This window comes from Zophobas morio, unplaced genomic scaffold (genome assembly GCF_036711695.1).
Source record: "Zophobas morio isolate AGI-343-1 ecotype UQ-CSIRO unplaced genomic scaffold, CSIRO_AGI_Zmor_V1 ptg000049l, whole genome shotgun sequence".
Classification (NCBI taxonomy): Eukaryota; Metazoa; Arthropoda; class Insecta; order Coleoptera; family Tenebrionidae; genus Zophobas; species Zophobas morio.
The window spans coordinates 893,253-965,341 of NW_026972154.1; the positions used below are offsets into that span (position 1 = coordinate 893,253).

The window sequence follows — 72,089 nt, forward strand, 5'->3', positions numbered from 1 at the left end:
TTTTGAAAGTTTCTATAATTTATCAACGTTTGAATTGTTCAATTTTATAATTTTTCACTTTCAAATTTTCTAGTTTTCAATTTCTCGAATTTTTATATTCTCGATCTTGCAAATTTTCGTTCCTTCAGTTTTTCCATTTGCAATTTTTCGTTTCTGGATGTTTCGATTTTTTAAGTTTTCGGTTTTTCAATTTGTAGAAATTTTAATTTTCTTTTATTTCAATTAAAAAATAATTTAAAATTTTCATGTGTTCAATTTTTTGATTTGCAGTTTTTGGTATTTTCAAATTTTGGCTTTTTCAAATTTTAATTGTTGAACTTTTGAATGTTCCAATTTTATGATTTTGTCGTTTATAGTTTTTCAATTTTTATCTTTAATTTTTTTTTAACTTTATGTTTTTAACTGAGAGCATGTCATTTCGACAATGACAACACATCACATCGCTGTCATTCCGATGTCGTTGCTTTCGTCAGGTTTATTTACATGATATCGACTGAGGATTTTTTAATAACGCGCATTTTCGAATTTTTACAAATTACGCAGTTTTTTGGTTTTACGATTTCTCAGTCTTTCGGTTTTTATTTTGCAGTTTTTTAATTGTACAGTGTTTCGAATTGCGAGTTTTTGAGTTTTCGATTTTCAGTTTTTCAAAGTTTTGATTTATAACCATGTGGGTAAGCGGAGAAAAATGTTGTTACCTCGGTGGGAATCGAACCCACGCCTCTCACTTTCCGGGCAAGTATCCAGACCACTAGACCACGAGGCGACTTATCTTTCTCCGCTTACCGACGTGTTGTTGTGCCGCCACAACTATTTGATTTTTTAATTTTTTTAATTTAGGATTTTTCGATTTTGCAGTTGGCTTCTTGAATTTTTCAATTTTACAATTTTTGGAATTTTTTTCTTTTTTGATTTTGTAGCTTTTCACTCTCCCAGACTTTTGATTTGCAATTTTCCCATATTTCAATTTTGCACTTCTTAAATTTTTCAATTTGTAGATAAGTATTTTAACTTTTCTACATATATTTCAACTAATCGAGATTTCGATTTTTAATTTAGCTTTTAAATTTGTCAAGTTCTCAATTTTTTAATGTATTATATTCCCAGATTCTAATTTTTAATTTAAATAATTCAAAAAGAACACATTTACTAAAACCGATTTTTGCGACTGCACAGTTTTTGGATTTTCCAATTTTTATATTTAAATTTTTTTTAACTAAGTAATTAATTTTTAACTGCTTTCATTTATGTTGTGATGACTGGCCGCTTTTTAATAGCACCCATATAAAATTCTTTAGTTTTCTGATTTTGCAAATGCTGAATTTTCGGATTTTTGTTAGATTTTACAATTTTTCAAGTTTGTTTTGAGTTTTTCATTATCAACTCTTAAATTTCTCAATTTTTCGCTTTCAATTTTCTAGTTTTCAATTTTTCGATTTTGCAAATTTTCGTTCCAGTTTTTCAATTATTCGTTCCTTCGTTTTTTCGATTTTTCAATTTATAAATATTTTAATTTTCCTTTATTTTAATTAAACGACAATTCAAATTTTCATGTCTCCAATTTTTTGATTTGCAGTTTTTCGTATTTTCATCTTTTGGCTTTTTCAAATTTTAATTTTTGAACTTTTGAATTTTTCAATTTTACGATTTTGTCGTTTTCAGTTTTTCAGTTTTCATATTAAAATTTTTTAACTTCATGATTTTTAATTAAGAATAGGTCATGTCGACAAACATATCAGTGTCATTCGATTGTCGTTGCTTTCGCCAGGTTTATTTACATCAAGTTGACTGAGGATTTTTTAATAGCACCCATTTTCGAATTTTTAAAAATTAAACAGTTTATGGTTTTACGATGTCTCAGTTTTTTTATTTTGATTTTGCAACTTTTTAATTGTACAATGTTTAATTTGCAAGTTTTTGACTTTTCAATTTTAAGTTTTTAAAAATTTTGATTTTTTTTCAAATTTTTTATTTACAATTTTCGACTTTGAAGTTAATTCGATTTTTAATATTGCGATTTTCAAATTTCAATTAGTGAATTTTTGTTTCTTCAGTTTTTCGACTTCATAGTTTTCTGATTTAGGTTTTCTAGTTTCCAATCTCAATTTTACAATTTTTGGAATTTTTTTCTTTTTTAATTTTTTTCCGGTCTCCTAGATTTTTAATTTGCAGTTTGTAGATATTTTAATTTTTCCTTATTTCAATTAATCGAGATTTCAATTTTTAATTTAGTTTTCAAATTCCTCAAGTTCTCAATTTTTTAATTTTTTATTTTCCCAGATTCTAATTTTGAATTTAAATAATTCAAAAAGAACAAACTTATTAAAACTGTAATTCACGATTTTATAGTTTTTGCATGTTTTTTATATTTAAATATTTCTTAACTAATTAATTTTTAACTGCTTTCATCGCGTTTATTTATATTGTGTTGCTTGAACATTTTTTTTAATAACACCCATGTAAATTTTTTTAGTTTTGACTAACGATTTTTTAATGGCACCCATTTTCGAATTTTTAAAAATTACACAATTTTTTGGTTTTACGATTTCTCAGTTTTTCGATTTTTATTTTGCAATTTTTTAATTGTACAATGTTTCGATTTTGGATTTTGAGTTTGAAATTTCAATTTTAAATTTTTCAAAATTTTGATGTATCACTATTTGATTTTTTCAATTTTTTAATTTACAATTTTCCGATTTTGCAGTTAACTCGATTTTTAATATTTCGATTTTCAAATTTTCCATTTGTGAATTTTTGTTTCTTCAGTTTTTGGCTTTACAGTTGAAGGTAAGCGAGGAAAAATGTTGCTGCTCCGTGGTAATCGAACCACACGTCACCCGCTTGCCGGGCAGGTATCCTGACCACTAGATTACGATGCCCCTTATCTTTCTCCGCTTACCAACGTGTTATTGTCCCGCCACACAATTTTCAGATTTTAGGTTTTCTAGTTTTCAATCTATAATTTTTCAATGTTAAAATTTTTGTAACTTTTTATTTTTTGATTTTGTAGTTTTTCGGTCTTCCAGATTTTTGATTTGCAATTATTTCCTGATTTCAACTAATCGAGATTTCAGTCTTTAATTTAGCTTTTAAATTTTTCAATTTCTCAATTTTTTATTCTTTCGTTTTTCCAGATTCTAATTTTTAATTTAAATAATTCAGAAAGAACAAAATTTATCAAGACTGAAATTTTCACGATTTTACAGTTTTTGGATTTTTCAAATTATTTTTAATTAATTAATTTTTAACTGTTTTCATCGCGTTTATTAATATTGTGTTGACTGGGAATTTTTTTAATAGCACCCATATAAAATTCTTTAGTTTTTTGCAGTTTCTCGATTTTCCGATTTTTGTTAGAATTTACAATTTTTTGAATTTGTTTTGAGTTTTTCTAAGTTTCTAGAGCTCATCAACTCTTGAATCCTTCAATTTTTCGATTTTATAGTCACTTATATTTTTAACTTTTTCGATTTAGAATTATTCAATTTGGCAGTTTTTCGATTTTACAGTTTTTCGTTTTCAAGTTTCGAGTTTCCAGTTTTTCGAATTTTTAGGTTTCCGCTCTTGCAAATTTTCGTTTCTTCAGTTTTTCGATCTGCAATTTTTCGTTTCTTAGATGTTTTCTATTTTTAAAGTTTCCGATTTTAAAATTTTTGTTCCTTCGATTTTATGGATTTTTCAATTTGTAGATATTTTAATTTTTGTTTATTTGAGTTAAAGGATATTTCAAATTTTCATATCTTCAATTTTTTGATTTGCAGTTTTTCTAGTTTTCAATTTTTAGTTTTTTCAAAATTTAGCTTTTAAGTAATCAAGTTCTCGTTTCTGCATTTTTAAATTTTTGACAAAAAGAACGAGTTTATTACTTATTTATATACTGAAATTTTGAAAAATAGTAAAACAGGAATTTTTTCATTTTTGGAAAGGAACAAAATCGTGAAAAATTGAAAAATTCAGAATTATAAAATCTAAAAATTAAAAAATTTGGACTGGAAATTCAAAAAATTTCGGAAACGAAAAATTAAAAATCGAAAAACTCAAAAGCAACAGTTGAAAATTCAAATTGAAGAACCGAGAAAAAGAAAAATAGAAAAATTATTGTGGAATGTAGAAATAGCAAATCTCAAACGTGATGTAACGAAAAACTCAAAAACCGAAACATTAAACTGGAAACTCAAAACATTGCAAATCAAAATATTGGTGAAAGGAAAAATCAAAAATCGAGGAAGGGAAAATTCGAAAGTAATTATTTTTAGTTTTGCTGGCGACATTGGCGTTTTGAAAAAATTATCGCGTTTTCTTTAAAAAAATTATAAAATTAGATGAAATATATTTAAAGCAGATAACTAACGGGAAAAATGTAGACAATTTCAATTTCTCAGTATATGCTTAACTTCAACTGTTTATGTTTATACTTCGACCGAATTCGACTATTAGCACAAAATCAGCGATTAAAAGAAAATGAAATTTGGTTGATTTTATGTCCTCAATTCATTAATTCATGCTCAGATTTTTTCCCAAAAACACTCATAAATTTGAAGAAATTAGGCAAAAATGTAAGATGACGAACAAATTTTGACTAAGGATGTTTTAAATAATCTCAAATATTGGCATGATTTCAGAGCATTCGGTTCTTGTAAAAACTCAACACGGATTCATAAATCACACATACACTTTTGCCGTATTTTTAAATTCTTACTATTTCTCTACAAGAGAGTTGATTTTTTTCCTCAAAAATCTGGATGTATAGGGTGAAAACTCGACACGGATTCATGAATCACACATGTAGGAGTATGCAATCCTATAAAATTAAATATATAACACAAAAAAAGGGAGAAATTAGTTTCACCCCACATTTTGTTTGTTAATTTATTATAAGGTGCTTTATCATTTTTAACAGGACAATTTTGACCTTGAAGTGGTTTTTAATTTTTTTATAAATCTCTAAGTCAGCGGTTTCTATATGGATCCGCTGGAATCTTGGGCAACTCCACAATTCTTTAAAAAATAACTTTAAAAATGGGGTGAAATGTTAAAAAAAAACACATTCAAAAAAACTACAGAAAATTCAGATTTTAGAGCAAAATAGGGTTCAAATAAATTTCCTAATTCAGCAAACAGAGCTCGCGTGGTGAGCAAGATGCGCTATAGTGCTTAACCCTAACCACATTTCCAACAAACGGTGTAATTGTTGTTTTCGATCAGATTCGACCCAGAAAAGCGGCTCTTTTTTATTTCGGTTCGTTAACGGCGACAGCCCGATAAAATATTCAATTTGCTGGCGTGCGTTTGCTGCGAACAAATTACAAAGTTAAAAATACACAAACGAAGCGGAAATTCGTAAGAGTAGAAAGGAGGGTGGAGAATATTGCTTTAATTTCTGTGGAAATTCGAGGCGAATAAGAAGAAAACTGCGAAGTATTTCCATAAAATCCCCGGAGAAATCTAAATAAATAGAAGTCAGTCTTTGTTATACCAACCATAAAGGTCAAATTTCCAGCGGAATCGCACCAAAGTAGACCTTATGGCGAGTTATAAAGAAATTTATAGAGAATAATATAAGATTCTCGACTCAAATTAAAGAGTACAGTTGCGCGAAACGTTATCGCACGAGGGCAAATAATGATTTTGCTGCGTACAGTTTTGAGGGTCGGTGAGGGCTAAACTTTGCTCATTTATACGGAATTTTGAAAAAGTCGGCCAAGTTTTTATTAGTGGACGGTGCAAGGCGCTGGGTTTATACTTCGTTTAACAAATTATTGAGCAAATATATAACAAAATAAAAAATCTAATCGAAATAAATTGGTTTAAAGTTATTTCAAGTGAGTTTTTCTTTTACAGATTATCCGGAATCAGTATGAAGATGGTTTCATTTTCAACGGAGAGAAAGTATCTCTTAAAGCCCACTTGAAGATTCAAGCTTTCGGAGAAACCTTACTGGATTATCCATCGCCTCCAGAACCTGTTCTGACATGATGATGTTCATGGCTTGAAGTGGCAATATATTGCGATCAATTCGACGATATAAAAAAGGTTGTCAGTAAGGTATTACAAGGTCAAAATGTAGAAAAAGATTTAAACATGAAACCCACTGAAATTTATTATTTTAAATATTCTCCTTAAACTGGGATTTATAAATTTGCTGTTGACGTTGAAGTTCCCGTTGCAGTTGGTGTTCCATTTTTGGGTATCTAGTATCTGTATCTAGATAAAATCGAATTTAAGCACAAAATATCTGTATCTAGATACAAAATTAATGGTGCAGACACAGATACATTTTTTTATTTCACTTTTTTTTCAGTAGTTATTAGTTGAGTTATACTAGTAGTAATTTTTGATACTTCATGTTGGTGACTTTGGTCACATAAACAAAAATAGAGGTAAGAGGTCCACTAATAGTGTTCTGTCACGGAAATTTTCATATTTTATATACCATCATTTCCTACATTGTAGCCTTCAGTACTTATACATCTTTAACTATAATTCTGAGGGGTAATAAATCTAAGCCATGTGTTATTAAATAAGAGTACTTTTAATAGTAAAAATATTTGTTTAAGGTATGTTATTATTTTTAGAAAATAATAATTGCGTGTTACATAATGATTAATTTTTTCAATTAGCACAAATTAGTTCTGTAATCGACTAATCGAATGTTCAATACATACATTTCTCTCGCATAAATCGCATATTTGTTACTGTTTTATATCTTTATTTTTCAGACAAATGTAGCATCTTTTCCTGTTACCACATGTGTCATTTCTTCACTTTTTCATTGTTCGACTTAACGCGAGGCGGGCTTGGCAGGTCCGTTTCGCCCTAGAATGTGTCGATTATGTTTAAGTGTAAATCTTGGGTAATAAAATTAATATTTTTGTAACCCTCGGTAGAATAATTTATCATGATATATTCTCAGAAATCGTGAAACGAGATTAAAATAAAATGAGTTTCAACAAAAATCTGAAAATTTAAAGTTGCACTCTGGTGATTCCGGCCTGTCAGGCAGCCTTTGATCCTATAAGGGGTTTAAACACCTTTCTAAGAAATTGTACTTATTTTGCCTTAAACGGAACCAGCAATTCTTCCTAAAATGTATATACCTGCCGCACTGGGATAGACGATTACCGGACATGGTCATAAAACATCGTAAGCCAATATTGAAGAATAATAATTTATGACAGGTTGCCGACAACAGACCTTCAGCACAGAATAATCATTTCCCGTATTCTTTTGAAATATTAATTTTAATGCTGGAGATAATTATTAGATATACTCAAACACAATTTGGACACTGTAGTATGGGAATAAAAACAAAAAAAATATTTTTAAGCGTACCTACGTAATAAATATTACACAATCTGCAACACATCAAACAGCGAAAAGAAGGCCTATTTGCAGGAAAAAAGAAAATATTTTTCAGTCTTGAATAACTATGCTACAGTAAAATGTTTATTTTTTAAATTTAATACCACAATCCTTTCTTCTGCACCTGTGCAACGGGTGTTTAGTATCGGAAACCAAATTCTGACACCAAGAAGAAATAATTTAGGTGACAATACGCTGGAAATGTTGTTAATTTTTAAAAATTCATTAAACAATACGTAAAAAAATACATAAACATGTTTTCAATTATTTTATTCGCCAAAGCTTCAAAAAGTATCTGTTTTTACTTCCCGAGCGTAAGCAAAGGAAGTATTGTAATCGAGTCCGTCGGCCGACTCTCTACTTTTACGTTTTCTCGATCTTTCATGACCCCTAGAAGACGAAGAAATAGGTCTGCCATTTCCGTCTGTCTGTCCGTCTGTCCGTCTGTCCGTCTGTCCGTCCGTCTGTCCGTCTGTCCGTCTGTCCGTCTGTCCGTCTGTTGTCCCGGATTTTTATTAGACAGATAATCTCAGAAAGTACTCGACCGATTGTTGTGAAATTTTGTACTTATATTAAGAATATCATGTAGATGGTAAAACGCTAACCAAAATTTGTCTAATCATCCCCACCACTAATGCGATGACGTCACTTCAAAATTGTACATAGTAAATGGGTTTTCAATTGTATAAAATAACATAGTCCTACACATGTAGTTTACAACTCTGAATCGACTTTTCACCCGAAACGTCCAGATTTTTGGAAAAAAAATCAAAATTATAAAACAACATTTTGAAATTTATTTTTAATCTGCCAACCAGAATGCTTTGAAATGTTGCAGATGTTTTAAGGCTATAAAGAGCATCATAAATTTTTAGTCAAAAAATATTTGCTTATCCCCTCCAAAAACTTGATGACGTCAGCTCAAAAGTTTGTGGAATAAATCATATCTAAAATGTACAAAATATGATGAGTCTGTACTTGTGATCTATCACTCCATTCATATTTTTTGGATTTGCATATACAGGGTGACTCAAAAAAATTAATGAATGCGTAAATATATTTTATTGATTTAATCAGGAACTACAAAACCGAATGCTCTGAAATCTTGCAGATGTTTTAAGGTCATAAAGAGAATAATAAATGTTTAGTCAAAATATATTTGCTTATCCCCTCCAAAAACTTGATGACGTCAGCTCGAAAGTTTGCCGAATAAATCATATCTAAAATGTACAAAATATGATCAGTCTGTACTTGTGATCTATCACCCCATTCATATTTTTTGGATTTGCATATACAGGGTGATTCAAGAAAATAAATTAAAGCGTAAATTTATTTTACTGATTTACTCAGGAACTACAAAACCGAATGCTTCGAAATCTTGAAGATATTTTAAAATTATCATAAGCATAGTAAATTTTTGATCAAAATGTATCGTCCCCCCTAAAAAATGTATGACGTCACCACAAAATTTTGCTGAATAAATCCTATCTAAAATGTACAAAATATGGTGAGTCTCTTCTTGTGATTTATCATTCCATTCAAATTTTTTCGATTTGCATATACAGGGTGACTCAAAAAAATTAATGAATGCGTAAATTTATTTTATTGATTTAATCAGGAACTACAAAACCGAATGCTTTGAAATCTTGCAGATGTTTTAAGGTTATAAAGAGCATAATAAATTTTTAGTCAAAATATATTTGGTTATCTTCTACAAAAAACTGATGACGTCAGCTCAAAAGTTTGCCAAATAAATCGTATCTAAAATGTACAAAATATGATGAGTCTGTACTTGTGATTTATCATTCCATTCATATTTTTGGATTTGCATATGCAGGGTGACTCAAAAAAAATAATGAAGGCGTGAATTTATTTTATCGATTTAATTAGGAATTACAAAACCGAATGCTTTGAAATCTTGGGAATATTTTAAAGCTATTATAAGCATGGTAAACTTTTGTTCAAAATGTATTTGTTCATCCCTCCTAAAAAAATTGATGACGTCACCCTTAAATTTTGCTGAATAAATCCTATCTAAAATGCAAAAAATATGATGAGTTTGTACTTGTGATTTATCATTCCATTCATATTTTTTAGATTTTCTTAAGAGGTGGTTCAAAAAAATTAATGAAGTCAATTTATTTTATTGATTAAATTAAAGGCAACACTTATTATTAGTATTACACCTCAACCAACCCAATTTGGTAGACACAAAATTTGTTAAAGGAAAAACTCGGTTGAAACATAAGGGTAGCACGCTTATTTACATCGACTTTAACATTACAGACCTGCATTTGTTTTATGCGATCACTTGGTTCCGCGAATGTGAAATAGACATGTTTATAATCAACCAATTGTGAATTTCACCGTCAAGAATTAAAATAAAACCCAATGTTTTATATAATAAGCGGAAGTCGAAGCAATAAAACCGATGGTCGTTTTGTTTACAGTTTCTCTGTTTGACTTTCACGTATGCTGTTACGCTTGTCATCTTAAATTAAGAATGTTTATACATAAACGATTTTCAGTTGCCGATTACGCGAGTAAATTGTTTCGTTATTTTATTGATTATAAAAAATCAATATTCAAAACGACCCAATTCATTTTCCCGAAAATTTGGAAATACAATAATTTTATTCTTAGTATTACACTACATCTATCCCAACTGATATACGTGTCCTTGCAAAAATGTTGATGACGTCATCGCATTTTTTTTTAAATTCCCACTACAAAAATGTAATGAGAAAAAAACACAATAGCCATGCTGTCGTCAAGTTTCCGACAGCGAGGGAAGTACTGTCTAAACTCTTTAGACCAATTTTTTTGTATCTGTTATCTAGATCGAAAACAATCTGTATCTAGATACTTTTATCTTCCATATATCTATATCTGTATCTAGATATTTTTAAAAGTATCTGTCCCCAACACTGATTTTCAGTTTCTTGTTGTCGAAATAAGTCTACACATATTAAGAAAAAAAGAAAAAATATAGCCCCGCCCACCCGCCCTATCTCAATTGTGATGATTTTTTTTATTCGTGGTGAACCAAGAAGGAGGAGCTTAATTGCAAAATCCTTTTTTCGTAATGAAAAATTAAAAACATGTTTTTGAGTATCGTGTTGTTCAAAGAATACTATGTATATGACGAAAAAAATAAAGTCAAGATTTTTTTAATAGTCAAAAGCCAAAGGAGCGGAATTTAATTGCAAAATGCTATCGCAGTTGATGATAGGTAATTTCGAATATTTTCTTTCCAATTTAAAATTTAGCATCTATGTCCGGAGAGGGCAAAAAATAGTATACACACCACGAGGCTAAAATGCGATGTAATCCCTCAAGTGGTTTCTTATTTTTACTTTCGGGATTAAATCGTGCACTTTAGGCTCTTACTATCAAATCCGATTCTCATCTGAATGACTTGGGTTTAAGGATTCGATTATCGGACGTTTTAGATGAAATTTCTAAACTGAAATCAGTAGAAGGCTGGAAAGTAAAATTGTACGTTTCACCCTACTTTTTTTTCATTATTTCGAGGTACTTTCTCATATTTTAAGCAAACAGGCCAATTTTGACGTTGCAGTTTTTCATTCATCAGAATTGAGATAGGGTGGGTGGGCGGGGCTTATATTTTGCCTTTTTTTTTCTTAGTATATTAGCCATCTTTCACGACAAGAAACGTAAAACATGGTTGAAATGGTACACAAATTTTCCATTTTAACATGTTTTAAATTTCATGTTGCGAAAAGAAGTCTGCAAATATTAAAACAAAAAGGCAAAATGTAGGCCCGCCCACCCACCCAATCTCTACTGTGATGATTCTTTTTTTGCACGGTGAAGCAAGGGGGAGAACCTCAACTGCAAAATTCTTATTTCTTCACAAGTAATTAAAAACATATTTTTGAGTATCGTGTTGTTCAAAGAATACTATGTATATTAAGAAAAAAAAGACAAAGTATAAACACCGCCGACCCACCCTATCTTAATTGTCATAATTTTTTATATTCCTAGACCACACACGTTTAAAATGGTAAATTTTTGTAGGAAAATAAAGATTTTGCAAGTAGGCTCCTCCCTTAGGTATGGTAACGAATACTCAAAAATATGTTTTTAATTTTTCGTGGAGAAATACGGATTTTGCAGTTAAGCTCCGCCCTCTTGGCTCACGACGAATAAAAAAATCATCACAATAGAGATAGGGCGGGTGAGAGGGGCTACATTTTGCCTTTTTTTCTTAACATGTGTAGACTTATTTCGACAACAAGAAACTTAAAACATGTTTAAAATGGAAAGTTTGTATGAAGAAATATCGATTTTGCAATCAAGCTCCGCCCCATAAGAAATTACCATGTAAGACATATTTTTGAGTATGGTGTTATTCAAAGAATACTATGTATATTGAGAAAAAATTAAAGCCAAAGATTAAGGCCCACCCGTAGCTGCCCTGATCTAAATAGTAATGAAGGGTTGGTAGACATAGGGGCGGAACCTAATTGCAAAATCCATATTTCCTTACAAAAATGTGAGTACCATTTTAAACGTAAGTTTGTGAGAATTAAAAAATCATCACAATTGAGATGGAGTGGGTGGGCGGGGTTATTTTTTTTTCTCATTACACATAGTATTTTTGAACAAAACGATACTCAAAAACATGTTTTTAATTCCTTGTAAAGAAATAAGTATTTACCAGTTAAGTTACGTTACCTTGATTCACGGCGTATGAAAAGAGATCACAATTGAGATAGGGTGGGTGGGCGGGCTTACATTTTGCCTTTTTGTTTTAATAAGTATGTGTTGACTTCTTTTCACAACATGAATCTTAAAACAAGTTCAAAATAGAAAATTTGTATAAGGGAATATCGATTTTGCAGTTAGGCTCTGCCCCATAATTGCAAAATCCATATGTCCTTGTAAAAAAATTTTAAGCATGTTTTAAGTTTCTTGTTGTGAAAAGATGGCTATGTATATTAAGAAAAAAAGACAAAATACAAGCCCCGCCCACCCGCCCCATCTCAATTCTGATGATTTTTTTATTTGTTGTAAGCTGAGAGGTGGAGCTTGACTGTAAAATCCCTATTTTTCTATGACAAATTACCATTTGAAATATCTAATCGTAATCGTGTTATGCAAAGAAAACTAAATGTATGTACTTATTAATTAAAAAAGAAGGCCCACCCATCCGTCTCGATCTTAAAATTATATAAAGAAAGACACTAGAAGTCCCTGAAATTGTTTTAAATTCTATAAAAAACAGTAGGAGACTCCTAGATTTTTATAAATTCTATGGAAGAGATACTCGAATATTCTTTTATGTAATTCTTAAAAAAAGAAGCTCGAGATTCTCTTAAATTCTATAGAAAAGGACACAAGTGGTCCCCAATAGTTGTTTAAATTCCACATAAAAAGACCCAGATATTCTTTTAAAATCTATATAAGAAAAATACTAGGAGGACCCAAGATTCTTATTAAATAAAATAAGAAGACGAAGGGGCCTCCGAGATCCTCTCAAATTCTATTTAAAAAAATACGCACAATACCAAAGTCACTAGGGGACTCGAAATTTTCCTTAAAATTATATAAAGAAAGACACCAGAAGTCCCCTCGATTATTTTAAATTCTATAAAAAACAGTGGGAGACTAAATTCTATAGAAAAGGACACAAGTGGCCCCCAATAGTCTAAAATGTTATGTTTTTTTATTTGTCATAAGTCACGAGGTGGAGCTTAAATATAATATCAATATCTATATTTATCTATAAAAATTAACCATTTTAAACATGTTTTAAGTTTTTTGTTATGAAAAGAAGACCAAATATACTAAAAAATAGAAAAATGTAAGCCCCACCCATCCGCCGTCTCTTAATTGTGATTATTTTTTTTATTTGTAGTGATCTTGGGGGCGGAGCTTAATTGCAAAATTCATATTTCTCTATAAAAATGCACTATTTCAAACATGTTTTAAGTTTCTAATTATGAAAAGAAGACTAACTGTATTAAAAAATAGGCAAAATATAAGCCCCGCCGACCCACCCTATCTCAATTGTGATGAATAATGATTTTTTTATTTGTCGCGAGCTTGGGACAGAGCTTAATTGCAACATGTATATTTTTCTAAAAAAATTTACCATTTTAAACATGTTTTAAGTTTTTGGTTATGAAAAAAAGACTAAATATATTAAAAAATAGGCAAAATACTTGTTATTTCTCTACAAGAAATTCCCATGTACGAGTGTCATGTTATTCTCAAAATACTATGTATATTAAGAAAAAATTAAAGCCAAAGAGTAAACGCCACCCAAACCTCCCCTGATCTAAATAGTAATGAAGTTTTCATTCGTTGGCAGATCTAGGGGCGGAGCCTAATTGCAAAATCCATATTTGCTTACAAAAAGTTACCATTTTAAGTGTGTTTTAAGTTTCTAAGAAAAAAAGGATCATCAGAATTGAGACGGGGTGGGTGGGCGGGGTTTATATTTTGTTTTTTTTTTTTCTTAATAGACATAGTATTCTTTGAACAACACGATACTCAAAAACATATTTTTAATTTCTTGTTAAGAAATAAGTATATGGCAGTTAAAGTCCGTCGAGTTGGTTCACGGCGAATAAAAAAATCATCACGATTAAGATAGGGAGGGTGGGCGGGCCTACATTTTGCCTTTTTGTTTTTATATATGTAGACTTCTTTTTACAAGATAAAGCTGATTAAAATAGAAAATTTGTATAAGAAAATATCGATTTTGCAGTTCGGCTCCTCCCAATAATTGCAAAATCCATATTTTATAGCAATATATACCATTTTAACCATGTTCTCAGTTTCTTGTTGTGAAAAGATGGCTATGTATATTGAGAAAAAAAGAGACAAAATATAAACCCCGCTCACCCACCCTATCCCAATTCTGATGATTTGTTTTATTCGTCGTAAGCCGAGAGGCGGAGTTTAATTGTAAAATGATCATTTTTCTACGAGAAATTACCATTTGAAATATGTAATCGTAATTGTGTTATGCAAAGAAAACTAAATGTATTATTAGCAAGCGATAGCCCCGCCCACCCACCCTTTCTTCATTCTAATGATGATTCTTAATATTGTTAATTAATGACAACATTATGTTTTTATTAGAATCCCACTCAAATCTGTTAAATCGTTGATGAGAAGATTGATAAATTGTAAGTGAAATATTGCTAATGCTCCTCCCATTCGTACAAGCTCCACCTTAATAAATTATTTCATTGCCTTCGAGAAGTGGGGGGCGTTTATAGTTGCACCTCATTGTGTCTACTTTACATGATTTGTAAATGTTTCTATGTAAACCCTGAGGGCAAAGTAGTTTTTCTAATGAAAATAAAAATTTTATTAAAAAATATTTAGTCCTAGATTCTATTACTTGTCAAAATAAGATCCAAATTTCCTCTCAGAGCCAATAAAATGAGTCAAGAAAACGGAGTAGGGGTGGGTGGGTGGGGCCACTTTTGTCTTTGAGTTAAATCTTAGATTCTAAGACAAATCAAAATTAAATTCTTATTTTGCAGCCAATAAAATAAGTCAGTGAAATGAAAAAAAAAAAGGTGGGCGGAGTTAAGTTTAGGTATTTCTGCAGTCTTATGAACAAGCAATAGCCCCGCCCACCCACCCTATCATTCTAGTGATGACTTTTAATATTGTTAATTAATCGAAACATTATTTTCTTATTAGAATCCTACTCAAATCTGTTAAATCGTTGATAAGAATATTGATAACATGTAAGCGAAATATTACTAATGCTCCTCCCATTCGTACAAGCTCCACATTAATAAACTATTTAATTGGCTTGGAGAAGTGGACGGCGTTTTAGAAACCCCACCCATCCGTCTCGATCTCAACCATGATGTATTTTTCATTAGTTGTCAGACCAAGGGGAGGAGCGTAAAACTTTCGTACAAAAATTTGCCATTTTAAGCATTATTTCCCTTTCTTGTTGTGAAAAGAAGACTACACATATTAAGAAGAAAGGGCAAAATGTAAGCCCTTGTAGTTATAGTACCTAATATGTTTTTGAGACGAATAACAATAAATCTTGTTGATTTATACGTCCAAAAGTATCTTTTATTTTTTTTCTGACAGAAAGCTACAGCTTTTAACGACAACGTCAACGGATGATATAAACGACGCATACCTTCCGTGCGTATTTATATTACAACGGCGACAAGTTCATAATTTTAATATTTATTTTTCCTAAATCCGACATTTTAATCGCCTTTTTTGGCTCTTTAGACAAATCACTATCGGTGTTATTATTTTTTGTAGTTGTTCCTTCCTCGCTTCCTTTTTGTGTTTCTCGTGCCTTCTCCGGCAAGACGCGTGCTTTATCATCCCGACCGCTCCTCCTAAATTTGCCCGGTTCGCTCGTCAGGGCGCCCTCTAAATAAGAAATAACCGGTGAAACTTTAGAAAAGTATGAAGTTAAATAACGAAACGTCGGCTCGGAAATAATTTAAAGTACACACATATATACAGTACGCCATGAAAAACAGTCGTGTAATTAATCTTAATTTTAAATGACTTCGTCGCTGGAAGCGGAGCGAGAGTCGGGAAGGCGGCGCCTCCAATTAAAAATTAATAATCCGCCCGAATTTTTCGCTTAATTAATTATTTAATTTATTATTAATCCGCACAAATAATTAATTACTGTCTTGTTGTGCAACCGACTGGCGCCCTCGCTCCACATAATTAATGAATTTTTTTCGCGCCAACCGCGCCACCTATTTTGTTTAAAACACAATAAAACAATGCACGTTACGGCGCAGAGAAGGGCGTTATAATTTCACTTATTTGATCACAGGAAGATATGGACCAGTATTTCTTCCCTACTTCCTGCTGTTTTAGGTATGTGTAAGTTTGTAAGGTTGGCACAATTGTGGCCTCGGAACAATAACCACACATCCGCAACAATGGAAGTACGTTCTCTTCCGTTTCTAGTTTAAATGTTTTGTATTATTTACCGAATAAATTATGGAGGAGCGAGGAATATTCTAATTGCGGCACGGAAAAATCCGCCAAAAGTGCGAATTTCGAGTAATTATGTTGGTAATTGAGTTGAGGGGTAGGTTTGCACGGGGCGAACGTTGAGGCTTTGATGTGACGCGTATAATATGTGACGTATTTAACTCGGAACTAATGACGGGAAATTCGACGGGTTTTCCTCTATAGTTTCACGGTGATTAGCGCTTTTTTTTCACCAATTCATCGGCCCGAATTTACACCTTTTATCAATTATCATTAAACAAACTCGGAACCAATATCAAATTCAACATTTATATATATACAAATACGTACGTAGGTGTATTTGTATTTCATTGTTGACTCGGTTAAGCTGTATTATTATTTATATACAGAATTTTATTTTTGTGTTAATTTTATTATTATATAATAGATGTAAATGACTGCAGTTTTCGGTTGTTAGCGTTTAGAGTTATTCACTGTAGTAATGTAGTTCTCAATGTAAGTGTATCCGTCAAAACGAGTATGTTTGCTTCGCTTCCAGGGTCGGATTAGGTCACCACGCTTGGCAAAATAAGCTTAGTAAACATCTAATTTAGCAGCATCGAATGAATTGTGTTCAATAATTTTCATAATTTCGTCAGAATTTTGCAGTTCATTGCATCTGGCCGGATATAATGAAATTTGTAGGGCTTATTTCGTAAACATATTACAATTTGTTAAAAAAAAGAGAATTTCAAACATTATATTTATATAAATATTAACAAACTGCCCAAAATCAAAACAAAATAAATTATTCATTATCTTCTTCGTCGCTGCTGCCATCTAAATACAGGGTCATTATAAAATATTGTAGTCAACTCACCTATGAAAAACAAATGAAATTTTTCTCGTGCCGCTAATCACCAAAATGAATTGAACTGTTTTGAAATGTCACGAACGTCCAAACAAATCTGTCAGATGTGTCAAAAATTGAAATGCCCGGTTCGCGGTTTAATTTCATTTTAAATAGACACGAAAAGACGCCAGGCCAGAGCATTAAGGGTTGCAGTGTTATCGAGCATTTGTGAATGCCACTGCAATACATTTCAGTTTCAAAAATTGTAAATTGTCAGAAAAACGTTTAAGGGCTTTGTCATGAATTACACCTTGGAAAGTCGATTGGAGTTGAACAGAATAAATCATCTGGTCTGTTTTGCAAAGAAGCAATAATTTTTCAAATAATGAAATCCAAAAAGTGAGGTTAAGTTTGTCGAAACCAATGAACACGGTAATTATTTAAAAAATTACATTTTTATAGGTACCCTGAAGGTAAAAATTGTGAAAAATCACGTAATGGACAATGGCAGAGCAAGTCTTATCACAGTTAACGAACACTATGAGTACCTAATGAGTTTTTGCAGTAAATAATTTTGCCAAAGTTGTGATCCCGCGAAAGTTCTGTTTGTAAATTGTAAGGAATGGTCAAAATATTGGTGCAGACATGGTTTGTGACCGGTGCTTTTCTCTTGAAAAAACACAACTGAAAGCCTTGATCTTCATCCCTACAATAGGTGAAAACTGCTATGTCCAAACATTACCTTCAGCTTTGCAGTTTCTAGATATCTGAAACATGCCAGATCTGCATAACAGGAATGTCAAAGAGGTTCTACCCAAAACACACCCACATGGCCATCCTAATATCAAGATTTTTCAAAATTTCTATAACAAAAAAGATGAAAAAACCAATAAAATTTCAGGAGCATAGTGTTAAGAGTTCTGTAGATGATTATGAGATCTCTTGAAACAACAAAATGTTTAATAAAGATTTTTAACTTTCCTAATAGTAAAATTACAATTATTACTAAACAGTAAGTTGAAGTAAGTTTTAAATTAAGAGAATGCAACTAACACCGAAAGAAAAATGAAAGTTACTGAAAATAAAAAACTTTATTGCAGTACCTACATACACTTTCTACATCTAATTTTGTTTATTGATCACATTCATTTACTTGAAAAAGTATCAGGCCTATGAATCGTCGTCTGGAAACAGCTGACCACACACCAACCTTCATTGCGTGTGATGGTGTTTCTTCAAAAGCGTGAGTATTTTCTATACACCAAATTCTGAAGTTCTGTCAGTTGACATAATAGCCTAACAGATGAAACCAGGCTTCATCAGAAAAGAACGACAAATCGAGAATCCCGTTATCGTCCATATCAGCTTGAAACCAACTACAATACCCAACGCGGCAAGGAAAATCAGCTGGTTGCAGCTCCTGAACCAACAAAATCTTGTATGGATGCATATGTAACTTCTCTTTTACGATTTTCTGACATGGGCTGTATGGTACTCCGGACAGTAAAGATTTTTGACAAAGCTTTATTCGGACTTTGTTCCATTCTCATCCTTAAATCTTCAACAACGTCTTCACTAACTTGAGGTCTCCCCGTCGGTTTTCACTTAGAAATGCTACCAGTGTCGTTAAATCTGGCCATAATTCGCCGTATAGCGTCTTCAAAGATTCTCCATCAATGACAACAGAAGATTTCACTAGATACTCGTTTTTAGACGCCTCCACAGAGTACACTCCATCCCCATCCTCATTTAACACCCCATTACGGTAATAGGCATGATGATTGCGCCAAAGAACTAAAAAAATCATTTGTAACACTGACCATAGTTATTCCTCTGTGTTCATTACCTGAGATTATTCCACAATGATCTGTAGTTTTGATAAAAACTGTTTTTTGAGACACTTATTAAAGTTCTAACAAAGGGGAAGACAGCAAAAATGAAAACAAGACAAGTCAATTAACGCACAAAGTGAGGGAAAACGTACCAGTACAAACGAAAAAATTATTGACATCTGACAGAATTTGATGAAGCGTTGAAACAGTGCAGCCGCTAATGTCAACTAATGTGGCGTAAAAAATAAAAATTCCAATATTAGTGTAATCCTTTCCACAAAACTGAAAAAGGCGGCACAAAATGTCACCAAAATCATGGCCTTCTTCGACTACAATATTTTATAATGACCCTGTATAATCAGCGTTGGGGACAGATACTTTTAAAAGTATCTAGATACAGATATAGATATACGGAAGATAAAAGTATCTAGATACAGATACAAGAAAACAGATACATTTTGAAGCTTTGGGGAATAAAATAACTGAAAACATGTTTATGTATTTTTTTATGTATTGTTTAATGAATTTTTTAAAATTAACAACATTTCGAACGTATTGTCACCTAAATTATTTCTTCTTGGTGTCAGAATTTGGTTTCCGCTACTAAACACCCGTTCCGCAGGTGCAGAAGAAGGGATTGTGGTATTAAATTTAAAAAATAAACATTTTACTGTACCATAGTTTTTAATTACTTGTAAAGAGGTAAGTATTTTGCAGTTAAGGTTCTCCCCCTTGCTTCACGGTGCATAAAAAAATCATCACAATAGAGATTGGGTGGGTGGGCAGGGCATATATTTTGCCTTTTTGTTTTAATATTTGTAGACTTCTTTTCGCAACATGAAACTTAAAACATGTTTAAAATGAAAAATTTGTGTACCATTTCAACCATGTTTTAAGTTTCTTGTTGTGAAAATATGGCCATGTATATTAAGAAAAAAAAAGGCAAAATATATGCCCCGCCCACCCACCCTATCTCAATTCCGATGAATGAAAAACTGCAACGTCAAAATTGGCCTGAGATGATGAGAAAGTATCTCGAAATATTGAAAAAAAAAAAAGTGGGATGCAACGTACCATTTTACTTTCCAGCCTTCCACTGATTTCAGTTTACAAATTTCATCTAAAACGTCCGATAATCGAATCCTTAAATCCAAGTCATTCAGATGAGAATCGGATTTGATAGTAAGAGACTAAAGTGCACGATTTAATCCCGAAAGTGAAGATAAGTAACCACTTGAGGGATTACATCGCATTTTAGCCTTGTGGTGTGTATACTATTTTTTGCCCTCTCCGGACATAGATACTAAATATTAAATTGGAAAGAAAATATTCGAAATTACCTATCATCAACTGCGATAGGATTTTGCAATTAAATTCCGCTCCTTTGGCTCTTGACTATTAAAAAAATCTTGACTTTATTTTTTTCGTAATACATAGTATTCTTTGAACAACCCGATACTCAAAAAGATGTTTTTAATTTTTCATTATGAAAAAAGGATTTTACCCTTCTGGATTTACCACGAATAAAAAATATCATCACAATTGAGATAGGGCGGGTGGGCGGGGCTATATTTTGTCTTTTTTTCTTAATATGTGTAGACTTATTTCGACAACAAGAAACTGAAAACCAGTGTTGGGGACAGATACTTCTAAAAATATCTAGATACAGATATAGATATATGGAAGACAAAAGTATCTAGATACAGATTGTTTTCGATTTTTTCGAAATGTATCTAGTTAACATATACAAGAAAACAGATACTTTTTGAAACTTTGGCTAATAAAATAACTGAAAACACGTTTATGTTTTTTGTTTAATGATTAATGATTTTTTTTAAATTCACAACATTTCGAACGTATTGTCACGTAAATAATTTCCTCTTGGTGTCAGAATTTGGTTTCCGCTACTAAACACCCGTCCCACAGGGCATCACTTCGCTGTTTGATGTGTTACAAATTGTGCAATATTTATTACGTACGCTTAAAAATATTTTTTTTTGTTTTTATTCCCAATCTACAGTGTCCAAATTGTGTTTGATTGATAATTATCTCCAGCATTAAAATTAATATTTCAAAAGAATACGGGAAATGATTATTCTGTGCTGAAGGTCTGTTATCGGCAACCTGTCCCAAATTATTATTCTTCAATATCGGTTTACGATGTTTTTATGACCATGTCCGGTAATCGTCCGGTGCGGCAGGTATATACATTTTAGGAAGAATTGCTGGTTCCGTTTAAGGCAAAATAAGTACAATTTCTTAGAAAGGTATTTAAACACCTTATAGGATCAAAGGCTGCCTGGCAGGCCGGAATCACCAGCGTGCAACTTTAAATTTTCAGATTTTTGTTGAAACTCATTTTAATTTAATCTCGTTTCACGATTTCTGAGAATATATCACGATAAATTATTCTACCGAGGGTTGTAAAAATATCAATTTTATTGCCCAAGATTTACACTTAAACATAATCGGCCCATTCTAGGGCAAAACGGACCTGCCAAGCCCGCATCGCGTTAGGTCCAACAATGAAAAAGTGAAGAAATGACACATGTGGCAACAGGAAAATATGCTACATTTGTCTGAAAAATAAAGGTATAAAACAGTAACAAATATGCGATTTATGCGAGAGAAATTTATGTATTGAACATTCGATTAGTCGATTACAGAACTAATTTGTGCTAATTGAAAAAATTAATCATTATGTAACACGCAATTATTATTTTCTAAAAATAATAACATACCTTAAACAAATATTTTTACTATTAAAATTACTCTTATTTAATAACACAAATACAACCAGCGGGCCTACCGGACCCGGGTTGCTCAGATACACAGATAAAATGCATTGCCCCGACAAGCGTAAAACGCAGTGAATAGTGAATTGTGGTTTCTGGTTTTTAAAATACCATCTTAACATGGCTTAGATTTATTACCCCCCAGAATTATAGTTAAAGATGTATAAGTGCTGAAGGCTACATTGTAGGAAATGATGGTATTTAAAATATGAAAATTTCCGTGACAGAACACTATTAGTACACTTCTTACCTCTATTTTTGTTTATGTGACCAAAATCACCAACACGAAGTATCAAAAATTACTACTAGTATAACTCAACTAATAACTACTTAAAAAAAAGTGAAATAAAAAAATGTATCTGTATCTGCGCCATTAATTTTGTATCTAGATGCAGATATTTTGTGCTTAAATTCGATTTTATCTAGATACAGATACTAGATACCCAAAAATGTATCTAGATACTGCCCAACACTGAATATAATATACCAACTTCACTAACTTATTTATTTTTAGCACGACAGGTATGAATAAAAATTGTTGATTCATGAAATAGTCCCTCGAATAGCACGCGTAGTCAAAGTTAAGTCGTATATTTTTGCCGTGTTTCCACTCATGGGCATTTCACTTGTAAATACCATATAAATCAACTTTGACTACGATTATAAGTATTGCTCTATCATCTAAATATATAACAAGTTTACTGACTTGTCGTTTCCTGTATTCTTCAAATATCACCCATAAAGTGATTAACTCTGCTTCCAAATATCTTTAGAAATACTTCGCTTACGATGTATTCAGATTTAGACATTTTTTTTTCACCAAAAAATTTCTCAATTTCTGCTGGATACTAGTTTTCACTTGCTCATTTCGACAACATATTTTATATTTTTTGTTTAAAAATAATAATTAAAGGTTGATTTTGTTGCTGTGATCAGGAGTTCTTAAAGTTCTGATAATCAATTTTTCTACTTCCCGAGTGTAGACAGAAACATAGCATAGAGCATTTGCCAAAATCAGTTTTATCTTAGCAAGTACTAGCCCCGCCCACCCACCCTCTCTTCTCTTAGGGGGTATGTCATTTGCCAAAATCAGTCTTATCTTTGCTCCTACTAGCCCCGCCCACCCATCCTCTCTTCTCATGACTCGATGCCTAACCCTTTGTATCATTTATCAAGAGTGATGGGGGTTCTGGCCCATTCTTAATGCAAATTAACAAATATGGGAAATCGTAAAAATTTCAGATGAGTTTTCTGTCTGGCTGTTGCTCATTTTTCACATGGTCGGTTCATCACTGCATTCGCTTGCAGAAAAAAAGCCAAAAAAGCCAAAAAAGCAATCCCAGCTACACAAAGAAGACAGATAACTCAATTAAGAATGTTCTGAAATTTGGACGATTTTCCACGTTAATTTCCCATAAGAATGAGCCAGAAGCCCCATTATAAAACTACTATCAAGAAACTGCATAAAGCGAAATTGGACGGTGTTTAGTTCAATTTGGTGTTTTGTTGCTGTATAAATTTGAAAAGACTTTTTGAACTTTTACTGTTTTATTCTTTACGAATTTGAAGGAGTCTTGAGTGGCGCAGTGTTTGGGTACTCATTATTTTGGGAACCCATAAAGATGTTTTTGTAATTATTTAAAAGAATTTCTATCTCCTCTTTTTTTTCCAAAATCCGCCTTATCTTAGCAGGTACTAGCCCCGCCCACCCACCCTCTCTTTTCTTACAGGGTATGTCATTTACCAAAATCAGTCTTATCTTATCAGGTGCTAGCACCGCCCACCCACCCTCTCTTTTCTTACATGGTATGTCATTTGCCAAAATCACTTTTATCTTACCAAGTACTAATGACTAACTTTTACAAAAATTGATCAAAATTTGGAAACAATACGAGCTTACTTATGTGCACAAGACAGGAATTTTGAACATGCTCTCTAGTATTTAGTTGATTATGCTGTAATGGATGTTTCTTTTGTTGGTTTTATTTGTGTTTATAATTTAAGTTTCAAGTCAAAATGAGTCTACACATATTAAGAAAGAAAGGCAAAATGTAGCCCCACCCACCCGCCCTATCTCAATTGTGATGATTTGTTTCTTATTCGTCGTGAGCCAAGAAGGCGGAGCTTAACTGCAAAATCCTTATTTCTCTACGAGAAATGAAAAACATGTTTTTGAGTATTGTGTTGTTCAAAGAATACTAACTTGATTAAGAAAAAAATAAAACCAAAGATTAGGCGCCATCCGTATCTGCCCCGATCTCAATTCTGAAATGTGATGAATTTCTCATTCGTTGTCAGATCGAAGGGCGGGGCTTAATTACAAGATCTAGTATTTATCTACAGGGCAATTCCACCGTTGCTTAGGCTAAAATCGTACGAAACTCTGCAAAGTTTTTTTATTTTAAACTGTCCTCATAAGTGCTTTTACACTTTCATTTTTTAACCTAATCGTAGAGATTTGTTTTCTCTTTTTTCTTAATAATTTAATATTACTAAAGTCATATTTAATTTAGTCAAAATTTAATTAAAAGTTTGCGTTACTTACGCGAAATCTTTGAACCTGCCTTCTCTGGAATTGATACATTTTCTCCATTTTCTATGGAATTATCATACAAAAACAGTTATATTGATAAAAAATTTAATTTTCGTGTTTTCAAAAACCGACAAGAAGTTTAATTTTGATTATGTCTGATTAGAGAAAAAATTGCGTTACTTACACGATGTCATCGTTACTTACACGATTTGATCGTTTATTACGCGAACTTGTGAATATTAGCTGCCACGGAAGTAAGAAAAATTGCAAATTCGTGTTTTAAACAGAAGAGAAAGTTGGTCGAAGGTTGTTTAGACAGAACTTGCCTCGAAGGGCATACAATAAAACATTTCCAGCATTTTCGAAAATTATAAAATTTGATTTTGCAAATTTTATTTTTTTATGAAAACCTCTATAAGTTGAAATAAACAAATGTACTCGGATGTAATATCAAAGTAAAAGGATTAAATGCTAAAAGAAAAAATATTCAAACATACCGAATTTACAATTTATTTACTTAATGACATTACCATCATTTGAAATTTCGATTTGTTTGTTTTTATTTTGGCTTTTCTCGCTTTTCTCCTTGCTATTTTCATGGTATCTTAACGTTTTTATAGCGCAATGTCTTTTTTCTTTGTGCAGCTTATGTTTGCCCTATATTCCTGCTTATATTTTCGGTTGGTTGATTTTAGGTATTCTGAGTCTCTTTACTTTTTGTCGGTGTTTTCTTACTCTTTCAGTAGATGTTAAAGACATTTTGATTAACATAGCAAAATCAAATTATTGATAGATTGACGGCTGCCGAGACTAATTATTTAATTTCAGAGCTAAGCCACCGAAAGAAAATTATCCCGTTTCGCGTAAGTAACGATGCGATTTTTAATAATAATCACAAGGCAATTTCAATAAAAATACAATAAAAATAGAGAACGAGAACGAGAAAAAGAGATAATGTAACCTAATTTGCAATTATTTTTACTATTTCCGAATTACATGAAAATTAGTCCCTTACCGTTACTTATAACAATTATCACATATATCAGAAGAAAGAAGTGTAATATTTTTTTAAAGATGATGTTGGGATAAGTATTGATTGTACATTATTGTCAATAAAGGTACACTCTTTACCACCGTGCTTTATATTGTAAGTAAATCAAGATATTTACTTTGTTTCTAGCGATGTTAAAGAAGATATAATATCCATCATTTGTTTGAACAATTTTATTATTCCTCAATAACAAGAAATTTTTACTGCGGGTGTTATGGTATTGTAAAAGCAAATATATGCTAGTAAAATTTAAAGTTTTTACAAGTACCAATTGTAAGATTTAGATTAATTTAACAATTTTCAAAAAAATGTGCTGAGGTTGACATTTTCGTGGAATTGCCCCTACAAGAATCGATCATTTTAAACATGTTTTCTTTTCTTGTTCTGAAAAGACGACTAGGTATATTGAAAAAAGCAAAATATAAGCCCCGCCCACCCGCCCTATCTCAAGTGTAATGACTTTTTTTAATCGTCGAGAGCCAAAAGAGCGAAATTTAATTGCAAAATCCTTGCTATTTCTCTACAAGAAATTACCATGTAAGGCATGTTTTTGAGTATCGTCTTATTCAAAGAATACTATCTCCCAAAGATTAAGCCCCTCCCATACCTGCCCTGATCTAAATAGTAATGATTTTTCATTCGTTGATATCCAAGGGGCGGAGCCTAGTTGCAAAATCCATATTTCCTTACAAAAATTTACCATTTTAAACGTGTTTTCGGTTTCAAGAGAACTTCACAATTGAGATGGGGTGGGTGGGTGGGGCTTATATTTTGGCTTTTTTTCTTAATATACATGGTTATCTTTGAACAACACGATTCTCAAAATAATGTTTTCAATTTCTTGCAAAGAAATGAGAATTTTGCAGTTAAGCTCACGGCGAATAAAAAAAATCATCACAATAGAGATAGGGCGGGCGGGTGGGCGTATATTTTGGCCTTTTGTTTTAATATGTGTAGACTTCTTTTCACAACATGAAACTTAAAACATATTTAAAATGGAAAATTTGTATAAGGAAATATCGATTTTGCAATTAGGCTCAGCCCCATAATTGCAAAATCCATATTTCCTTGCAAAAATGTACCGTTTAAAAAAAAAGGCAAAATATAAGCCCCTCTCACCCTCCCTATTTCAATTCTATTATTTAAAATTTGTGCTATTCTTCTGTCAAATTATTGTACCATTTTGACAGTTACGTCAGTTGAACCTTTTGTCATTTTACGTTATCAAAACTTTCAAAAAATTGTATTTGAATTTCTCAGTACCTATTATAGAAATAAACTAAATTTGTGATGGGAGGAATTAGAAATACATTTTTTATTTTTTACTTCCCGAGTGTAAATCGGAGAAATATTGTACTGTGTCTGCCGGTACGGTACGGTGCTTCCATGTTTTCTGGACATATCATTACCTCTAGAGTACAAAATAATAGGTCTCCCATTTCCGGTTCTCTGTATTTGTCGTCTGTGTCAATTTTTATAAGATAGATGATCTCCGACACTACCGAACCTATTGTCATGAAATTTTATCTATATTGTAGGAACGTCTTATAAATGGTCAAACGCTAACCAAAATTTGTCTGATCATCCCAACTAACAATTTGATGACGTTAACACAAAATTTTGCATAGTAAATGTTACTTAAATTTCATACAATAACGTACTACAATCGTTAGTGGGGTATGAATCCGGCTCTATTTTTCACCTTATACATATATCTTGATTTTTTAAGTTCATATTTCATACATCTTGAACGATGAACGCCATAGTTTATAGGCTAATTTTAGAAATTTATTAAAATTATGTTTTCCAAAATTTAACTGCAAGTATTTTTTGATATGATTGCATGTGGTCAATAAAGTAACAGTAAGTCATATTTGTTTAAACGTTAGTAGTGAATTATTTCTAGTTTACGATAAAATTGTGCCAAGATAACTAAGTGGTTAAAATATTGATGGTTAAATTTAATTTTTATCAAGAAAGTTATTTTTTGCTATTCATGTAATTTGATTTGGTTTGATTTAATTCGAATTAATTAGATTTATTTCGAGTTAATTCCATTTAATTCAATTTAATTCAATTTAATTCGATTTAATTGGATTTAATTCGATCTAATTTGATTGTACATGTACACAAACCTTACCTAGTTGAACACATTTTTGAGTTCAAAACGCTTTCGTTAGATTGAGCGTTTCAGCAAGAGGGTGTCCATTTCTATTTACGAATCGTAGTAAATTATTTCGCACGAGCAGCCATGATACACCCTCGGATTTAAATTATTTCCCTCAAGAGTGACTTGACTCTTTCGATACCTAAAAAAAAAATGGAAAAATTAATCTACCAATTAATCATAACACCCTAATCAACGAAATAATTTATTATTTAATTTTCATAATCGCCAGAACGAATTCAACGCGAAAAAACTAAAATCGAAAGTCATTAATTTTATATAATTAATTACAACTGTACAACTTTAATGAAAATTATTTTAATTAACTAATTAATAGTAGTTAAAACAGTGATTTCCATCTCTGATGCTTGCAGCGTGCGTTTTAGCTCAAGCCACACACTTCACACCAGTCAGAAGTGTGCTTTTTTAATTACCGAATTTTGCCGTGAGTAATGAGCCGCATTATTCCACATGAAACACGTCGAAAAAATCCTTCTCCGGTAGAGAGTATTGATGAATTCATAATATCCACGAAAGCGCCCCAAGATTGTAGTAATTACAAATCTTCAGTTGAATAGTTTATCAATTCAGATCGCATGTTGTTGTATAATAATTTATGAAAAATGGCGCAGCTGTTTTATTTCACATAATTTCGTCCCGTCCTAAATAATTCAGCGAGAATTCCTTCAGAAAATTATCGGTTATCTCTGAGGTAAATTACAGTAGGGGTAAAATTCCTCCGCAGCATAAAAACGCTTTAAAACAAAGGATTTCCGCGCGTCCAGGATTATCGCCCCGCGTGTCCTTTAGGCGGCATTTTAAATGTATCCCGCAGGACCCGAGTCGCCATATTTGATGACGTCATAACTGTTTGATAAGATAAGAACGTCTTAAGACTTAAACAGAGTCGTTAAGTTTTACGGCCCCATTTTAAGATATTATGAGAGGTGGCGGCGTAAAAATCTTAATTATAAGAAAGCGCCTCGACGGGGACGATTTTAATTAACATTTTTCATCGGGGGAAAAACAATGGGCGAAAAAGAGGGGCTTGCGCGACGAAAAGTTTGTCTGGAGGACGTAAAGAAAATCGGTAATAAAACAGCGAGAAACTTTAAATTGGCGTTTCTTCCTTCAGCTCAAAGAAGCTCGTTTTATACGTTGGTAATTTATAATGAATAAAATTTGAATTCGAGTTAATTGCTAGTCTTGATGGATTTTCTAGCGAGGCGGACATTTTCTCCGGGTTTTCTCGAGGGGTGAATACATTTTATAAATTATATCGCGGGGGTTTTAAGAACGCCATTTGGGTTTTATCGATTTTTAATGGCAGACGTTTTTACTGGGAGGGTTTCTGAAATGTCTCACACAGTCTACACTACAAACACATTGCATCCCCCGCCCTATCGCATTACTGACAGACACCCCTTTTTTCATTTTAATATGTAGGTCTTGGACTTGGACCACTAGTGAGACGCACTCACTCTACTGAAATAAACGTCCACATGATGTATACTATAAAAGCTTCAACTAATAGTTAAATTAAACACAGAAAAACGTAAATCTAAATTAGAATCTTGGCTTCATTGCGGCGTTTTGTTTTAGTTGATGGAAGTAAAGCTTATTTGAATGACACGTTCTAAAAAAGCTGCTTTTATGGAGATTAAGATATTTTTGGGACTTTGTCGGGATTTTCAACTCAGTCTGCGTCAAGTTTTTTTTATGTTGGAAATGTGTTTCAAATTCAGTGAAAATTTTGATAAATATTTCCAGGATACTAGTAGTGAAGATTGTCAAACGAGGCGTAAGCCGAGTTTGATGTCACGATATTGTATTTATTTATTGAAAATTGTAATACATAATAATTGTATTTTTGATAAACACTCTGTTATATAATAACATTTAATGTCAAGTAAATTAGAATAACGTGTTAACGTCGCATCTGAATTTCAAAAGTAAACTGTAATTATAAAACCTGAGGAGAGGCCAATCAAAATATGTAAAAATATATAGGATGTTTCATTAAAAAAAAACTAACTTGCATACAAACGGAACACTTTGTGCAGTTAAAAATAATTTTACAGTATAGTTTACAAAGAACCGTGCAATTTTAAGCTTTAAGTTCTTATGTGTAATAATTACGGAGATATCAAGGAACCCGCGCTTGGTGATTCACCCTGTATATTTTTTATTATTCTATTAAAATTAATTTTCAACAAAATGGCATGTTTGGTGTTCCAATACAGACTTTCTAAAAATGTTTTATAGTTTTATAGAATTAATTGAAATAAAGAATTTTTTAAAAAAGATAGTACCTCGTCTTATCTAATACATTTAATAGATGAATCTCATCCAATATACATACTTAGTAATTATGAAGACAATTTTTTTAGTACAAGTTACTTAGAAAATGATTACACAGTTCAGTTTTGCAGTTTCAAAGTCATATTATAAAATGCTGTTTTACTTTTTCCAAAAATCTATAGGTATGTCTTATCAAAACGGATTCATAAACCACAAGTGCAAATTTTGAGGTAGTGATATCACATTGTTGGTGGGGATAATTAAACAAATTTTGGTTAGCGATTTACCATCTATATGATACTCATAAAATACATTTGATAACAATCAGTCTAGTAGTTTCTGATTATCCGCCTAATAAAAAACGATAAAGACTGCAGACAAACAGATGGGAATGGGAGATCTACTTTTTCATTTACTAGGGGTCATAAAATATATATCGAAAAAATATGAAAGTATGAATGACGTCATCTCAAAACAGTGTTTAATTAAAAATACGCCTTGGAATAGGATATCTGCAGTTTTTCAATACAAGTACAATATTCCTTTATTGGTACTTCCCGAGCGCTGTCTTTGTGGCGTTTCTGTCTATATTTATTATACTTATATATAATCTCCGAAACTACTGGAGTGATTGTTGTCAAATTTTATACGTATTTTAAGAATATCGTGCAAATGGTAATAATATTTTTCATTAATAAATAAACCAAAAAGATGAAACTCATTTTGGCAAATGTCACATCCTCTAAGAAAAGAGAAGGTGGGTGGGCGGGGCTAGCACCTGATAATATAAGGCTGATTTTGGTAAATGACATACCCTGTAAGATAAGAGAGGGTGGGTGGGCGGGGCTAGTAGCTGCTAAGATATGGCGGATTTTGGCAAATGACTTACCATATAAGAAAAGAGAGGGTGGGTGGGCGGGGCTAGTAATTCTTTTAAATAATTACAAAAACATCTCTATGGGTTCCCAAAATAATACACCATGGGTACCCAAACACTGCGCCACTCAAGACTCCTTCAAATTCGTAAAGAATAAAACAGTAAAAGCTCAAAAAGTCTTTTCAAATTCATACGGCAACAAAACACCAAATTGAACTAAACACCAATTTCGCTTCATGCAGTTTCTTGATGGTAGTTTTATAATAGGGCTTCTGGCTCATTGTTATGGGAAATTAACGTGGAAAATCGTCCAAATTTCAAAACATTCTTAACATTTTGGGGGTGAGTTATCTGCCTTTTTTGTGTACATGAGATTGCTTTTTTGGCTTTTTTTCTGCAAGCGAATGCAGTGATAAACCGACCATGTCCAAAATGAGCAACAGCCAAACAGAAAACTCATCCCCAAAATTTTCTGAAATTTTTACGATTTCCCATATTTGTTAATTTGCATTAAGAATGAGCCAGAACCCCCATCACTCTTGATCAATGATACAAGGGGTTAGTTTTAGATTTTCAGGAACTGACCCTTTAGTATGCAAAGAAAAAACTTTTTTATGATTTTTTTTAGTAATCTGTAATTTTTTAAATTTTGCAATTTTTTTTAGAGACATTTTTTTATAAAAAAGTATACTTTTGACTTTCTATAGGTATATAACGAGCGATTAAAAAACCCTGTGTTTCCTAAAGAAAATCCTGGAAGCGGAAGTCGCTATGGGTATTCCAGAAAGACCTCGATCACGGAACCTCATGAAAGAAGTAAGGGTTTAATTAGCTTCGCAAACGACTTCTTCAGTTGAGTCGAGTCCAGCGAATGTCGAGAGAACCCAATCGAGTTGCTCCGGAATTATTTTGTAGATAATCGCTGTAAATTTGAGTTACTGCTAAATAAATTGTTGAGTTTTACCCACGCCAATTTTAAACACCCAATTCATCGTAACAGTATTTTCTCCTTTTTGTGTAAGAAATATATCTACAGAAAAATAAAAAACACGGTCAAAGCACCCACGGATTTTTGAAGTTTGACGTTAATCTAATAAGAATAAAATTGTGTCAAAAACAAATCTTCAAAAATTCATGGTTGTCTTGGATTGTGTTTTTTATTTCCTTTGGTATAGGTACACGTAAGTGAATATCGAGTCTTGTACTTAAAAAAATGTCTTGTGGGTTTTTGTTTATGCGACAAACTACATATATCTATTAAATAATTTAACCATATCGTGAACTGACTCATCTTTCATCAAAAAATACAAGTATAGATTTTTCCGGAAGTGACAATCAACTTCTCTTTCAAACAGAATGATATATTTAGTGTTCTAGTGGTCTGGTAGTGAAAGTGTACATCAGTTTTAACAGGGACTAGCCCCACCCACCCGCCCACTTTTTGCTTAGAGGATATCTCATTTGCCAAAATCAGTTTTACCTTAGCAGGTAGTAGCCCCGCCCACCCGCCCTTTCTTTTCTTAGAGGATATCTCATCTGCCAAAATCACTCTTATCTTAGCACGAACTCATCATTTACCAAAATCGGTCTTAGATTAGCAAGTACTAACCCCACCCACCCACCCTCTATTTTTTTAGAGGGATCTCATTTGCTAATAACTGCTAAGATAAGACTGATTTTGGCAAATAAGGTCCCTCTATGAAAATGAGGGCGGGTGGGTGGGGCTAGTACCTGCTAAACTAAGATCGATATTGGCAAATAACAGATCTGCTAAGGAACGTGAAGGTGGGTGGGCGGGGCTACTACCTGTTTAGATAAAACTGATTTTGGCAAATAACATATCCTCTAAGAAAAGAGAGGGTGGGAGGGAGGGGCTAGTAGCTGCTAAATCAGTTTGTTATGTTTATTGTCTTAAAAAAAAAATAAAAGGTGGATTTTAGTCACGATCGTTACTAAGAAATCAGGAAGTAAGCCGGAGGTATTCACGCATTAAGTGCACTCTTATTAAATTTAATTATTATTATTATATTATATATAATTATATTAAACTAATCTTCTTTCTTGTTAAAAACTTTAAATACCCAAATAAATGTCTTGTTTTCTTAGAAAAAACATAGTTTAACACAACATTCTTTATATAGACATATGTACTTTTAGAGTTAAGTCAAAACATTCCCAAATCTACAGAACTTTCCTCTCCCTGAAGTACAACCAAACAAATCCATTTTTTTAGAAAAAAAAGACAGTATAAATAATATCAATTGAAGTATAAAAAGAACAGCGAAGACGTTTGTGTGCAAGGTGGATTAATAAACCACAAGTAGAACCGACAAGTCCAAAATATGTTAGTACATATTAAATGTGACAACAGACAGACGGAAACGGAAGACACATTTTTTATACTCTAGGGGCCACGAAACGTCAAGAAAACATGAAAATAGCCATTCTCCGTATGGATCCTATTCCAACTTACAAACGGGAAGTAAAAATAAAATTAAACTTACCTCACTTTTTTCACAAGGAAGTGGAAATTAAGTCGACATTTTTTATTTCGAAATATTTTTTTATTTCTCTTATTTTCTAAGTTTAAATGTTCCCAATAAATAATTTACCTATACGACGACTGAAGTCCTGATCATGTACTTAAGAGTGATCGTAAACACAATTATAAGTTCTTTTTTTTCTTACATTTTTTAATCGGAGCCGTTTATATTTTTTATGAAAAATTTAATACAGTGTTATTTCAAGACATTTACATAAAAAAAATGGTTTTCAAATATAACATCCTACCAGAATCGAGGATTTATGCTAACAATAATAAAAAAAATGTTAACATAAACTTTTACCAATTTAAGTGTAAAGAATTTTGACATTAAACTGCAAATGTGGATAAACCTTTGTATCTGGAAACATTCATTTTTTTGTTTTCATTAGGAATTTAAATATGGAAAAATATATAGGGTGTTACGGTAAAAAATGTAACTATTGTGTGTAGAGTTTGTATACCTGGCAATGAATTTAGATTAGACCGTCGGAACGTATTTATTCAAAAATATATGATGTCATGTGACAAAATATTTCATGAATTTTAACGGTTTCTTTAGTAATTTGCTGGTTATGTTCTTAAAAAGTTAAGTTTAAATTGAACTAAAATCAGAATTTTTGTATGCAAAAATTAGCATTATAATTTCAGGTAGCTGAAATGTAAAAAGTGTAGGTTATTCACATCCAGTTGTAAAAGTATCCCTCGACCCCGGGATCGAACCCGGGGAGCATCGCCCCCTTCCCACCCCGCCGGAAAAAATCCCGCCGAGAGGGAGGGAAAAAACTTGACGATCGGTTCGTCGCCAGGTCGCCATCTTAGATCCGGCGCCCTCCCCCTCCTCGCCGCCCTGCATTAATTTCGTTCCCTTTGTCTTTAATTTCTGTTTTAATTCCATGGCCGCCTCCACTTTTTACCCTCTTATTTCACCCTCGCCGCTGTTTCGTTTTGCGCCCCCGCCCCCGCCCTCGCCGGCCTCCCTTTATTTCCTTTGAGCGCCCTCAAGATGCCATTTTTGCGTATTGCCGGATTCGTTTCTGCGGGGCGGCGCGGGTCGATCGCAATTTAAATAAGTCCCGTCGCTTTGAAGAAGAAGCAAACTTAGTTATTATAAAGCCATAAAACATTTCAAACGTAATATTGGCTCAATTTAGATAAGTAAAGTAATATAAAGTTTAGCTGGCAATTTAAAATTCGCCTCAGGCGTGGAACTTATCCAATTGGTCCTATCTCTGATAAAACACACAGAAGTAGAAATTATTTCGAATTTAAGAGGCACATTTCTCCGGAATTCAAACGATTTTCACAATCATGTCGCGAGCAGTTTCCGGCAGATTTCTCAAAAACAAAAACCAGAATCCACACAGCTCGAGGACGAACTATAATTTTGGAGTCGATTTCCTGCACGGAGATGTGATTATTTAAGGAAGGGGAGGAGGACGCACGAAAACAAACCGAAAAATTCCATTCAGCAGAGGGGAGCTTATAACCAAAAAGACAGCTGAAACCTTACATACATAATTAAAAAAAATATATAACAATATTCTGATATTGTCTACATTTTAAAGTTGTGAATTTTTAACTGGAGTAGTTAATTTACGTCCAATTCACACTAAATATTTGTTATTTATACAGGGTGTTTTTCAAGAGAGTAGATGGCAGGGTTTTTCCAAGACTTCATTTATGGGCGTATTACTCGAATTCTTTACTTAACGGCCTCTAAGTCGTATGTTGTAAATATAGACAGTCCTGCATTGCACTTTTTTACATCATTTATTTGATCAGAATTATTAGACGCAATTTTTTAATCAAGCAAACAAATGTTTTAATTTTGTCAGCATAGATAATTTGTCATTGTGACAGATTCACAGATTATTGCGACATTATTTAAAAAGAAAATGCCTAAAATAGTTTTACTGCAACAAAAAATTTCAATAAAAAGATGTTTTTTGCAGTTTCGATCTTTCTTTCAAAGAAGGAACTATGAGGGTCTCGAACATATTTTCTGTAATGTAAAAATACGATGTGAAATATTTTTTAATTTTTTTTGTCATAGGTGGGAACATCAACTGTGGCGAAAATTTTATCAACAGGGGACCAAAATTTAAAAACATCACTATCTGGCAAGCGAAAACCAACGGATTTATTTACAAATTATATGTTTCGGAAAGACCTGCAACGACAAATTTGGCAACTTAATGAAAAAAACGAATATTTCACTGTAGATACTCTTTTGGCATATTCTAGGGAACAGTTGGAATTTAAAGGGGAGCGAACCACATTATACAAAATTCTCAAGTCAATGGGTTATAAACACAGGGAAGTAAATGGTCGCAAAATTCTATGTGAACAAAAACATGTCGTTGCAGCCAAAATTACTTTTTTGAGAACATTTACGGTTTCTAAATTCTTGTGAAAATTTGACTTTCGTGTATTTGAATGAAACATGGACCTATCAAAATGGTTCGTCCATTCGTCGCTGGGTGCACGATACTGATCTAAAAAGCAATCCCACCAAAATTAAAAGTGAAGAATCAAGGTTTACTATTCTCCACGCGGTTGTTCAACGGGGTTCTTGTATGGTTGTAACAATTTTTTAAATTCAAAAAATAACGATAGAGACTATCATAAAACGATGGACGGGACAATTTTTCAAAATTGGGTGGTTAATCAGCTCATTCCTGCTTTGGCAAAGTTGAATAAAAAATGTGTGGTGGTTTTAGACAATGCACCGTATCGTTCAGTTCAGTTGGACAAACCACCAACTTTTTATAGTAAAAAATGTGAAGTGCAGGAATGGCTCTTTAAACAGAGTGTTGAATTTGACAAAACATTTTCGAAGAAACAATTGTCGGATTTAATGAAACCCTTCACAAACAATTGAAAAAAAGATATTTGGTAGACGAGACATTAAGAGAAAGTGGCCATGAAGTTCTCAGATTACCTCCGTATCATGATCAGTATAATCCAATTGAAATGGCGTGGGGATTTTGTAAGACCTATTACAACAAGCATATAAAATCTCAACCTTAATTAAAAAATAGGGTGGAGAATTTATGGCTTGAGGCGCTTTGTAAATGTACTCCAAGCATATGGCAAAATTTTTGTAAAAATTGTGAAAAACTTATTTTGGCAGATTGGGAAAAAATATGGGAAATCTTTCGTAGGAATCTATACCTTCTTTCATTATTTCACTAGGTGAATCTGATTCAGAATCTGAATTTGAAAATGACGGTGATGCAACAGATTTTCATAGCGAAATAATGGAAATGGAGTGAATTGCAGCTTGTCGGGAGGTGATATTTTTACGCATCTTTCGTTCTAAATTTACCAAGGTAATATATGAAAATCTACCTGACGTACATACAACAAAATAAGTATAATTTTAGTTAGATCATCCACGTTGTTAATTTGCACCAAATTTTAAGCATTTTCATTTTTTTTTTTAACTCTTCATGGACCTGGAGAAGACATATAGTAACATTCTTATTAATAAGCGTTTGGAAGTACTTGGTAAAAGCAAATAAAGAGCACTTACGTAAGCATTAGTAATAGCTATATAGATAAATCATTCAATTTAAGGCCGGAAAAATGTTTCAGAAGAGCTAAACCCATCAAAGCACTAGAACATGGTTGTTGTCTTTTACCAACCCTTTTAGTAATTTTAGAAAAGTGAAAAAAGAAGTTGGAAGATATGGAAATAGGCTGTTCACAAAGGTCGAAATTTCCATTTCTAAGAAGAGTGGGCGAGCAGAACGAACTGATGAATGAGCATTAAAGTTGAGATGCTAAATGTACCATGCAACAATAGTCGTATGCAGAACCCCCATTCATATAAAAACAATGTTTAAGTGAAATTTTAGTGTTTGTTCCTTACATATTATGAAATAAACTCTTACAATAAGCCGAATAACTGTTTTAAATAGCGTAAAGTTTTATGCTTTCTAAGAAATGTATACCGTTAACTTGGTCATTGCTACTGAAAATTGAAAGTATCGGCAACAATGTTTATATTTCTAGCATATTTTTTGACCTTTAATTTAATAAAACATAACCTATCGAAAAAAGTTCAGGGAATTTTGATTCTTCTGCATCGAATACCAACAAACTCACTAGATTTTCATGGCCAACCCTACTATATAAAAATCGTGAACGGATAATACGTAAATACCAGACTACTGTTTCCATTGGGTTCTTTGACTGGCAAAATTTTGAACCACTTTTAATCCTAATAAAACAATATACTATTTCAAGAGAGTAACTAATTAGTCAATAAAATAGCTAGTTAATAGAGTAATAGAATACATCGACATAGTATATGTATTATCTAAGTTGTAAGTGTTGTAATAAATGATAAATAAAATATATTAATGTGTAAAAAAGTAATTTTTTGCATATTTTGCATCTATTCCTTGCATATTGTAGCAATTTTTTGCATATAATGGCAAATTTCTCTGCATGTATATGCGCATATTTACATGTTTTTTTTCTGCCTATAATTCCTAGGTTTAAATAACATACAACTGAAGTACATCTCTTACAATTCCTTCGCGAATTCAGGCTATTTTAGTGGCGTCCTCTATTTTCTTAGAGAATACGTCATCTGCTAGTCAGCCTTAACATGTACTAGACGCACTCACCCGCCCTCTCTTTTCTTATAGGGTATCTCATTTGCCAAAATTAGTCTTATCCTATCTGGTGCTAACCCCGCCCACCCACCCTCTCTTTTCTTAGAAGTTAAGTCATATACCAAAGTCAGCCTTACCTTAGCAGGTGCTAACCCCGCCCACCCACCCTCTCTTTTCTTAGAAGTTAAGTCATCTGCCAAAGTCAGCCTTATCTTAGCAGGTGCTAACCCCGCCAACCCACCCTTTCTTTTCTTAGAAGTTATGTCATCTGCCAAAATCAACCTTATCTTAGCAAAGAAGCCCATCCACCCACTCGTTTCTTAGAGGGTATATAATTACCAAAAGCAGTTTTATCTTAGTAAGTACTGACGACTAACTTCTACAAAAAAAATGATCAAAATCTGGAAACATTACGAGCTTACTTACACTCCGCGACAACTGATTAACCTCACCTCCAATTTTTTATATTTTGGCAGAATTATTGCAGCTTTTTTAAAAATCATGATCTTGGATTTGAGAGCAAACAAAAAAGCTATTTACGAATATTGCAATTTTTTTATGTTTTCTTAGTTAAAGAAGAAAATTTGTTATATAAAATTATTAATAAAAAATGCGACAACTGATTAACCTCACCAGTAAAATTTTCGCAATTTATCAAAAAATCATAAACTAACAGCTTTATTTAATAACAAAATTACATTTAATAATGAGTATGAGACTCATTCTTATTTATGACTTCAAATATGCGATTTGGAAGTGAACGATATAAGGAGTTTAAGAAATTTTGTGGGATATTGGCCCAAGCTTCTCTGATTGCATTTATTAATGCTTCAGTGTTCTGATATTGCCGTCCTCCTCCATAAATATTTCTTGATAACCGACCCCACAAATTTTCAATGATGATCAAGTCTGGAGAATTGCTTGGCCATTCCAAGACTTGAATATTTTCTTCTCTAAACCATTGTTGCACCAGCCTTGTTGTATGAATTGCAGCATGGTCTTGCTGGAAAACCCACTCTCCGCCTTCCATGACATCTTCAATAACGGGTTTTGCTGTGGCAAGAAGATCTCGATACTTTTGGACATTTTGCACTCCATTTAAAATTTCCATATGCACGGGTTCTTTAAAAGAAATAGCGCCCCATATCATGATTCCTCCTTCTCTGTTGTGACGCCGGGTCAAATATTTTTTTTCTTTCCGTAAGTCATGGAAATAATGTTGGAAACCATCTGGACCATCCAAACAAAACCGTTTTTCATCAGTAAAAATTACTTCTTGCCACTGGTCGAGCCAGTCCATATGGTTTCTAGCATAGTCTAATCTTGCTGCTTTATGCCTTGTTGTTATTGGGTTTCTTTCTTAGGCGACGTCGTTTTAGATGTTGACAACCTTCAATTATCCTTTGAATTGTCCTTACACTTGCTGTTTTTACTCCCCCATGGTTATTTTTTCCATAATTTTCAATATTGTTGAAAAAATTATTGATAACACGAGGGCTGCGATTAATCTTTCTTGCAATTTCTCTGTTGGAGTAACCTTCTGCATTAAAAGCCTTAATTTTACTAATTTCTTCAGCACTCAACCTTTTACCGGCACCCATTATTAACATTTTTGAATTAAAGTGACAGCTGCCTACAGGATTTTGAATAAAACACTAAAAAGACAACGTTTTCATGTGCAAAGTTTATTATTTTTTGATAAATAACGAAAATTTTACTTGTGAGGTTAATCAGTTGTCGCATTTGTTTTTTATAAAAAACTGTTTGTTTAATTTTGAAAACAAAAAAAAAAATCTGCAATATCTGTAAATAACTTTATTTTGTTTGCTCTCAGATCCAAAATAATCATTTTTGAAAAATCAGGAATAATTATGATAAAATATATAAAATCCAGGCTGAGGTTAATCAGTTGTCTCGGAGTGTATGTGCACAAGGCAGACATTTTGTGTGTTGTTAACTACATGTTTTTTTTTTTTGGTTTATTTATTAATTTTAATAATGCACAACGAATAATGACTACGGCTATTTTCCAAAAATATGTTATTTGAAGAATCGCGTTTATACCAATAGAGCGATTCACGTTGAAGACTTATAGCAAAGCGTACGTAACGAAATTGCTAGCATTCGTGCAGAAATTCTCATTAACTCACTACAAAATTTTATTCAGCGTCGTTTTTACTCCCAAGAAGTAAATGGAGATCAGTTTTGAAATTAATAATTACTTATTATGTTATCTCAATGAATTAAAAAAAAAGCTCTCGCGAACTAAATTTTGTTTCTCTAATATAAAGTTTCATTCTAACCCTGTGCTACAACTGTAAATACTAAGTTAAACGTCAAAAAACAGCAGCTAGAAGTGGTTACTTAAATAAACCACTAGCAACTTTTCGGTGTCAATTAGCGCACATCTATTTTTGGCACGAAACATCGACCAGTGGTTTAATCGACAATTTTTCTCCCTCGATACCTCTAATCCCGCATTCCAAAACACAGTTTCCTCTCGTCGAAATTTCCACTTCTTGACCTGACGACGAATCGATCGCCACATTTTTCCCCCCCTCCCGCCGCTTTTTTCGCCCCTCGTAAACGGATCCGGCAGGCGCTGACGACGCGATTCTCAAGTGTTTTAATTAGGATCTTTCTTCATTATGAAAGAGTGACACGCCCTCACATAATGATATCCCTCCAGTCGAACCAAAGTTGTTCGCAGAATTCTGTAAAAGTTTTTATCTCGCCCATTTTAATCCGCACTTTCCAACTGCTGGAGGCAAACTTTCGTGATCACGTTAAAGACACTCGTGCCAACTTGATGTCGTCCTTACTTTGCGAATTTTTCCTTTTTCTCCTTTTTGGGGGAGTGGATGTAACAGTTTCTCAGTTTCACGAGGATTAAAAGATGTAAGAAAGTGGAATTGGTCTGGTTCTGCGCGCTTTTGGAGTGTTTTCTGGGGGAAAAATCGGCTAGTCGGGCGGATTCTTCGTCGAGTTGATGAAAGTTGGTTTCGTATGTGTTTAGTACATGATAATAATTCTTTGAAAGTTACGTTATAGAAAACTTAAAAAAAATCCGTGGTGATTTTGTAAATCTAATAATTGAAATAGACACACAAAAGGGTCATCATAAAATACTGCAGTCAACTCATCTATGAAAAACAACTCAAATTTTTCTCGTGCCGCTAATCACCAAAATGATTTGAACTCTTTTGAAATGTCATTAGTTTGTTGGTATTCGATGCATCAGAATAAAAATTCCCTGAACTTTTTTCGTTAGGTTATGTTTTATTAAATTAAAGGTTAAAAAATATGCCAGAAATATAAACATTGTTGCCGATGCTTTCAGTTTTCAGTAGCAATGACCAAGTTAATGGTATCCATTTTTTAGAAAGCATAAAACTTTACGCTATTTAAAAGAGTTATTCGGTTTTTTGTAAGTGTTTATTTCATATGTAAGTAGCAAACACTAAAATTTCACTTAAACATTGTTTTTATATGAATGGGGGTTCTACATACGACAATTGTCGCATGCCACATTTAGCATGTCCTCTTTAATTCTCAATCATCAGTTCGTTCTGTTCCCTCACTCTTCTTAGAAATGGAAATTTCGACCTTTGTGAACAGCCTATTTCCATATTTTTCAACTTCTTTTTTCACTTTTCTAAGATTACTAAAAGGGTTGATAAAAGACAACAACCTTGCTCTAGTGCTTTGATGGGTTTAGCTCTTCTGAAACATTTTTCCGGCCTTAAATTTAATGATTTATCTATATCGCTATTACTAATGCTTACGTAAGTGCTCTTTATTTGCTTTTACTATGTACTTCCAAACGCTTATTAATAAGAATGTTACTATACGCCTTCTCCAGGTCCATGAACAGTTACAAAAAAAATGAAAATGCTTAAAATTTGGTGCAAAGTAACAACGTGGATGATCTAACTAATATTATACTTATTTTATTGTATGTCAAGTAGTTTTTCACATACTACCTTGGTAAATTTAGAACGAAAGATGCGTAAAAATATCACCTCCCGACAAGCTACAATTCACTCCATTTCCATTATTTCGCTATGAAAATCTGTATCATCACCGTCATTTTCAAATTCAGATTCTGAATCATATTCACCTAGCGAAATAATGAAAGGAGGTATATGTTCGTACGAAAGATTTCCCATATTTTTTCCAATCTGCCAAAATAAGTTTTTCACAATGTTTACAAAAATTTTGCCACATGCTTGGGAGTACATTTAGAAAACGCCTCAAGCCATAAATTCTCCACCCTATTTTTTAATGCAGGTTGAGAATTTATATGCTTGTTGTAATAGTTCTTACAAAATCCCCACGCCATTTCAATTGGATTATGTTGACAATGGTACGGAGGTAATCCAAAAACTTCATGCCCACTTTCTCTTAATGTCTCGTCTACCAAATATCTTTTTTTTCTATTGTTTCTGAAGGGTTTAATTAAATCCTACAACTGTTTCTTCGAAAATTTTTTGTCAAATTCAACACTATGTTTAAAGAGCCATTCCTGCATTTCACATTTTTTACTAGAAAAAGTGGGTGGTTTATCCAACTGGACCGAATGATACAGTGTATTGTCTGAAACCACCACACATTTTTGGTTCAACTTTGCCAAAGCAGGAATGAGCTGATTAACCACCAAATTTTGAAAAATTGTCTCGTCCATCGTTTTATGATAGTCTCTATCGTTATTTTTTGAATTTAAAAAATTGTTACAACCATCCAAAAACCCCGTTGAACAACCTGCGTGGAGAATAGTAAACCTTGATCCTTCACTTTTAATTTTGGTGGGTTTGCTTTTTAGATCAGTATCGTGCACCCAGCGACGAATGGACGAACCATTTTGACAGATCCATGTTTCATCCAAATACACGAAAGTCAAATTTTCACAAGAATTTAGAAACTGTAAATATGTTCTCGAAAAGTAATTTTGGCTGCAACGACATGTTTTTGTTCACATAGAATTTTGCGAACATTTACATCCCTGTGTTTATAACCCATTGACTTAAGAATTTTGTATAATGTGGTTCGCCCCCCTTTAAATTCCAACTGTTCCCTAGAATATGCCAAAAGAGTATCTACCGTGAAATATTCGTTTTTTCATTAAGTTCCCAAATTTGTGTGATGTTTTAAATTTTGGTCCCCTGTTGATAAAATTTTCGCCACAGTTGATAACTATGAGAAAAAAAATTAAAAAATATTTTACAGCGTATTTTTACATTACAGAAAATATGTTCGAGACCCTCATAGTTACTTCTCAAATTATCTATGCTGACAAAATTAAAACATTTGTTTGCATGATGACCCTGTATAATAGTTATTTTTGAAATTCTGTTTTTTAACCTAAAAATCGCCTCCCAATAGTCAAAACACCCTGATTATACACAACCCGTAAGTTAGTTGGGAGCAAGTTCTGGAGCTCAGTTCAACTTTTCTCTCCTCCACTATCCTATATGTTGTCTATCTCGATTTGGGATAGCTGGAGGGTGGCGGCGTTTCATTCATGATTTTCGCTGTACGTGTGAGCGTGTGTGAGTACGTTTATGTGTCGGCGGCGTCGAGACGCTCCTGGGTTTGCGGCGACGCTTATTTAATCTTGCCCACAACATCACCTAACGTCGCACCGCTACGTCTTCCCTTCAACCCATCGAATTACCGCCATATTAGCGTTATGGGACTAATGGGCAGATTGTGGCGGCAGCAGACAACCTTTGCGTCAGTTTCCGCCGAAATTTTTATTATTTATTGCTCTGAGAAAAATTCTCGAATAGTCTGATCACGTTAACGAATTCAATGCCTGGCTACTTTGTCACTTTTAGTGCGACTTGCGACCTGAATTTAGCTCAGACGCCCGCTCCACCCCACCCCAAATTTCCCGTCTCTATGATTTACCAAGAAATTATTCGCCGTATTTTTTGCGCACTCTGTCAAGTACAGAATCGCTTATTTAATTTAGCGAAAACTCATCAGCCTCCCAACCACCGAAAGTCGATGACCTTCCTCACTCGCAACCCACCCCCGACATACGGCATCCTCGGCCTACTTGTATCCCAGAACAACGTTCTCGTTCACATGATTGTTTACACGCGTTCCACCAGATTTCCCAAACTATGCGAAACCCACCAAATCTACCATCAAACAAATCGCTCCGACACCCATCGCCCGGTCTCGCTGTATTTACACGACCATCCAGATGTTGTCTAGCCGAATTCCAGACATTTACTGACCACCGACGTGACCCATCCACCACCAGATGTGATGTCCTGTGTGCTTTCTTTCAAGGAAGGGTCATTCAGGGTCGGCGAGTTGGTGTTGTTTGAAGTGAATCTGGTGTTTGAAGTGGTAGTTTTTAGGGGCGATTTCTAGCGATATTTAAACCGTTATCGATATTACAGCGTTTAGGATGTAAAGTGTTTCTTTTGTACTAAATTGGGGAGCATTAAGTCACATCGTTTCTTCACACAGATTTAAGGTTCGCTTAAACTCGGCGAGATGTTATTTTAGAATTAAAATTTAAAGTAGCACTCTAATTAATCCAAACTTTGTTTCAATATCAAATCACTCAGAATCCTTACTGTCTGAAACTGTTATCTGAAAATTTTAGAGAATGAATTTACGTTTGTAGATGACGGTGTAACAATCAGCTTGCTTTGCGTAATAATAGCAGTAGATTTTTAGTCTGGAAGATATGTACACAGCAGATTTAAAGTATGGAACACGTAAGTGTATTTTAACCACAATTTATCTGATCATCCCCATCAACAATTTGATGACGTCATAATAAAAAGTTTTCTTAGTAAATAATATTTAAATTTTGTAAAATAACATACGCCTGCACTTATGGACTATGAATCCGTCTTGTATAAGTTTGAGTATTAATATTTTTCATAACTGCACACTTTTAAACATTACAGTTAGACACTTTTCTACGTACTTCTCTAATCATTTTGAAGAGGAGTTTTTAACCAAAATTATTCGACGGTTTGTTTTTTTTTAAGTGTTATTTAGAACATAATTTTAGCAAACAGGTTTTATCAATATTAAAATTAAAATTCCAAAATCATTGAATTTTATGTTTAATATGTAAGGGAAATTTGAAAATTACAAGAGTTTGTTAAACTTCTTGACATACTTAATTTGGGATTTTAACGAATGATTCGTATTTCAAGTTTTCAAAATATCACTTTCTTAACAATAATTTCGTTTAATCATACTTATACCTACTAGAAAACAACAAACAGGTCAGTACAGAAAATTTTATTAATTACTTTATGTTATGAAGTTTTAGAAAAGTAATATATTGAATTTCAAAAAAATATATATATATGGTGAGTTACTAAGCGTTGTCCTCATATCTCATTAATTATTAGAAATAGAAAAAAAAGTGAAAGACTAAAATTGTATAGCTGTTTGCGGACAATACCTAAAAATAATTTTAATATACTGAGTGTTCCGTTTTAAGGCGTAACACGCAACTTAGTTTTTTTAAATAAAATATCCTACATATTTTACAATTTTTGATTGACCTCTTCTTAAGCTTCACAAACAAAGTCTTTCCTGAAAATACATGAAAAAAACTTATAGATCGATACTTCCAGTTTTAATTTTTTTTAAATACTCTGTACATTAAATTTTGACTTAATTGATACCACACTAATGTAACACAGATTTTAAAAATAACCGTACTGCATTTTCTTTACCAAAAATTTCAAGAAAATTGGAATAATTTGGCAACGTCGCATTGCAATCTCAAAAATAAACTGTAAACTTAAAGTAAATATTAATATTTTCAGAAGGATAGTTTTCAAGTTATACAGTGTTTTCTGAAAATAACGTTTCTGAAAATTCAAAGTTTTCAGTAGCTCAGTGATTTCGGTTCATTTTTAATCTCAAACTTACAAACGTTTTTGTTCTTTCATTTTCCTAATCCAAGAAAATCAGTTTTAGTTTTAATAAAATCTCAGCTTTAAAATGCCAAGAATTTAAGAAGTTAATACCCTAATAATTTAATTTTTGGATTTTATTGAGCTGAACTAAGTACATTTAAAAAATGTAAATTTTTTCAATGCTGTGATTAACTTATAACAATTCTGTGCAATAACGATATCAACTAATGACAAATTCGAAATTTTCTTAGAACAAATTTTGCGATTTAAATCTTTCAAACATGAACTCTTTTTAAAGCGCCTAATTTTTTTTAATTAATTTATCTTTTATAAATTTTAAAAAGATCTTCAAAAATAAAATCACGTTAAAAATTTATCGAATATTGAAAATATTTTCAGAATTTACTATTCAGTTTGCAATATATTATTTCTTCCAAAACGTTCCTCAAACAGCAGACAGATTGCGTAATTTTTTTTTAATTGTAGAAATTGAGTCATTTTGAACTTAAATTCCTTAACTCTTGGATTATTTTTGAACCATATTTTAAAAAAATCCAAAGTGTTTCAATGCAGAGAGTATTTTATAAAAATTCAATGCAATAAATACATCAACCAACCACAGATTCTAAATTTGTAGTCTAAAGACATCATGTAAATGTGGAAATAATACACAGTTTATTTACCTTTTTTAAAAAACTGGTGGCGTCATCGAAAATATCTTCCTTTTCGTTAAGTCAACATTTCGACTGAGTTTTGTGAAATTTTGACACGTTTTTTAATATCTTAAATCATTTTATTCTATTTTAGAACCATAATCTTATTTATAAGCACCCAAATGCGGGCTTAAATTGGCCTTTTTAGCACAAATCTGTCAAAAATTGCTATGCAACAATTGATTGTTCATTTACACTAATCAATTAATTATTCAAACACGCTTCGATATTCAACGTTTTTCTTAAGTTGGAAAAATAATATTTTATCAAATCATTACCTGACCGACTTCAAATTCTTCTAAACTTTCGTTTGAATAAAGGTTTTCCGCTTCTTTAATTTACATTTTGAAAAACGAATTATCAAATAATCAATGTGGTATCCATAACAACATCAAAATAATAGCCAGCTATGTATTAAAATTCGTATCGGCACAATTCACACAGTCTTGCCGAAAACATTCAATATTTCGTTAAAAATAGTTTAGAAACTAAAATAGAATAAAACGTTGTATGTACCACGTGCATAATTGTAGATTGTGGCACTCGGGAAATTAAAAGCCCTCCTTCGTCGGGCTTTAAACATTCCCTCGTGCCACAATCTCCCTGATTATGCCCTTAATACATAAATAACTATTATAGACGTTATTGTAAAAATTATTGATCTAAAATTTAAGTTTAATTTTATTATTTATAATAATTTATATTTTATAGCAGTTAATTCGAAACTTCAAGTCATACTGACCGGAAATTTTTATTTAACTATTACTTTAAAACCATTAGCAATAATTTAATATGAACTAATATTATTAAATTAAAATTAATAATTAATTGACCTGAATTTTTGTTTTATTAATTCAAAATTTTAAGTCTCTAGCTCTAAATCTGAGTTTGTTAACTCGGAATTTTGACTTATTTGTTTTAAATTTGGCCTTCGGAAGTGTTCTGAATTTTTGTTTTATTAATTCAAAATTTTAAGTCTCTAGCTCTAAATCTGAGTTTGTTAACTCGGAATTTTGGCTTATTTGTTTTAAATTTGGCCTTCGGAAGTGTTCGCATCATATTTAAATCAAATTTTATAGTTCATCTCACAAATTGTTATGAAAGTACTGAAAAACCCAAAAATTATGTATTTAATCCAAATTTTGTGTTAAAAATTAACTTAATTTTGGACCACATTTTCTTGAAATTTCAACCAACTGACTTGGAGTTTCACTTCATTGACCTGAAGTTTTGACTTGTGCATTGCTCTTCTGAATACAATTCTCTACAAGTTGAAATTTTGAGATAAATAGGCTGAAATTTCGAATTCGTTATTTTGAAATCTAAATTAACTGACTTGAAATTTCACCTCATTGACCTGAAGTTTTGATTTGTTGTCTTAGAATGATTTTTTTATTAAACAATTTTTTGTGTATTACACTTTTAAACTCGATTCTCCATCATGTAAATTTGAGGTAAATACGCTGTTTTTTGTATATTGTTCTCGTAAGGTCAATTGTCCATCATGAGCTGAAATTTTTAGTGAAATAAACTGAAATCGTTATCTTGAAGTTTCAACATCTTCTGCTGAAATTTTGTTATAATAATTTTTGGGTAACGTTCCCTTAAGAAAAATTCTCCATAGATAAAGATCGAAATTTCAACTGAATTTTGAGAATGTGATTTTTTTTATTTTTGTTCTATTTGTAGATGTTATTACAAAAATTATGGAGCTAAAATTTAGTTTTAATTATTTCAAAATTTATACGCGTTAAATCGAAATTTCAGGTGATATTGACTGGAAAATTTTTATTTATTACCTTAAAATCATTAGCAATAATTTAATATGAACCAAAAATATTAAATAAAATGAATAATTAATCAACCAGAAATTTTGTTTTATTAATTTAAATTTTAAGTCTCTAATAAGTCTAAATTTGAGTTTGTTAAATCGGAATTTAGACTTATCTGTTTTAAATTTTGAATTCGAAGGTGTTAGCATCATGTTTAAATCAAATTTTATAATTTATCTTATAGATAAATAGAAATTGTTATGAAAGTACTAAAAAACCAAAAATTATTCCATCGAATTTTTGAGTTTAATAAGCTTAAATTTGCAGCTCATTTTCATGAAATTTCAACCAATGACTTGGAGTTTCACTTCATTGATCTGAAGTTTTGACTTTATTTTTTATTAAATAATTTTTTGTGTAATGTACTTTTAAATTTAATTCTCCTTCACAGGTTGTAATTTTGAATTCAAAAAGCTGAAATTATTATTTTTACTGACTTGAACTTAGAAATCGAAATTTTTGGTTTAATAAGCTGTAATTTGCATTTAATTATCTTAAAGTGTATCGACTGGAAATTTCAACTAATTTTCCATGAGTCGAAATTTTGAGTTAAATAAGCTCGTTATTTTGAAATTTCAACTTGTTGATTTGAAGTTTTAAATTATTATGTCAAAATTTTACTATAATAATTTTTGGGTAACGTTTCCTTAATCACTATTCTCCATAAATAATAAAAAAAAAACAATATATTTAAAAGCTACAGAAAGTTGTAAACGTGTAAATTCTATGAATTTTAAGAATTTACTGTTGAATTTACAACATTATATTTCTTCCAAACTTTCTTCAAACATCGTGTTCAAAATTGGCAGAATTCCGATTTTTACAATTCTAGAATTTGATCAACCAACCACAAATTTTAATTTGTATTTTAAAGTAAATGTTGAAATGATATACAAATTTTATTTATTCCATTAGAAAATTGATGACGTCATCTCAAAATATCGTCAATTAGATCTGGAAAAGTGCATTTTAACAGCCCATTATTAAGTTGAAAAATTCGCTTAATATTCCTTTTCGTTAAGTCAAAATTTGGACTGAGTAAATTTTGACATATTAATGTGAAATCTAGACACGTTATTTCAAGATATTTTTTACCTTTTTTTTATTTTTCATAATGACAACTTTCCGCATCAGGTTAAAATTAAATTTTATAGATGTTATTTTAAAAATTATTGAGATGAAATTTAGATTTAATTATTTCGAAATTTCTATTTCTTACTCATTTATATTGTTACATTAGCTTAAAATTTTGTTTAATTTTATCATTTAATTGCTAACTCGGAATTTCGACTGAGTTGTTTTAAATTTTAGCATCATATGTAAATCAAATTGTATAGTTTCTGTGAGAAACTATTTTGAAATATTAAAAAAAAACAAAAATTATTACATCGAAATTTTGGCTTAAAAAATTAAGATTGACCTCACTGACTTGAAGTTTTCAATTAGTTTTTCGCAATTCTTTATTAACTAATTTTTGTATATTGTTTTCGTAAGGTCAATTGTTCATCATGAGTTAAAACTTTGACTAAAATAAACTGAAATAGGAATATCGTTATTCTGAAATTTCAACTTATTGACCTGACGTTTTTACTTCTTCTGTCAAAATTTTGATATAATAATTTTTAAAAATTCCTCATAGATAAAAAAAGCCATAGAAAGTTTTGAGTGTTCAAACACGTTATTATCCCCACAACAGTAAAAGATTTCAACGCACTATGGACGACTTTTCAACAGCTACGCTGTCACCTTCGCGAACTTAGACATAGTATAGTCGTTTGAAGACGCTTCGATTACAAGTATCTTGATCAACCGCGTCAACAATTTTCACAATTTCACCTACATTTCGTATAATATAAAATCACCCATATAATTTGCCGAGACGTCGTCACTTCACAGCCTCCAAGTCGATAACCTTCCTCACTCCTCGTTCACGTGATTGTTTACCCCGATTTCACAAACTACTCATAATACACAAAACCCACCAAATCTACCATCAAACAAATCACTCCTTTCCTCCGTTTACACAACTACCCAGATGTTGTCTAGCCGAATTCCACGCATTTACTGACCACCACCATGACCCATCCACCACCAGATGTGGTGTGTTTTCTTTCAAGAAAGGGTCACTCAGGATCACCTGTACAACGTGTGTGAAAGGGTTGATAAGGGTCATTTAGACGTGAGCGGGAAAGAGACGGCCGGATTGACCTGGCCGGGAAGGGTGCCCAAGACTGGTCAAACACGTTTTGATTTTTAAAAAGGACTAAAAGGACTGGTCATTTTTATTATGGAGAGAATGACCCTTTCCGGTCGGCGATATTTCGGTGTTGCTACCTTCCGGAAGGGTGACACGAATTATCCGTGGGAACATGTGACTGGAAGGGGGTTGGGAGGGTAATTTGCGAAAAAGTTTACGGAGTTTTCAACGGCTTGACCGAGATGAGGATGAGGCGTTGAGATGGAGACGAGGTGGTGACAGGAATGAGGTGAATGAGGGGATGCTGGAAACTGATATCGGGAAGAAAAATGAGTAGGTTCGGAGTCTTAAAACATGATACTTTCTATGACAATATTCACTTTTAATCCTAGGATTTAAATCTCAAACTATATGTTTTCGTCAATTTTGAAAATATTAATAATTTTGTCTTTAATATGTTATAATTTTATTAATAATTAAAGACTTTAGAAAATTTCTAAATTTTAAATTAGATATTCAATGTAAAATTAGAACAACTTTCAGAAAATTGGATTAACAATGTTCCTGCTATTTCATTGTCTGTTACGTCATTGGTTATATTTACTTCATTGCTCTTCGGTGGTTTTTGGGGAATCATTCCACTCGTACTCGCTTCATCTAACCGAAAAATTTTTCGCGCCACATTTTCCTCTATGTACCCCTCCGTTACACTATTCGATTTCCACCCTCCGTGTCTCTTGAGAGATATAAGTCACGTCCAGCATCTACAAGGAGAGTGGCAAACGTGCGACGTAAGCAATGTCCGGTATATTCACTGGGATTTTCCAATTTTAAAAATTTAGCTACTTCTCGTGGAACATCGATAATCTTGTGAATCTGAACTACTTGTCGCTGACACTTTCCATTTAGGTATTTAACGAAAAATCGACGTTCATGAAAATTTTTTGGTCGAAGAACTATATATTTCTGGTAAATATTAAAATATTTTTCCCCCGTAGCAGTAAATTATCTTGTATATACGTATATTGTCTATTCTGAATTCAACCAATTCCTGACAACGGCATGAGCCACTCACTCCGAAGATTACAACGACCTGAAGGACAACTTATAAAGTGCAATCATTTCATTAATTTAAGTTGTAAACTTACTTTTGTAAATAAATATTTTTCATCTGGAGCAAGGCTTAAAAAATCTTGTCTTTGGTCATTTGTTAAAACTCTTGATTTTTTGGAGTTGTAACCTTCCTCTTGTTTCTTCAAAAACGCTCTTAGTTTTGAAATTTTTTCTATATCTATGCAATTTTTTATATTTAAACTCATCTTTACCATCGAATATTGCGACCATAGTGTGGATGATTTCATTGCTTTTGCCAAATCGGCAAAATACACCAGCAAAACGTTCTTGGAATGGGTTTCATTGTTTTTTTCCTTACACCATCTCATGAAGCTCTTCTAGGCAAACTCATAGATTTCACGCGATTTGGTCGGAAGTAAGTCTGCAATCACTGTTTGTGCCTTTTCGGCCACATTTGGAAACAAATCTTCTTCAACATTCATTATTGGCGAAAAATGAATCAATTTTTGATATTTGTTGAAAATTTAATTCAATTCTTTCTTATTTTTGTGTTGCATTAATGCAATCGACGGATCGACTCGATTAAAATGTACAGGAAAAATTTATGATATCTGGCAAATTCTAAGTGTGTGTATAAATTTCATATTCCCTGTACAAATACATAGTAATTGGGCAATAATTTAAAATAGTCTTAGATCTGCTTCAATAAAAGAAAGGGTAGTTACAAAATAAGGGTAAGATTTTATTTTAATGGCGTTAACAATGATCACCTAGAAACACAATCAATAAACATGAATAAATACATCCTACATTTCTACAATGGAAATTAACAAAAACAGTGGGCTTTTAATTAATTTGTAAAGTAAATATATGTGTATGTAAACCCAGAGCGTTATTTTTGTATCCACTAAACTTTAACGCCGTAATTGTTAGTGGTTTAAATGATATCTGTGACCAAAATAGACATATGTAATAAACAATTAAATAAAAAAAACAACACTAATTAAATCATCACTAAGAAAGGAAGACTCGGACGAAGATGATGAACTATTATTATCAATGGTAATTATAACGTTTTGTGGGGGCGTTTCAAATGGCGGTGAAGCTCCCAGTGTGGTTGTTATGCCTTCAGGTTATTCTAAATTAGGCCAGTGGGATTAAAAATAAAAAAAATTGGTCGAAGCTTGTCAAATCCAGCTCTTTCGAAAAATTAAAAGATTTGATTTTGTGAATTTTATCTAATGTTTGATTAAAGGTGCTAACCGTAACGAAACAATTTAATCACGTCTGCCGTATGTAATAACAAAGGTACAACTGAAGACTGAACTGAAAATCATTTATGGTACTTGTACTTGTAAAACTAAAAGATGTTTTCTACGAATTGCAATAACTGGATCACAATGCCGACGGTCCAGACATTGTTATTGCTCTAACTTTCGCTTATTGAGTAAAACACTACATTTCATTTTGATTTTCGATGTTGTAATTCATATTTGGTTATTTATAACCTGTCTAGCTCTACGGGAGACTCAGTATCCCCTAGCCTCCCCCTAAATACGGCCTTGTCTAGGGGTTATGAAATATCGAGAAAATATGAAAGTACCAAATTGCCCGATGGACTCCATTACTGTACGTCCTTAGGTTATCCTCGATAAGAAAAACAACTTGAAAGTGTTTATGTTTATACATCGGAAGAATGTCACGTAGAAATTAGTTTGATTTGAATAAGTTCGTCCCCTCAAAACAGCAGATTAGAACTATTAAGTAGTAAGCTATAATCGACAAAATGTTCTGAATATCATTATTATAATTCTTATTTAGTAGAGACGTTTGTGTTTTCACTTTTTCGGAAAAATGGGTGACTCGTTCTTAATTTGATCAATAAAAAATATTAATGCAGTGATGAATCACAAATAAAAATTCATCATATTTTGCATATTTTGGGTACAATTTATTCGGCAGTTGGAGATGACATCATCAATTTTTTGGTTTATTTTGATTAACAATTTACCATGCTTACAATGACTGTAAAATGTCTGCAAGATTTCAAAGCATTCAGTTTTGCAATTCTTGATTTATTCGATAAAATATATTGACTGATTTATTAATTTTTTTAAGACACCCTGTATATGCAAATGTAAAAAATATTAATGGAATGATAAATCACAAGTACAAACTCATCATATTTTCTACATTTTAGATAGGATTTATCGACAAAATTTTGAGTTGACGTCGTCAATTTTTTGGAGGGGATCAGTAAATATATTTTGAATAAAAATTTATCATGCCTATCATAACTTTAAAACATCTGCAAGATTTCAAAGCATTCGGTTTCGCAGATTTAAAATTAAATTGCAAAATGTTTTCATAATTTTGATTTTTTTTTCCAAAAATCTGGACGTTTCGAGTAAGAACTCAATTCGGAGTGGTTCTAAATGCCTTTTTTAAAAATTAAGACAAATCTTGGGGTCTTTGAAGTTTTTTATTTGAAGAGATTAGAAGAATATGGGGGTGACGTATTTTTTTTTAAGAATTTACAAGAATTTTGGGAGCCCCTGGTCCCTGGTGTTTTGTTTTTGACATAATTTAAAAGTCTCTAATGTTTGTTTGAAGAATTAGAAAGAATCTTGGAGTCCTTAATGAATTTACTTAAGATTTTAAAAGAATGTTTGGGTTCCTGTTAATTTCTTTTGCTGAAAAAAAAAAGAATCTTGGGAACTCCTAAGGTTTCGTTTTTGAGATACTTTGAAGTCCATAATGAATGTCTTTTTAAAAAGAATTAGAAGGAATTTTGGGGTCCCTAATGTTTGTTTTTTTCAATGAATTTAAAAGATCTTGCAGTCCTTGGTATTCTGTTTTTGAAAGAGTCTTGGAGTTTTTGCTGTTTCTTTTTTTAAGTGTTTAAAAGGATCTCTGATGTTTTTTTTAAGAGAAAAAAAAACTGGGGGTCCTTGGTGTTCTATTTTTGAAAGAATTTTAAAGAATCTTGGAATCCATAATGTATTTTCTCAAGAATTTAAAAGAATCCGTGAGTCCCTGTTGCTTTATTTTGATGATATGAAAAGCATCTTGTGGGCTCCGGGTGTTGTGTTTTTGAAACAATTTGAAAAAATCTTGGAAGTCCTGGTAGTTCTTTTTGAGAATTCAGAAGAATCTTCGACGTCCTTCGTATTTTGTTTTTGAAAAAAAATTTAAACAATTTGGGGCCCCTGGTGTTTTGTTTTTGAGATAATTTGACGTCCCTAACGTTCTTTTTTAAGAATTCGAAAGAATCTTGTATTAAGAATTTAAAAGGAATCTTTAGTTTCCTGGTATTTTGTTTTTTAAATAATCTTGGACTTTCTGGTGTTTTACTTTGTAAGAAATAAAAGAACTTTGGTGTTTGGTGGTGTTTGTTTTGGAATGAATTTGAAAAAATCTTGGTAGTCCTGGTAGTTGTTTTTGAGAATTCAGAAAAATCTTCGACCCCTTCGTATTTTGTTTTTGAAAAAATTTTTAAATAATTTGGGGCTCCTGGTGTTTTGTTTTTGAGATAATTTAAAGTCCCTAACGTTCTTTTATTAAGAATTCGATAGAATCTTGTATTATTAAGAATTTAAAAGGAATCTTTAGTTTGCTGGTATTTTGTTTTTTAAATAATCTTGGACTTTCTGGTGTTTTACTTTGTAAGAAATAAAAGAACTTTGGTGTTTGGTGGTGTTTTGTTTTGGAATGAATTTGTAAAAATCTTGGGAGTTCTGGTAGTTGTTTTTGAGAATTCAGAAAAATCTCCGACCCCTTCGTATTTTGTTTTTGAAAAAAAATTTTAATAATTTGGGGCCCCTGGTGTTTTGTTTTTGAGATAATTTGAAGTCCCTAACGTTCTTTTATTAAGAATTCGAAAGAATCTTGTATTATTAAGAATTTAAAAGGAATCTTTAGTGTCCTGGTATTTTGTTTTTTAAATAATCTTGGACTTTCTGGTGTTTTACTTTGTAAGAAATAAAAGAACTTTGGTGTTTGGTGGTGTTTTGTTTTGGAATGAATTTGAAAGAACCTTGGGGTCCCTAATATATTTACTTACGATTTTAAAATCATCTTTGGGTTCTTGTTGATTTCTTTTGATGAGAACAAAAAAATCTTGAAACTCCTGGTGTTTCGTTTTTCCGGAAAAAGTTTGATTAGAATTTTACCATTTACATGATATTCTTAATATACGATAATATAATTTGATAAGAATCGGTCCAGTAGTGTCAAATAAAAGTCAGACAGACAGACAGACAGACAGACAGACAGACAGACAGACAGACGACGGACGGACGGACGGACGGACGGACTGACGGACGGACTGACGGACTGACGGACTGACGGACTGACGGACGGACGGACGGACGGACGGACGGACGGACGGACAGACGGACAGACGGACAGACGGACAGACGGACAGGCGGACAGACGAACAGACGGACAGACGGACAGACGGACAGACGGACAGACGTCTAAGTAAATTAAGTAAATTAAGTAATAAGATGACATGTTGTTCAAGACTATTTAGTATGGAGTAGAAAAAAATAATCTAAAAAATCCTTGGGACAAATGTAAAAAATATATTCAAAGTTTAATTTTTCTTTTCGATATTATACCATATTTTAATTCACTACTTTGTGTTAGGGTATATGAAATCGATCGGATTTTTATCGTGGAAGTAAGTATTTTATCTTTTTTCGTCGTTTTCTTCATTTCGTAACATAACAAATACTTTAAAATTGGTTAGAATGAATGTTTTTCTCGAATTTACACTTGGGCACTTAAAAAAAAACGTGGAGTTGGCCATTCTTCGAACACCCTGCATGATAAGAAGTAAAAATTATCTCCATTTTCGTGCACATCTGGGAAAAACATGGAAATAATTTTTTTAACATAACTTTTCGTAGTCAGTATTTTAATGAAAGTCATTATTATTTTTTTCCACACGTAAATAAGAATAGTTCGTTCGAAACAAAATTTACAAAAACTGAGAAATATTAATTTTATTAAAAAGAATAGTGTACTAAAGGTGAAATATATATATTCCTTGCATCAGTTGATAAGATTTTAAAATTTAAGAAGAGCTAAGATAAATTTGAATTGAAAAAACAATTATGAAAAATTTAAATATTTGGCTATTTTTTAAAGTGGAAAAAATATGTATTATTTTTTCTTCCTAAAACTATCAGTCGTAATTATCATATCAAATTGAGAAGATTTCTGTTTTTCCAATTTGAAATATTATCTTATTTTAATACTAAAAAATGAATATAATAACACCAAATCGATGGAGTTCTTGGTTTTTTTTTTGGGAACCTTACATTCACAAAATTTACCTTATAACATTAATGACTATACAGGCGTCTCAATTAAAGTCCGTGGCCTTACATCTTGATAAAGAATACAGATAGTGCAAGTGTACCAAATTAAATTTTCTCCTTCAAGCTAAAAATAATGGCGTTTACACAATTTTAATATCTCCATCAGTTCTCTCTATAACACTGCGAACTTTTACCAGGACACTTGTATATCTTAAATTTCAACTCGATACAGCAAAAAAATTGTGAGATCTTTAAATTCAAAGAATTAAGAAATGTTTTGCATGAATTTGAAGTCAGATTTCAAAAATTTCATTTCATGTAGGTATAACAATTTCGGTTGAGCAGAGACTTTTTAGCCGATTCTAAGTCGCACATCATGCATAGAATATATCTGTGACGTCACTCACGCATAAATCTTTGATAATTGAAACTACTCCACAAAAAAAAAATAAATAGAAGTCTTCAGTGTAGTTATTCTTCTTTAATTGCCCACAGAACGTAAAAATTTTGTTTTATTAATTAATTTAATAAATAATATACATACTTATGATAACTATAAAGAACAAAAGCGCAGCATTTGTTTTTGGAAAAAAAAAATATACAAAAACATGTCAAGCGTTTCATTTTTGCTATCCATCTTTTGACATGCGCCAAACAAATTTTACGTCAAATATGTAAAAGTTATGACGGCCTCAATGATTTTTTTTTAACGAGACGCTATAATTTTGATTGGATTATTTGATAAAGCTTATTTTCCTACATCTGAAAAAGGAGCTTGACGTAGGGCTTGCATAAGAAAAAAAAATGGAGAAAATTGATAAAGAAACGAAATAAACATGATATAAACATGAAACAAAATGAAATCCAAACAAGTAAAAATTAAAACAAAAATCTGTCAAAGAGAACTGCTTTTGTTAGTTTATTAAGTTTTTAAATAGTGTCGAATTTTCGGATATAGAAACATCGCAGGATTTGGTTCCAATAGGATGGGGCATTATGACGTAAATGTAAGGGTTTTTTTGATAATCAATCTGATGTAGGGTGGATTGGACGGCGTGGACCAATAAAATGGCCACCTAGGTCTGCGGATCTGACACCCCTTGATTTTTTTATAGGGACATTTAAAAACGACTGAAAGCACGAATTCGTCATGAAATGACTCGCATAAGTCCCCAGAGTATTGAAAATTATTTATAACGATTTTAATTAAAAACTGTAGATGTTTTTTTCTGTCTCTTCTCCTTTATTTGATTAAATTATTTTTTTACAACTAACTTTCCACATTCATATATTATTTTGACGCGTTGAAACAAAAGTTCAAGACTTGCAGTAAGAAGGCGCCACGAAATAAGTTAGAGTACAAAACTGCACAATGCACGAGCTCTTCAAAGCGTGACTGTGGTTTCTTCGTAATGGACGAACTCAGTCCTTCATAATTTCTTGCCAAGCTTTCAACAAAAACACCCCTTGTGTCGGTAAATTAAAAAAGAAAAAAATAAATTCCTCTACTAACATTTTCTTAAAAAATCATGAACCGAATTGATCTAATTTCTAGGTCAACCGGCATCTCAGAAAACTGGCAAAAGCGGATTTTGTCAAGTCGTTTCGTAAGATAATTACAAGCCCGAATGTCTCAGAAGGGACACATTCTATAACTTACTCGCGTAAAATTTGCTTAGCAAACAAATCAAACCGGCAATATATCCCGAAGAAACCCCAGAAAACTCCGTCCACAAACACACACGCGAAAGAAAATATCCCTCACTTCTCGCCCCTTTAATCAACCCGCACGCAAATCGAGTCGCCATATCTCTCCAGAGTGAGTGCACAAAATGTCAAATTTACATACAAACGCAATACCCTTCTTAAATTTTAACCCTGTACTTTACTTTAATGTCACTTTGTATCGTGTTTCTTATATATTCATCAAGGGACTTTATTAGTATTGTTTCGCCGTACGACGCTCCCCACGTCGTTCTGCTCCCTCTCTCTCGCACCCACTCCCGCCCCCCTGCCGCCGTCCTTGTCCCCCCGCCGTTTCGGCGTTCAGTCCGCAGAAAAACATTTTTCCCAAGTGCCACATTTTGCAAGAGACTTAAATTCAGCTCGCACAGAGCAGCTAAGATAATGTAAAAATAAATCTATATTAACGTGTCGAGATTCGTGTCCTTGTTTAGCTTAAAGGGTAGAAAAAGGTGGGGGTGTTTCGTGTACAGGGACGGAGAAGGTCGAGGCGAGGGGCGGTTTCATCTAAGTGTGCCCTGTACGTCATTATCGCTAACGACCAAAACAAAACAGTCGCGCTTTCTTTGTACACGGCCATCTTGTTTTTGCTTCACTTATCTGATTTAATGAGACGGATTCGTTTTTCGCCGCTGATGCGAATTTCGTGCTGAAACAAGGTCATTTCCTGACGGGGAGGAAGGGAAAAAATAACGAGATTACGGCGCTTTTTCGATGGGTATTCGGCGCAGTTCGAAAGCGGTTTATGCCAAAGTTTTTAATCGGCGCGGTTGGAATTCGTCGGGAAAATTTCGATTAATAAATTTTGGAAATTATTTATATATACCATAATTAAATCTAAAAATCGTCTCTCCAACTATCGCAAACCATGATAGTAAAAATCGCGCCCTTCGCGCCCAAATGACCCTTTAATCCCTAATTCGCCATGTGCGCTGCACTTTTTTCGCCCATCTTTCATAACCATCTGGCACTGTCCACTGGTCAATGACAAATTCGGCGCACAAAGGGTGTCCGTGGCCACCCCATCGCACAATATATTTCCTCAATGGTCGAGCCGAAAAAACGAAATTTTTAGCAACGTAATAACACTACCATGGTGGTACGTGCCGGCCTCTCCAGCTGACCGATTTAAAACGATAATATCATTTCGGTGCCCTCAGGTTAGGGTTTTGTAACTTTTAAGGGGTGCGCCGCTCGGGAAGGGTTTCTTTAACTGGACAGTCGCCGAACAAAAGGGCGAAGAACTGGTCAAACCAGTATTTTATGTAAATTTCGTCGACGTAAGCTCGGCTAAAAAAATTTCGTCATTATTGTGAGAATTTAGAACCTTTATAACGGTCATCGCGGTCGAAACCCTTATTAGAAGTGGCGGTTTCGGCCCGGACGGGTGCGAATTTTCGTTCGTTTAGAAATTCGTTCGGAGTTTCGGGTTTTTTTTGTAGTCGAGGGGACGGAAATGGGAGAAAAATGGGAGAAGATCGTAATAAAAAAAAAGTGGTTTTTATTTATCATAGATTAACCAATTTTTAATCGCTTCATCTTGCTTGAAATGTGAGACACTATATAATTTTTTTCTAAAATAAGTCACTTTTTTCTTTTAAATTTATTCTAACGCCTCGTCGAATGTAGTAATTATTTTTTACTTTTTGAGCGTATTATAATCGAGTATTATAGATGGTAAATGGCTAACCAAACTTTGTCTAGTCAGCTCCACGAATTATGTGAGCCCTACACATGTTGTTTATGACTCCGTATTGAATTTTTAGCCGAAATGTCCAGATTTTTGGAAAAAAAAATCAAAATAATAAAACAACATTTTGCAATTTAAGGTTGAATCTGCTTTAAATCCTTTGAAATCCTGGTGATTTTTTTATCAAAATGTATTTGTTTATCCCCCACAAAAAATTGATGACGTCACCTCAAAATTTTGCCGAATAAATCCTATCTAAAATTTGCAAAATATGATCAATTTGTACTTGTAATTTATCATCGCATTCTTAGTTTAAGATTTGTTTATACAGGGTGACCAAAAAAAAAAAAAATCAGTCAGTTTATTTTATTGAACAAATCAAGAATTGCAAAATTGAATACTTTGAAATCTTGCAGATGTTTTAAAGTTATTGTAAGTATGGCAAATTATTAATCAAAATAAATCTGTTTATTCTCCCCAAAAAATTGATGACTTCATCTAAAAATTTTGTCAAATAAATTCTACCCAAAATGTGCAAAATATGATGAGTTTTTACTTTTTTTAACAGCCTATCCCCGCCCACCCGCCCCACCTCCATTTCAGTGATTCATTTCATCTGGATCTTATACTTAACAGAAATAAAATCGTTAGAATAAGAAAAGCACGAGTGGGCGGAACTAGTACTTGCTAAAATAAGACTGAGGGCGGGTGGGTGGGGCTAGTATTTGCTAGCATAAGACTGACTTTGATAAATGACTGAACAATATTAAGAGTGGTCACTGGATTGAAGAGGGGGTGGGTAGGCGGGGGTATTGCTTGCTTATAAAAGAGTCTGTAGGAAAAAGTTAAACTTAGGCCCGCCCACCCACCCGTTCTCTCATGTTGTTCTGAAATAAGAAATAAATCTTATAGTATAACAAAAAATTTTTAATTGTGATTTATCATTGCATTCATATTTTTTTAGATTTGCTTATACAGGTGGCTCAAAAAAAATGATATACGTGTTCGTGCAAAAATGTTGACGACGTCATCACAAAATTGTGTAAAGTAAAAACTCAATGCTGGATATGTTTCATTGTACTTTAGGTGCGAGGAAAGTTCTATTGAAACAACTTTTGACCAATTTTTTATTCCACGTGTAGTGTAAATGCATTATCATATTAGCATCTTAACAGAATACTTAACAAAGACGCAATATATGGCACTGTGGCAGAATGACTTTAACAAGGAGCACCAAAGAATAAACACAGACGAGTTGAAAGAATAGTTTTTCTACGACCACTTGACCAATATTGAAACAGTCAATTTTGACAAATAATACAGCATACCCTAAATTAGGTTTTTTACGTTCACAAAATAAACTCAATTAATCGTTTTAGCTTTTTCTTACATACAACAGCAGAATAAATCTTGAATTTTTGACTCATAGATAGATAAAATTTTACATGTCACACTTTGACTAACGGAATATTACCACACTTGTACAAGAAAAGAATGGTAATGAAGCAAGAGATAACATAGGACAGGGTGAGTTCGAGAAAAAACTCGCGAGAATTGATGTTTTGAATAGAAAATTACAGTGTGCTAAATTTTAAAAGTTCTTTTACGGACGAAGTGGATGAATAGTTTTTCTACGACCACCACTGAAGTAAGTAATCAAGTAGTTTAAACAAGCAGCGTAACCAATGCCAAAGCAACTTTTCGCACCGAAGAGTACGCATTTAGAAAATTAAATTATAAATCTTTCACAGACGGAGTGAATTAATTGGTTTTCTACGACCAGTATTAAAGCAGGCAACTTCAAAAATCAGCACAACAAACCCAAATTTAGTTTTTCTTTACATTTGCAATGTTGTAGACAGAGCCGAAGACGAGGTTTAATTTGTGTTAGATAATGACTTACCACATCACACTAATACTGTAATATTGTATTACCGAACTCATTTTTGACTGAAACAATTTTGTTTTTTATGTTTGGTAATGATTTAAAAGAAATCTTTTCTTTCGATAAAAATTCAGATAAGTAATAATAAAAAATTGTTGACGTCATTTCAAAATTTTGTCGATAAATCCTATCTAAAATACTCAACATATTATGACTTGTGGTTAATCAATAAATTAAAAATAATTTTTATAACTGCTTATACAGGGTGAAATAATATTAACGATTAGCCAAACCGTTTGATTGATCAATCCAAGGACGGCTCAGCCCATTTTTTTTTTTTAATTTTTTTAATAAAACCTGAACATGCTCGCTGGGCTCGTATTCTAAACAGCCAATTCGATAGGGAAAAATGATGTTCTCCTTTTTTCTAGAGTAAATTATAGCAAAGTATTTATTTTTGTTTAGTGCTAATCTATTTATTGAATTCTTGACAGTCCAATGTTGAGTTAATTTTTAAATATAATTTAAGGTCGTCTGCAAAAAATAATTTCTAATATGTCTAATACGTCTAATACGTCTCCAAGATCATTTATAAAAAGTAAGAAAATCAGGGGGCGAGTTTAGACCCTTGTGGAACACCAGAGGTAGGCTTGATAATTTTTCGAGTAGTATGAAGTGACCAACTTGATCAAATGCTTCCTGAAAGTCAAAATAAATAGTATATCAACTTGCTGACGATGATCAATTGCTTTTGACGTAAATTGTGTAAAGCAAGCTAAGTTTGAAATGGTGGAACGTGTCTCCATAAATCCATGTTGGTGAGGAAACAAAAACATTTTAATTGAGGAATAGAGATGTTTATAAATTATAAATTTAAATATTTTGGAAAAATTGTAAAGAAGAGAAATAGGTATATAATTATTGATTTCGGGTACATCTGCTTTTTTGAATACTGGACAGATAGTTGCTTTTTCCAGATATTTGGGAAAGTGGAAGAATTTAAGTAATACTATTTTATGAAATAACCGGAAGCAAGGATCTACAAAAATATACGCACAGTCTCGTAAAAAAAAACTTGGAATACTATCGGGTCCCATTGTGAACGAATTTTTACAACTTTTTAAAGCAGAAAAAATGTCTTTGCTTGAAATATTATTAATATTCGCTAGTAGCGATGGATTCATTTCATAATTTTTGATAGTTGTATTGGAATTAGAATTCTATCTGTCAGTTGTTGTTTTACAGATTTATAATATGCAATATGTTCGCTGAAATACATATTTTTGTAGAGATCTACCTATATTGCGTAAATTTTGAAATTTTCTGACAATCGTATGAGTTTCGAATTCGGATTTATGAATAATTTTATAGGCCTTGGACGTAGATTTACAAGATTACGCTTAGCGATTCTATGGATTTTCAATTCATTAGTTTGAACTGGTAAATTTAGTTGTTCAAGCATCTGATGTATGAATAAGTTACCTTGTTCAATTTATTTCTCCACTGATATATCAGCGTGCGTTTTTCTGTTCTTCGTTTATCGTCTTTTTCGCCTTTTGTCACCCTTGTTTTTCCTGTTCATTTAGTAGCCTTTTTTATTGTCGGGTTTTTTATTCACCCTTTTTTGTGGGCCTTTTCTCATATCTTATGTTTTTTTTTTGTACTCTGTTTTCGATTTTTTTGTCACCTTTTTTTTCGATTTTTCTCTTTTTTTCATTGTCTTCTTTTTGTCGCACTTTTTGTATTTTTTTTTCTGCTTTTTTCTTATTGTAATTATTTGTCCTCTTTTTTTGTGGGCTTTTTGAATCCCCAAATTTAAAGTTATTCCTTTGCGACGTTTTTTGATCTATTTTTTATCACTTGTAGTCTCCTTTTTCTCCATTTTTTTAATGAAATTGTTTTGTCGTGTTTTTCCCTGTTTTACCCCCATTTTTTTCGCATTTTTTGTCAGACTATTGTCCCCTTTTCTGTTCTAATTATTCAATTATAGATTCCGTTTTTCGATTGTCAATTTAGAATGCATTTGTTTGATTTGTGAGTTTTTGATTTTCAAATTTTTTATTTTTCAAGTTTTCAATTTTTGAACAGAATTATCTATGTAGAAGGATATAGACGGATATAGAAATATATAAACAGATATAGAAGAATGCAGAAGAATGTAGTCACATATAGATGGAAAGAGAAGGATATAGAACGAAATAAGGAGATCTAAAAGAATATAGAAGAAAATAGACGGATATGGAAGGATATAGAAAGATGTAGACAAGTACAGAGGGATATAGAAGCACAGATTTGTAATCCTGACAATAGTTCCAATGAGATAGATATCTCTCCATGACCCATGTAGAGGGATATAGAAGGATATAGAGGGATATTGAAGGATATAAAAAAGATATCGAGGGATGTAGACGGATATCGAAGGATGTAGGTAGATATAGAAGTTCAGATTCGTGATCCTGAGAAGATTTCCTATTAGAGAGATATCTCCGTTGAAGAATACAGAAGGATGTAAATGAATCTGTCTATATTCATCTATATCCTTCTGTATCCGTCAATATTCTTCTAGATTCTTCTGTATCCATAGAGATGTGTATGTGGAAATGGAAGGATATACACGGATATAGAAAGATATAGACGGATATAGCAGGATATAGATGGATATTGAAGGATATAGAAAGATATAGATCGATATAGGATATAAAAAGATGTAGAAGGATATATGCGGATTTCGATAAAAAAAAACACAGATACGCGATCCTGAGAATATTTCCAATAATACAAACGTCTCTCCAAACCCATGTAGAAGGCGATAAAGGGATATATATTGTTGTAGAATGAAGGACATAGTCGGATGTGGAAAGATATAGACGAATATGTCAGGATATAGAAACATATATACCTACTGATACATAAGGATATAAAAGAATACAGAGGGACATAGAACGCTATAGACCGAAATCGACGGATATAGATGGATCAGACTCGTGATCCTGAAAATATTTCCAATGAGATACATGTCTCCCCTGGCCCATGTGGAAGTGTACAGAAGGATATAGGTGGATATTGAAGGATATAGACGGAGATAGATGAATAAGGATAATATATAGAGGTATATAGACGGATATCAAAGGATATAGGTAGATATAGAAGCTCAGATTCGTGATCCTGAGAACATTTCTGAAAAAACAAATGTTTATTCAGATTCATGTAGTAGGGTTAGAAGGATATCGGCAAATATAGAATTATATAGAAGGTTATAAGAGTTTTTAGATCGATATAGAAGGATACACACGAATATGGAGCTCATTTTATTTTATAGGAAAGATATAGGCGGATATAGAAGAATATAGACCGATGTAGGAAGATATAGACGGATTATGAAGAACACAGAAAAATATAGATCAACATAGGACATAAAAGGATATAGACGCATATAGAATGATATACAAAAAAGTATAAACGAATATAGAAGGCTACTAAGCAGTGGTATTATTTTTGAGGGATGGTAATCACATTTCCATGAGACTCCATTAAAAAATTTAAAAAGTTAGGGCGTTCACGATTTGCTGTAACAACCATTCGCAGTAAATTACACGACGTGGAAAATCAGCGGGTCCAAACCTTGCACTTTTTGAACGTGTTATGGATGTGAGCCTTGTTCTTTTAATGTACGATGTATTACAAACTATGAAAATTTGTTCTTCAACTTGCAGTATTCTTTCGATCCTATCAGGACCACGATCGTGAGTTCGAGGCTTTAAAATACCATGATCTCGGAGATGCTGTACCATTGATGTAAATGTTCGCGTACACAAATCGAGGGATTTAAAAAGCGCTCGATCCATATTAGTTGGTCTAGTAGGTACTACTTAATTTATTATTTGCCTTACAGGCTTAATAAGATTACCAGTAGGGGTACAAGTAACTTAATCTACATAATACAAATAATAAATCAATAAAAATAAATAAAATAAATATTCGAGTTTTATATAATAATAATTGTTCTATTCTTTCTGCTTGCCCACCCTTTGCCTTAGTCCACTTATCTTCCGTACTTCTTTCATTCACTCCAGTCCTCTTCCATCCTCGTTTAGCACTTCTTCCCTACTTTCCTCCGATTCTCTCAATCCTTCACATTCTTCCAGCATATGTTCTATTGTTTCTCCCTCTCTCCAACATATCCTACACTTTCTGTCAGTTTCATCCATCCAAAAATTATTCTCTTTCTCTTTTTCCACATCTAAATCTCGCCATCATCCTTTTCTCCTTTATACTCTGTGTGTGTGTGTACTTTGGTACTTCATCCTTTACTATTTTTCTGTACTCTGCATTATTACTAGACTCCGATATTCTCGATCTGCGTTCTTGCTTATCTATATCCTTATCTCTTGCACTCAGTTCTTCTTTCATACTCCTTCCTATTTCTCTCATTCTTTCTATTTCTTCACATGCATATCCCTTTCCTTCATAATACTTGTCTCTTTCGTTCCAAACATGTTTTCCCTCTAACTTTCTTATTTCTTCCCAACATTCTTGCAATATTTTACAGTCACCTCTCTCACTAAACCTCTTCAAATTCAACCGCCCTTTTACCAGCTTCCACTCTCATTTTCTCCCTTTTTGTTTCTTCTCTCACTATATACCCCGGCGTATACTTTTCCAATCCCAATGTCCATTTCAAGTATTTTTCTTGCACTCTCTCTATTTCTTCATATTCCCTTCATCCCCAAATCTCAGCTCCGTACATAAATACACTTTTAATCAAACTATCAAACATCATCATTCTTCTCTTATAATCATGTCCAAATTTTCTCTCTCCTATCACTTTGTTCGCTTTTCGAACCATTTCTTGAATATGCGCTCTATCTGAGTTATTGCTCTTTAATGTATATCTTAAGTACTGGAATTCTTTCACCTGTTCAATCTTCTCCCCTCTCCATGCCCACTCTTCCTTCTTCTTTCTTACTTTCTTCCCAAACACCACCTTTTTTTTTCCACATTCGCTTCCAATTCCTTTTTTTTGTACGTACTTCTCGAAACTTTTAATCATTGTTTTCACATCTTTTCTTTTCTTTGCCACAATCACCAAATCATCTGCGTACGCCAACGACCACACTTTCTCTTTGCTCACTACCACCCCTCCTGTCTGTGCTTTTCTGAACATTTCATCTATATTTCCTAGATAAACTGCAAGCAATGCGGGGCATCCCTGTCTCACTCCTCTATTTGTATAAAAACTCTCGCTCTCTATTCCATTCATTCTCACCTTACTCACTGTTTCTTCATATATTTCTTCCATTTTCGTTACTAGGTACGCATCTACTCCCTTCCTCCTCAAATACTCCCACATTTTCTTTCTATTCACGCCATCAAACGCTGCTTCGAAATCTGTGAACAATGCGTACATTCGTCCACCCTTTCTCCTTATTTCTCTTCCCCCTAAATGCCGCAGGATGTACACATTGTCCATAGTACCTCTTCCTTTCCTAAACTCTGTCTGAACCTCTGGTAACATACCCCTTGCTTCCATCTCCTTTCGTAACCTCTCATCTAATATCATTGTGTATATGTTGTAGGTACGCCGTATTGAGCAAGATGATCCCTCGGTAGTTCTTCACATCACTTTTTTGCTATCTTTTAAAAAATGGGATTATTATACCTTCTCTCCACTGCCAAGGAAACCCTTTTCCCTTCCAAAGTCCATCTACCACTTCCCATATCCTTTCTTTCACTCCTTCTGTCCAAACATCCACGCTTCGTTCTGGATTCTATCCCCTCCTGGTGCCTTTCCTCTTTTCAGTCTTTCAATCTGTCTTCCTATTTCATCTTCTGTGATTTCCGAACCTGTCTACATTTCTTCCGTCATTGTAATTCCTTTATTTATTTCGCAGCATTTTTCCCCACAACCTCCCAATAATTCCATAAAGTGTCTTTTCCATTCATGTATTTTGATTATTTTCCTACTGACTTCAGTCTTCCTTCTCCGTTTCTTGTTTATATATCTCCATACTTCTTCTTCTGTTTTCAGGAACTTTATTGTCTTCGCTTCTTCTTCTTGTTTTTCTCTTTTTCTTTCTTCACATTTTCTCCTAGTTATGTAGTCTAGTAAAACCCCCATGATGAATGAATTTGGAACAAATCTACAATTAAAACTTCAAAATTCCTGGTCTGTACCCTCAAAATTAATTTTTTATATTCCTAAGTTCTTCGTTACTTTTACCTAGTTTTTTTCGGTTTTAAGGACACAGCCTGATTAAAATTATAATTGCAGATTTATTCGTTTTTGAATGTTATTTCTATGTCATTTTTTTGTAAAAAGAAAATACAGTTTTTTTCTTCTTGTGAACTCAATCCGGGGACATACTGTATATACCACTTAGGAACGTGAACTTTACACAGTGCAATAAATCTTATTGTGAGCTATTCCGCATTTCTTTTATTGCACACATTTCAAAATCACCCTTGTATTGTTTACCAATAAAATATTATTTCCTTACTAGATTGGCATAAATTTCAGTTATTTCATCAATCATAGATAAAATTTTACACGTTACCACACTCGCGTGATTAGACCACACGACAGATCCCTCTCAGCAAAGTGTGGTAATAGAATAAGGATAGAACAAGATAACTTAAAGGATAAGTGAAGTAAGGCATCAGAATTTTAAATTAGCGTAAGTTCTGTGTAACAATTTCGCAAATTTTTTCAGTCGGAGCAGCGTTGTTAGAGGTAATCAAAACACGTCTACATTGCATGTTACTTACTTATTTTCTTTGTGACAGCTCCAAGATGAAAAGGTTGTTATGGAGATAAGAGCATGTGTTCAATTCTCTGAATGTCTTCATTACGTTCGTTTGCTATGATATGGTCTATTTGAATAACTCGGGCTGCTGGAGATAATAGAAAATGTATTGAAAATGATAGATTTGAATGATTCATTATTTGCAATCTGCTCTGACGTTCAAATAATGCGGAGAAATCAAAGATAAATTGCTGCGTTTGAAAACCGCCCCAAAAGAGTCGGACTTGTTGACTATAAGTAAGATAGCTAAGTAGAACACTCATTATTTCAGTTAAAAATAAGTCAAAAACTGTAGTCAAATTTGGCGCTCTAAAAATGACCAATCTAATTCTAATCCTTCGACAGTAAGCCAACCGCAGATCGCCACACTATCCATTGAAACTAGCTAATCGACTCCCTTAACACAATTTCGCCCTATTTTGAACTTGTTAGAACAATCTGCGCCATCAACGTCCCAACTCCATTTAGTTAAAGACCGAAAAAAACTCCCTTTGAAACAACGAGCGAGACAAGGACGGCGGACGCTGGCCATCGCGACTCTCCATCGACAAGGTCTAATATAATTATTAAAGTGGCCGCAAATTGCTATCAATATACTCTAATTGATGCAGGAAGTCGGCCACCCCCACCCACCTCCTGCCCTCTTGATAAAACACGCCGAAGCGAAATTGTTCCGGTTTTTTCCCGACGACCATTCCTGTCAAAAACATACCTTTGTTTGTTCTCTTAATTGCCGCCCCTTCTGTAACCATTCGAACGAAAATTTTTACTTGGGGTATCGATCGCACGCGTCTTAATTAATACACGAGCCGACGATCTCGTGGATTGTTAATAATTAAGCCGAATTTCTGGTAATTGTCGAATAGGATATTCAGGAGGATTGGATACTACCTGTTAGTCCTGGCGGGAAAAAACGTGATGAATGAGGAGATTATTTTAGAAATTCGGGTCAACAAAAACACGATGGTGATTCAAAAGGTTGGAACGGTTGTTTGCTCACTGAGGATTGATGTAAAGAGGGCTCAAAATTGGAGTGTGCAGTATGAAATATTTTGCATATTATTTTGTACGTTAAATATATTAATCTTGCGAACGCTTTGAAATTTTCATTTAAAGTTGTCAAAATCAAGAGGGAAAGTGGATTATCAGAACCAGTGGCGTAACTAAAAAGTTTTAAGAAAAATAAATTTTACAACAACGATTGGGCTTTTTTGAGACCTACATTTTTATTTTATTATTTTACATAGTAATCAGCGATGCTAATCTTCGTTAAAATTTGCATAACTTTTGTCTGTTACGACATTTTTATACCTAGAGAAGAATCTCTCAACATGACTCGATTAAATCTCTTTCTACATTTTCGTCTTGTAATAATTTGCTGACAAGTTTACTACTCTCTTGGTACCCGGTATTTTTTTGTAAAGTGTATTGAAGCTTTTAAATGCCATTTCACCTACTTTCCTCGTCCATAATATTCCATAATAACCTCAAATGTTTCATTTAATTTACAATTACACAACAAAATTATGCAATAAACGAATCTTTTTTAGGTCGTCAAAATGATCGCAATAATCAATCCATGAACCCTGTCTTGTCAGAACAAGTTCTGGAAGCAATGGACACTCCGGTAAGGTTCCCGGAAAGCTTGGACTCTCAAATAAGTCGCAACAAATGCATTGCATAATTAATAGTAAAAATTTTTCATATGGTCTTCGCAAATGAATTGAGGAAATTAAAGTTTGCCTGGTATCTTGTCAGATTTGTTTTGTGCATGTCAGTATTTTCATGTTGGAGAAGATGGCACTTCTTTTGACATGAAATCTACAACAACACATGTTATTTATTTATTTATTTTTCAAAAATTGATATTTTATTATGCGAATTTATGGAATTAAATTCAGAACTAGTTTTCCCATTTGAATTGTGCAACATTAACAATTTATACTTAAAATTTTCCTACAGACTACAGTTTTCTATTTGGAAAACGTCTTTGTTTTTTTCCATTCCTTTAACTTGTTCTTTAAAAACGATTTGACTTTGGGTATTTTTAAAAATGTCACAAAATACTAGATGATAAACAATTTTACAGTTTTACACTTTTGAACTTCACTTAACGAAAACCAAACACGAACTAATTGATACAGGAAGAGAACTCGAGAAGAAAATTGTACGAGGACTTGGTGTATTTAAGACATCAAAACTCTTCGTAGAAAAGCAAGAGACAACTTGTGTCGGGGTCTGTAAATGGGTGTTTTAATTATTTTAAAACCTGCGCACGTACTTTTTTGTGCAATAAAATTTGTTTTTGATGGTTTGCCCAGGAAAATAGATTTGGGTTATTGAATTGTCGGCACTTTGCTTACGGAATTCCCCCGATTCTTTTACCCAAAACTCTGGATTGTCTTTTTGTATAGTACCGGAAATATTAAATGTGACCTTCGCAAGAAACGTGTGCTTAGGTGTACAGAAAATTCTGATTTTAGAACGGAATAGGCAGAAAGAAAGTAAAATAGATCTAAAAAACGCAAAAAGGCCCTCATGATCTAAAATAGGCAAACAGGCCAAAACAAGTAGGGGTAAAATAATAGTATATTATTAACCAAGGTTGTGAAGACAATCATTCTAGACCGAGCGCAAATTAGAGCACGAGACGCACAGCGTCTAGAATTGGCTTCACAAACGTGGTTACTATACTGTTTTTTTCACTAGTAGCCCATTTGAGGTTTGGAAGTTTTCAAAATGTTTTTCCTGATGTGCATCAATAAAAAACGGATACTCACGCCATTTTAGTAAGCTTTGGAATTTTGTTATTTTTTGACAGTCCAAACCTTTGTTTTAATTTCTTCCTTATTTCCCGTGGTTAATAATTTTTTGTGTGAAAAATGTTGGAAAGTGAACGATCATGTACCCCTCCTGAAATAAAAGACGCGGCACTAAGCATGGAAGAACAGCTACTTCAAGAAAATTCAAAAAAACTGTACCTGAAGGTATATGCAGAATTTAAAGTTCGGGGCTTAGAAAA

The 72,089-nt window shown here is 32.7% G+C and overlaps 2 long non-coding RNA genes across 3 annotated transcripts; both read left to right on the top strand.

Annotated features, from left to right (window-relative positions):
* The first annotated feature begins 17,393 nt into the window (after positions 1 to 17,393).
* On the top strand, positions 17,394 to 18,111 carry LOC135142665 (uncharacterized). Its single transcript, XR_010282582.1, has 3 exons — positions 17,394 to 17,572; positions 17,636 to 17,888; positions 17,937 to 18,111. It is a non-coding gene; the product is annotated as an uncharacterized LOC135142665 (long non-coding RNA).
* Positions 18,112 to 18,371: 260 nt separating this feature from the next.
* On the top strand, positions 18,372 to 18,694 carry LOC135142655 (uncharacterized). 2 transcript variants are annotated; one of them, XR_010282577.1, is made up of 2 exons: positions 18,372 to 18,416; positions 18,469 to 18,694. It is a non-coding gene; the product is annotated as an uncharacterized LOC135142655 (long non-coding RNA). The 2 variants fall into 2 exon arrangements; XR_010282578.1 differs by having other exon boundaries at positions 18,377 to 18,416; positions 18,457 to 18,694.
* Positions 18,695 to 72,089: the final 53,395 nt, after the last annotated feature.